At 28.7% G+C, this 72,089-nt stretch overlaps 3 protein-coding genes across 3 annotated transcripts; 1 reads left to right on the forward strand and 2 right to left on the reverse strand.

Moving 5' to 3' along the window:
- Positions 1 to 5,356: 5,356 nt before the first annotated feature.
- LOC113374610 (mitochondrial pyruvate carrier 2-like) lies at positions 5,357 to 6,054 on the forward strand. Its single transcript, XM_026614588.1, has 3 exons — positions 5,357 to 5,399; positions 5,720 to 5,760; positions 5,830 to 6,054. Exons 1-3 carry the CDS (start codon positions 5,357 to 5,359, stop codon positions 6,052 to 6,054), a joined length of 309 nt encoding a protein of 102 aa, XP_026470373.1.
- Positions 6,055 to 11,536: 5,482 nt separating this feature from the next.
- On the reverse strand, positions 11,537 to 46,609 carry LOC113374611 (protein gone early-like). Its single transcript, XM_026614589.1, has 11 exons — positions 46,537 to 46,609; positions 24,204 to 24,460; positions 22,221 to 22,375; positions 21,684 to 21,857; positions 20,727 to 21,147; positions 20,457 to 20,651; positions 20,250 to 20,377; positions 20,062 to 20,172; positions 15,709 to 15,970; positions 15,251 to 15,327; positions 11,537 to 11,645 (listed from the first exon to the last, which is right to left on the reverse strand). The coding sequence occupies exons 1-11, from the start codon at positions 46,607 to 46,609 to the stop codon at positions 11,537 to 11,539; spliced, it is 1,962 nt and encodes a 653-aa protein (XP_026470374.1).
- Positions 46,610 to 61,970: 15,361 nt separating this feature from the next.
- On the reverse strand, positions 61,971 to 63,860 carry LOC113377804 (pupal cuticle protein 36-like). Its single transcript, XM_026618230.1, has 2 exons — positions 63,849 to 63,860; positions 61,971 to 62,879 (listed from the first exon to the last, which is right to left on the reverse strand). The coding sequence occupies exons 1-2, from the start codon at positions 63,858 to 63,860 to the stop codon at positions 61,989 to 61,991; spliced, it is 903 nt and encodes a 300-aa protein (XP_026474015.1). The 3' UTR covers positions 61,971 to 61,988.
- Between the last annotated feature and the right edge of the window lie 8,229 nt (positions 63,861 to 72,089).

Raw genomic sequence — 72,089 nt, forward strand, 5'->3', positions numbered from 1 at the left:
CAATAATGTAGAACCATATCATCTTATACAAGCGGTATACGTTGAATTATTTATATTTAAAGGAAAAAGAACGACACAACGAGGAAAATTGTTAAAAATACATAAAAATTTAATGGATATTTATAAACAAATATATATGAACGCCAGAATCTATTTGCAAAAATTTGATCAGTAATTATTGATGGAAAAAAGACATCAGTTGAACAGTATATAAAAAAATCAAATATGAAAATTTATCAAAGTGAGTCTAAAATCAATTTTTGATTCAAAATTACAATCTGAATCAAAGTAAACCAAATCCACCATGTTTTCACACTATTTTCCCCAGTTGTGCACAGTTCTTTTTCCAAAACTAAAAATAACAATATCATTTAAAAATTTACTTGATCCTTTCGAACGATATCAAAAAAACGCAGTATTAGATATTATTTGTTATTAATTATTAAATGTTAATAATTATGTTTGTTAAAAGAAATAATTATGTTAAATGGATTTATTAATACATTATCGTTGACTGTTAAGTTTTGTGCAAAAAAATCGTATTAGTGTTCATGAGAAATGTTTTTATGTAGGAAATTGAGTAAAAATATTCTGAGAAGTGAAAAGGCGAATGTTTAATAGAAAAATGAATTACGTGAAATCCGAACAAAAAAATTATGTAATTGAATTTTTTAATGCCTGATTTAAAATCTAAACATTACTAATACATATAACAATAGTTATATTTAAATTAAATTATTTTTAATTAAGTCTATTTGATTTTTGGGGCTTTGTTTTCCTGAATTTGCCTTTTCCTTACCGAAGATTTAATCATTTATTTTCATGTATTCATATATAATAAAGATTTTAAATAAAAATCTATTACAACAATCGCCTTTTTACCAAATTTTTGCTTCATACAGCCCACGGATTATATAATGTGCTCATTGGCTAAAACAATTTAAAGCCATTTATTAACCCATATTAGCCCAAAACCAAAAAATATTTACCAAAAATATTGATAAACATCACAAATTACTTGAAGTACAGTTTGAAACAAATTATATAAATCTGGAAGATAAAATAAATCAAGTGCTAATTATTGGTAAAAGTGCAAGTCCCAATTATGTTTATTAAATCATGTATAACTAACTCTTAAGTAAATTTATTAAACATGAAGATTCACAATTCCAATTTAAACTTGGGTTAATTTGGGTTAATTCGCTCAACAATCATGCTTTGTGGGCAAATCAATAATTTTTAATATAAAAAGTCCAGCTCGAAATGTGAGCATCAAAAAGCTTGGTATTTTCTTAGAAATTTTTGAAAAAGTTTGAGTTTAATTTGAATTTTTATTGATTCATATGGAAATAATTAGAATGATTAAAAATGTCAATATTAACTTGAAAGATTTGTTCGAAAGATAAAATCATCTTCAAAAAGACTTTTAAGAGAAAAAATTAAATAGCGAATCCAGTTGTTAAAACGACAAGTTTAGTTGAAAATAATATTTTCCAACAATAATTTTTTACCTTAAGTTAATTTATTTAGAAAAAAATGTGTATCTCTTAATTTTTCACTTGGAGTCAATATATATTAGAAAATCCAACTTATTTTTCGAAAACTTCTAAGAAACATCGATTCAAAATTTGGACTATCATCTACTCTGTATATATTTGTAAATTGATTTGAAATTTTAATTACTTTAATTGTTGTAGATAAAAATTTCATATATTTCGCAAACATTCCAATAGGACGAAAATATGACCTAGGAATAAATAATAAATATATAGATATTTATCCAAAAAATATAATGATGCCCTATTTAACTTTTGTATAACATAGGGAAAGGAAATTGTACTAACAATTTAGCTAAAAGTGAGGTTACAAAATTTTGTGATATAGTTTTAGATGATAAATTATTTGCAATCAAAATGTTCTTGTATTAAAAAATACAAAATTTAAAAATAATCCTTCAAAATAAATTAAATTTTGGTGTTGATAGTTGATTTTGGAGTAAAATCAATAGATAGCTATTGAAACTAATTAATCACATTAATTGATTGGATTTAAATTTAAAATTAAACAAAAAAATTATATCAGATACTAATTTAATTTTAATTGATGTTGGAAGCAAAACACCTAAAACATCATATAAAAAATCGTTCATTTTGTGCAATAGATATTTCATAAAATTGCAACATTTTTTCGTTATTTATTGAAGGTTTGTAGAACATAATAAAATTAAACCCCAGCACTAATAAATCAGAAACAGATTTTTGATTTTTCAAGAAGAAAACGTCCTAAATTGGTCTGAATTTAGAACTTTGTTGCTTATAAAATTATTAGATTAAATTTTAGTAAACATATTCTGATCTATTCATTTTTTTTTAATTCTATTCCTGTTCACAAGTTGCCTAAATTCCGTTTAAAGCAGAACTAATACAATAATTTCAAGAAATCTAAACTTTTCACAGACAAAATCAGCTTTCGGACTTTTTTTATAATTTTTTAAATTATATAATTTAATAAATAACTAAATAATATCTATCACTTAACATTTGTGTATATTTCCTATTTCCTATGTTATACAAAAGTACATCTGCTGTAAATAACAAAACAAGAAATCGACCCAATCATTCGTAAAAATATTTGACGTCCAATTTTAACGTAATTAAAATTAAAACGAAAATAGCCGCGCTGCTGCTAAGATAGAATTTTTAATAAAAAAAATCGCTGTAATTTAAGTTGGCTAAAAATAAGTATATATATTTAAATAAGTAGCGCGCAAAACTTGGCCCCAAATTTACAAAAGTTTGAACGAGAACATTTTTGGGAATCGATCGAGGAAATGGGTAAAGAAATCTAGGTTTTGTCAATGAAAGAATATTCAAATTAATCATCAGAATTTTACAAAATCGAAGAATTGCATTGTCTTGAAATTTCTTAAATTTTATATATTATTCACAAAAAATAGGAATTTCAGAAGTTTTTAAAATTACAAGTTTCAAAGTATAAACTTTACTCAATACCAACTGCTTATGTCTGTCTCAGAAAATTGCAGTTTTTAATTTCATCATTGTAGAAATGTAAAATTGCATTAAGGTAATTTCTTTCACCTACATGATATGAAAAAAATAATTTCATTGTCTTATAAGTACTAATAAAATAAATTGTTGCAAGCTTTGTGCCATCTTTTTGCCTTATCTTGTTTTTGATATTTGTCGATTAGGTCAATTTTGTACAATATTGGTCAATATAGTACAATATTGGTCAATATTGATCAATATAGTACAATATTGGTCAATATGCTACAATATTGGCCCATTGTGACCAATATAGTACAATATTGGTCAATATTGACCAATATAGTACAATATAGAACAATATTGGTCAAAATGGTACAATATTGGTCAATATAGTACAATATAGAACAATATTGGTCTAAATGCTACAATATTGGTCAATATTGACCAATATATTACAATATTGGTCCATATTGGTCAATATGGTACAAAATTGGTCAATATGGTACAATATTGGTCAATATTGACCATTATAGTACAGTATTGGTCAATATGGTGCAATATTGACCAATATAGTATAATATTGATTCACATTGGTCAATAATGTACAGCATCGATTGAAGTTGTTCAATAATGTGCAATATTCAATAAAATTCGCTAACATTGGTCAACAATAATCAAACTGATCAATATACGCCATTACATCAAAATTGACTATTATCTTATATAATGTTTGTATTGGTTAATATTAGTCGAGGTATATTGGTTAATAATATTGATATTGCATACTGCTGATCAATGATATGTATTATTTTTGGTAAAAAGTAACAATGTCATTTATCTACAAAAAAATATGTTTATTGAAATAAGTCCAGAAGTCAAATCACAATATTTTGGTTACTGTAGATAAAAGAGCAAAATAATAAATCAATGTAACTTGTAAAAATAACCTTTCGAGCAAAAACCAATATGTTAACATATATAAATCAATGTGAGCTGAATCTACAAGCAATATGCAATCTACATTGGTCAAATTTGAAGCCAATATCGGCTGGGTATAAAAATTAAATATTTTTTACATAGAGCCTATATAGTTTTACCAACATTGTTCTATATGGCTCATCCCAAGTAAATAATTAATCCTGACCATAATTATTAGTATTATACATAGACAACAAAATAATCTAATGAAGAAATTAAATAAAACTTTGAAATATTGAGGAGAAAGTTGATTCTTAGAAATTCTGAGACAATGATCGTTGTAAATTAAAGTTAGGTCTTGAAGTGAGATACTCATCATCAAATATTATATTTCTCTTAGTAAATTGAATAAAGAATTGAATTCATTTCCTCGGCTGATTCAAAGAAATGTTCTCGATCAAATAATATATCGCTCTATATATAAATTAGTTAAACGCAAAAAATAACGCCGAAACAAATACTAAAATAACGAAAATATATAGTTTAAACAAAAAGTATACCACAGTGGTATTAGCTGAAGGTGATCTGGTAAAAAAAATTACTGCTGCCGCTAAAAAATATTAATCGTATATTGACATATGTTGAATGTTAAATTTATTTAACGTACTAAATGTTAATTGTGCGAGAATGGTGGATGAATTTATAAAGAAACATATGGGATTCATATTGAATTAATAAATGTAATGCAATGAAAACATTCGTATTAACAAATTCAATAAGAAACAACACGAACTTAATACTTGTAACATTTGTCAATGCGAATGGTTCTTGCAAAAAAGCCAATACAAAAAATGGCAAATATTATATATGTATCCTTGAATTATTTAATTTTTTTCAAACAATTTTCCAAAATTCCCAAAAGAGAGAATGTATAATTCAGGGCAGTAGCTTAATGATAAAACGATCGCCGGAAGCATTTTAGCTTACTATGACATGACTATTATGAAAATAAAATTGATATAAAATGTGAAACATTTGAACTATAAATATTATATTTAATAATAAATTTGTTATTGTTATATCGACAAAACAGTGTGTTTTTATTTTTGATAGCTGTCAAAGCTTTAATAGATACAGATTAAAATATTGAAATTTTTTCACCTGAAATGAATTTTGAAAATGCACAAGCCATCGAAATGCTTTGTATCAACATCCTCAAATATATTATGATCAATGACCTGATAGACTACTTCGAAACGCATTTGGATAACCTGTTCCAAGAAGCATTACTGGAAATTGATGAATTTTACATTTTCAAAAAACAGCTCCTGTCATTATTATTTCTAGTAGGCTTCAGTTTCTAGAGAAATACAGTTTGTTTTAATTTGAAATATTTTGTCAAAATAATGATCGCATAGAAATAATTCAAAATGCCGCTGGAAAAGCTTCAGGAATTTTTCAATCATCCGGCAGGTGAGGAATTAAAATACACATAAATATTCGGATAGATATAGTAAAAAAATTTCTGCGATGAATTCTCCTTAAGTTTGTAGTTTTTCAAAGAATATGAAGTTTAGTGATGTTTTCTCCTTATTGGTATACCAATTTCAAAAATTATATTATGTGTGCTATAAATCAAAGGACTTGCAGAACCTACCATGTTTTAGACTCAAAGTGACTGATTTTAGCACCTTTTCCATTAAAATTCCTGAATGGTTAGGCCAGCCAAAAATCAAAATACTAGAAGCATTGTCGATACCCATCAAATTTACTATTTATATTAATATTTCTAGGTCCTAGAACTATATTCTTCTGGGCTCCACTCTTCAAATGGGTAAGCAACATCATGCAATTTATTTTAACATAAGTATTTATTTCAACTGATTTGTATTGTTTCCTCCAGGGCCTGGTGATTGCCGGCTTGAGCGATATGTCTCGTCCAGCCCACCAGATATCGACATTTCAATCAGGATCATTGGCTCTGACTGGTTTTGTATGGGCACGATATTCTTTAGTGATCACTCCCAGGAATTATTCGTTGTTTGCCGTTAATATGCTGGTTGGGATTACACAAGGAATTCAATTCTCCAGAGCGATGTCTTACCATCCACCAACTAATAATATTTAGAAGGATCATTATAAAGAGTCCTTTCTGTGTAGATATTGATAATTTGTACTTATAAGTAATTGCATGTTTAAAATAGTACCAGTATGTTTTTTTATTATTATTATGATAAAAGGACACGACAATCTATCAACCAGGCGTGTCCATCTGCTGACTAATAATATTTAGATAATATTTATGAAGATTCTATACTGTGCAGGTTCTAGATGTTAATAATTTTTACTTGTTGCAAAATGTAATTGCATCTTGAAATGGTACTAGCATATTATTTTTAACTTTATTATAACAAGATTGAGATCGTGTGAAATTGAACTATGGGTTCAATTATTCGCACGTGTCCATCCATCAACTAACTAATAATATTTATGAATATTCAATTCTGTAGCTTCTAGGTACTGATAATTTTTACTTGTTGCAAAAAGTAATTGCATTTTAAAATGGTACTAGCATATTTTCTTTAATTTTATTTTAATAAGAGTAAGATTTACTCCTGATTATCATCATTTCCTGATATCAGATTTCTTAACTGAAGCACAATATTTACATTTACCTAATAATACTTAGACAGAAATTCAAAGTATTTTTTGTTTTATACATTTATTTTTTACACTAATCATACGTAGAAGCACAATTTAATAATTAGGCTGAAAACTGTAAATTTAATAATAATCCCACATTGAATGATTTACCAACACAGCTCTCTTTGTATTAATCATGGTCAACATATTTTCTTCATTTGCTATACAGTTTGTTCCTGTGATCCTGTCGTCTTTTTGATTTAATTTTCATTAACTGACATGTGTTGCTAATCTGTTAAGATAAATTTGTAGATAATTGTCTTTTTTATTATCTTTTAAGCCTCCTGGATTGTGGTCATTTAAGACATCACTGATGGTATATTTAAATCATTCTGAATAGTTTAGTTGACGTACCATGGAAATTTTGTGATCCACCTGATGATATAGTCTTTGCCTTAAATCAATTTATATGACTTACTTGAACATTCTCACAATTCGATGCCATAAGTCCATATTATTGTACTTAATAAGCAACCTATTTTCAAGGAATGACTTGGATTTGTTTCCTGCAAACTAGTACAGTACTTTGCTCTATCTTCAACTATAAGCATTTTTAAAATTAACTGTTGTCCCCAGGTTAGTTTACTGTATAAATTTATACCAAAGAAAGAAAGGTCAATTGAAATTGTATTATGAAAGTGAACTGATGGGCATGTGGAAATATAGAAAATAAAACTTCAATAGCCTTAGCAAATGTTGCTGTTATATTTTCAGTTATTAGAAGATTGTTAGTACAGTCTTGTCAGCTTGTAGACCTTCGAGCCCATTATTTATTAATGTATTCATTTACCAGTACATATTAAAACTATACACTCAATGAACTGACAAAGCACCATACAGTAAAATAATTTATATGTTTACAACAAGTATTTGAATTACTGCTTCTATAAAAATATTTAACATCATGATTTTCACCCAGAACTAATTAACCCATATCTGTTGATGCCAAAACCATGGATATTTAATACTTTATGATACATCTCCACATATACTTTCATACAGCATTATATAAAAAGACATTTATTAAACAAATCTTCAATCCGTACATTTAAATTTAGATATTTATAATCATTATTTGTTATTTCTCGCCTGTGCGTTGTATAGAAATCCAAAAATAATATGATATCAAAAGCATCAACATTGGAAATACAAAAAAAATGATTTTATAATCAATGCACACAATAATAATCTGAAATGTCCTCCAGCTGTGGCATAGAGCAAAGTTTGAATCTTCGGCAAAGTCTCCAATTGCAGACAAAAATAGGAGATTTTTGCTCCATGATACGAAAAAAGGATCTTGTTCTAAAAATCTGATAGAAGTTTGCACCAGTAATAAAATCACAACCAATCCGTTTTTGAAGTTTTTAATAATCTCTGGGCACAACACAAAAATATTTCGATGGTGAAGTGAACTATTCGTAGAATAGGCGACAAGATCAAGCATACTTTTCTATCTGAAAACTAAGTTATGATCTATTAATCAAAATCAGTCAGATTGTTTTTTGCTTTTAATCCAGAAAACTACGTTTATTCATTTTGCGGTAAAAAGAATTAATAATTAGAGAATAAATTATAATATTGGATTTCAACCTACTTTGCTCACGAGACATTTTTTATAATTTTTACTTAAAAAAAATTAATAACTTATAAAAGCCTACTACAACTAAATTCATTGATTTTATTGAAAATGAAACTTGCATTGGTATCTTGAAATTGCTAATCATATTTAGATAAAAGATGAATACAATTTATATTTAAGATTTACAGAATAAAATTCAATCGGCAGATTTTGCAAAAAACAAACATAATATTTTTAAATTAATAACGACAGCAAAAAAATTAAAACCAATACTTCCATATCTTTCAATATAATGTTGAAGGCAAAAATAAGAATTTGTAATTAAAAGATCTAAATGTGGTTAATATATAATATTAGCATATTATGAATAACATTGAAAACTTATAAATTGAAATACCACGTTTCAGATATATAGTTCGAAATAAATCTTCATTAAATTTAAATAGCTCCACATTATCACCTTTTGTCTCGATGCGTCCGGAAATTTGGATGTTCGAATTCAAAATATATGCAAAGAATTTAATTTTTATTTCAATGCGTCGATTCCATTTTAAATTTTGTTTTTAGATTAAATGCCAAAGCCCTCTAAGTTCATAAAAAACAGTTTGCATTCATTTTTTGCCGAAATCAGATTTTAAAATCTAGTAGTATATTTATGATATAAAAGACTATCGCAAACAATCGATAATGCATATTATTTAACCCAAAAAATTTTAATTTTCCAAATACAAAAATGTACTTTACTCACCAATAGTAATTAGACATTTTTTTTTTAATAATTGAAGCTGACTGAATGAACAACAAGGATTAAAGAAATTCAAGTTTCGAAAATACGGGTGGAGAATGAAAAACTGATTAATTCTGATGAGTCATTAGACCTAAAATTAAGTAAGTATGATACATTACGATATATAATTAGAAATTTGTGTTGGGTTTCATTAGCTAACATTATTTTTGTATGATAATTCAAATTTATAAAAGAGCATTTGCTATTTATTATAATTGCATTCGAGTATTATCTTTCATATACTTATTTTATGATTATTATTGTGATTAATTTAATTATATAATTTATAGCAATAATTTAAGGTGTTTAAGGCAAATTGCTGCAACTTTCTGTATCGTTATAAACATTTGAGGAATAAAAATAAACAATAATCAATAAAAGTTAATAAATAATTAAGAAAAATTGTTTTAGATATTGTCAAATATTATTATTAAAAATACTGCGAATTTACAAGAGCTTTTCAAATTTGTAGTCAAGCGTATTCTACAAACTACTTATGTGAATGTTTTCCAGAAATTGTCTCAATGGTTTCGATTTTTATTTTTGAAAATTTTGTAGTTTTCTAAGGTATGTTGAAATGTTCAAAAAACCCTAAAACGTTAAGATATGCAAAACAATTTCAGTTTTAATTTTTGTGATTATTATAACTTACCCTACGGAAAGATGAAAAAAGTTTATGATTATGATTATTTGTCGCTAAAATTCCAAATTACATTGCGATATCAAAAGCATCAACATTAGAAATGCTAAAAATTGAGTTTGTCAATATTATAATCCCAGAAACGTTCAAAAAACTATATTATTAATTTATTTCTTTTTTTAGAATCTAAGATGCCATTGTTGGCAAGTCGTGACCGAGAGCAAAGTTTCCCTCTTCGGTCGTATACAGAATTGCAGGAGACGCCGTCAAACATGCCTGAACAAAACTGAAAAAAAAATATTTTCTAGAAAACCGATAAAAGACTGCACCACGGATAAAATCAGAAGAAATCTTTTCTTTATATTCATACGAGTGTTTCGGAAACCACAAGGACAATTTCCTGCTAAAGTGCACTGTTCGTGGAGCACGAGTCTGATATGGAATGTCCCTGTGCGAACAAAAGTGGATCCTGTGCGAACAAAAGCCGCACGTGGATCAAGCAAGTTATTATCTATTCTGTTCATAAAATAATTTTGCTTCATAGTTATTTAAACTAGTGGTATATGGCATCGTGTCTTAAAACAAACTAATTGAATTTTCAAAGTTTTCAAATTGATTATTAAAAAAATACTGTAACTTTCATTATTCGAATTTTATAGATAAAATACAAGAGAGCTTACAAATTAAACGACGACGTTTATATATGTTTACATGAAAAGTAAATAAATAAATCTTAATCAAGCGTAGTTAGAATGAAGGACTTCATCTCATATTTCTAAGAATTATATGAACTGAATTGCAAAGTTAAAATTATTTATCTCAACTATATAAGTAAGCGAGCTTTAGAATTTTAGCTAGAATTATAATTAAAACCCGAATCAATTTCGACATTTAAAAAAAATGTTTCCCCCCAAAAGCTAATCCTTTCTTCAGACTTGCAACACAAGCAAAATGATTTGATCCGTGCGCCCGAAATCGTGGACGCATACATACATGCTAAGAAACCTTTAAAAAGTAAATATATGCAGGCCTTTTAATTTTCGATTTTATTACTATAACTAACCGAAAGGCAGTGACTGATGCCTAGATAAAAAATTAATACGATTTATATTCAAGATTTTCAAAATAAAATTCCATCGGCAGATTTTTTGAAGAACAGAACATTAGATTTGTCATTTAAATACGAAAATCTTCCAATATAACGTTAGAGGCAAAAATAGAAATATTTAATTAGAAGATGTAAATATTTTAATACAATATTAGGATAAAATATCATTCAAAACTTATAAATTGAAATACCACTTTTCAGATCAATTCTCCGAAGGCGCTTTCCAGGTTTATGCATAAGACACAATGAATAAAATGACGTAAGTATGATACTAGATACATAAGTAATTTTCTTTTTACATAAGTTTTTCTTGAAGCTGTTTTCTTCGATACAATATCCACAGATACCCACCATTTCTCAACTTCTACTGGTACGATTTACTTGAATTTTTTTTCAGAGTCTCCATAGACTTTTCCCTGACTCTTGTTTTTAATAATGACGTCATAAAATTTATTTGGCATTGGTATTTGTTGACATTTTAAACTTCATTACACAAATACTTACTATGATTCTGAATAACTACGAAGCAAAATTATTTAGAATAATAACTTGATTTTCAGATAGAAAGTGTCTGGGAGAATGGCTTTTAAGATTTCTGCTTCTAGCGCAGGGACGGACATTCTATTCCAGATTCGGGCTCCACGAACAGTGGCACTTCACCATGAAATGCCCTTATGGTACGCCCGAAACACTCGTGAGAATTGGTGGATATTATATTCTGTGTGCCAAATTTTGGAACAACCAGGCAGAAACTGTTTAAGTAACATTTAAACCACCAATTTAAAGAATTGCATTAACATGGCGATGCCTGAAGAGCACTAGGTCCACAACCGACGTCCACGATCCACGATGGATCAGAAGAAACCTGAAGAACAACCTGGATCTCAGGTTGTTCAATTAAACTAAACCATTGTTGACACAATGTCAACAAATTGGTGGCAGGAAATCACTGAGGATGCCAAGTCACAAAATGCAAAAAAAATTAAAATTTTAAATGAGAAATGATTTAGGATAAAAGAATTACAATAAAAAGAAGTAGATCATGAATATAAAACCCATTTTAAATTCAAAGATCACACCTTAAAACGAACTTACAATAAAATAATTTTTTAAAGAATATTGTTTTGTAACATAATATGTATAGAAAGTACTTTGTGTAAAATATTGTAAATGTAAATATAAAAAAAGTGATTTATTTTTCAACCTAATTCATTTCTATAATAAATTAAATTCGTTAATTATTCCGCTTCATCTGCAATTCAAGATCCTGTAATAATTCCAAACATGATTTTAGATCATATTTTCTTCCCCTGTTATAACAAAGTAATAAGATCTTATTTGCCATTTATCTTTAACCAAGTTTGTTATAGTTTTCAGAAGAAAAAAAAGTTTCTGTTCAATACACATTCAGTTTTCCCAGGAATTCAATTCAGTTTTGCTCACATCTATTCATCATACTTTTATTTTATTATCATACTAGTATAAATAAGAGTCAGCTAGACAAAAGTTAGAGATAGAATGTACTGAAGATATCCAAAGCCAATCCAATGAACGGAAGACCTAACAGGACTCATTCTCTTACTACCAGCATCAAAACAAGAACTATACATAAAATAGGGTATGGATAGAATAATATGCAACTAATTTTGTCTATGACATAAAGTAAGGACATTCTGAGATATTAATTTTAGGATGGCAGTTTACAAAAAAATCGTTTAGTTCTCTTTAGGACATCAGCACATGACCCATAAGCCTAAAAGAAATAAATCATACATCGTGACTATCTTAGCAGGGCTCAAAAGTAAGGTCTTTGTAATAAAATGCAATTCTCATCTTTTAACTGTTGGTCTTTTCACCTGTTTTTAGAAGTAGTTAGAGTTAAAATAAAAGCAGTTTTCAATTTTCTTTTCTTAACCTCATGAATGTTATGATACACATAAAAATACAATGTAAATCAGTTCAACTTATTAATCAAAATCCAAAGTCAAATTCCATCTTTCCTTTTACAAAAGTTCCTTTTAGATGAATTGCCATGATATATAAAGATACATTAGTTTCATAAACCTCGATGGTTATTGTCAGATATTAATCTTATAATAACAAGTTTAAGGTCATTACACAACTATGTCTAAGACGGCAGTACAAAAAAAATAAACAATTTATTTATTGTTAGTCTCACAATTAAGTTCTTTTCAGTATTATGCAATTACTTTATAATATCAGCAGACTATCTATAAGCTTAATTTAAGTTTAAAAATATATTTGTACGATTAACAATGTCAAAACATAATATTGCACTTATATACTAAACGATCTTATATAAAACTTAAATAATATAACATAATACTTTCTCATATTAATGAAATAAAAAACTTATTTAAACGTTTCATAAAAATTTATACTTATAACGAACTAGGACAAGAATCGTATTCTACAACTTACATCAACGGATTTTCGCAAATCTTTCACTCTCGTCCAGGACAGCAGAAATCTGAGATAATTTTAAAAATTAATATTTATATACATTTTCTAGAAAGGATGATGTATATAAAATGAAAATAAATGCAAAAGCAATCATAACTACCAAGCAACAAAATATATATCTATATAATAATAATGATTTACAAAATGAATGAAATGATAAATGAATCGAATTAAATAAAATGTACTTATGGAAATATAACTGAAAATAAACTATTGGTTTTCACATAAACAAGCATTTATGATGAGAACTGAGGAATATTTGTAACTGAATTCCTAAAGCCGTATGAGGAGCTTCAAAATGTGGTGTAAATAAATAAGATAATATGGGGCCAAACAAATCACAAATGATTAAGTACCATAAACAGTGGTGACAAATATAATTTTACTAGATACAATAATAAGAGACATGAGTGACTTCTACATGAAGCCATAGACTAGACATAGTAAAACAAGAAAAAAAAATTAGCTGATCTATGAATGAAATGACATCATGATACAGAACCTTGTGCATTGAAAACATGACATCTTTAATTCAAAAAGTTAAGATTAATAACTAAACTGCTAACAAAGAAGAAAAAAAAAGTACAACATTTATACTCCTGGCTAATCAGAATAATCTACACTTGATATGATCATGATGATTAGTGATTTTCTATATGTATGATTGAAAAATGTTTTGATTTATTCAACTAAATACCTACATTACTTTAGTAACAAGTCTGCCAAAAGTTTCTGTGATAGAAGCATCAAATTAAAAAAGCAATTTGGTGATACAAGTCCGCCAAGATCAACAGATTAGACATACAATTTGATGATACAGTGTGCCAAATCATATTAGACATAAAATTTGATTATAAAAGTCTGCCCAAAACAAAACAAGCATCAAATTGGACATACGATTTGATGATACAGTCTGCTGAATCAAACTAGACAATTTGGTGATACAAGTCTGCCAAAATCAACAAATCAGACATAAAATCTGGTGAAGCAGTCTGCCAAATCAAATTATACATAAAATTTTATGATACAAGCCTGCCAAAAACAGCAGAAGCATCAAATTGGGCATACAATATGATGACAGTCTGCCATATCAAATTAGACATCAAATTTGATGATACAAGCCTGCCAAAAGCAACATAAGCCTCAAATTGGACATACAAATTGATGATAGTCTTCCAAATCAAATTAGACATAAAATTTGATGAAGCAAGCATGCCAAAAGCAATAGAAGCATCAAATTGGACATACAATTTGTTAATAGTCTGCCAAAACAAATTAGGCATAAAATTTGATGATACAAGCCTGCCCAAAGCATAAGAAGCATCTAATTGGACACCCACTTTGATAATACAGTCTATCACATCAGATTAGACATAAAATTTGATGATGCAGTCTATCACACCAGATTAGACATGAAATTTGATGATACAAGCCTGCCAAAAGCAACACAAGCATCAAATCGAACACACAATTCGATAACACAGTCTACCACATCTAATTAGACATGATATTTGATGATACGGTGTGCCTAATCAAATTGGACAAACAATTCAATAATACAGGCCTGCCAAAAGCATGGTTAATAGAAATAGAATAAAATATTTTCTATGTAAATTCTCAACATCATTGGATAAATTTCTTATCAAATAACGTAATATTGGCATAAAAACCATATCAATGGCAAAAGTTAGCATAAAAATGTTAATTACCACACAATACTGAATGTAGCTACTCAACTTTACACAAAAATACAATTAACCTAATGTAACTGAATAAATATTGATGAAATACTTGATTGATAAAGTTATATGTATATATGATCAATTAAACCAGAACATTTTTTCTGTGCAAATAATTTCAATGAAAATTCTTATAATGCATCTAATAACAACTATTTAAATTAATACTTAGGAAATGATGTGATGTGTTAGTCGAGCAAAATATTGCATCTACACATGTATGAACATATATATGGCATAAAAGCAAATACACATGCATAAAATAAAAAGAAATGAAGACTTACAGATCGTGATCCGACAGCTTTCCTCTAATTAAAGGAGATAACTGTTCCATTTCTGGAGTTGACTTGGAACACATTGTCTGAAATAAAAAAAAGCATTAGCATAAAATTTAGACAAAAATTTTGCTTTGGTTTCATCATACATAATTCTATAATCAATAAAAAAGTATGGTATATAAAAAATCTGAGAAAAATTTGAAATAATTACTTTAATATCTGGTAAAGAACAACAACCATAATTTTTACAAGAAAGCTTTTGGTGTTTCCATTAACAAATAAGCCTTATCTTATTTTGCTTAACTAGGACATACTAAATTTTTTAATAATGTACTTAAAAAAAATGACCAAAACATCATTTGCCCAATAACCCATATTGTTTTATAAATACATTTTTATTATATTTTTATTTATGTGAAGCAATGTGTAACATAGTTTAATAAATTCTTTTCCTATTCTATTACCTGTGCATAAGCCAACGTAAACAGTTGCTTTGAATTCATATCACCCAGACCATGCTGAAACTCTTTCCTTTGTCTCTCACTATTTCTAGCACGATTATTGTTATTCAAATCATATACATTGTCATTTTCTACTGATTCTGAATCATATTCAGCTTGACTTTGTATTTTATGCAAAGCTGATGCAGCTGCTCTCACTGCTGATAAATGAATCGAAGCAGTTTTAAGAGCTATGCCTCTTCTACCAGTTTCAATAGGAACATGTCTGTAATAGAAAAAATAGCATGAAAAATATTGGTAAATTGAAGGTGTAATAAAAATATGTAGTGATTTAATGCATCATATAATAGAAATTAATACACTAGTAGCGGTCAAGATTTGATCAGGTCTTTTTACAATTAAACCCAAAACCCTTCGAGGTAGCAAGTATAAATGTATACATATAAATACCTTTAAATTATAATAACTGAGAGACTATTGAAAGTAACAAAGAAGAAGGTGGCAGATTAAACATCAATATATATCGCACAAAAAATACTTGTTTTATTCACTTTTGTTGTAGTGATAGAATATTTCTTATTTAAAGTCTGCTTAATATCTAATCAGAGTGATCACCACCAAGTAGTTTATTTAGCAAAGTGTGCAATGTTTGATTAAAAATTTAATATAATTTAAATTTTAGAAACTTTCCATATACAATTATCAATGTATGATTATAGATAAACTCAACAAATTATTATTGTCACAATTTGCAGTAAGAACATTGATTAATAAGATATTTCAAAAGCATGCAGAATTTTTTTTTTTTACTGTGATCATAGATGACATCAAAAATGATGGAACTGCATTAATGTACATACAGAGTCAAAATATCATTGATTGTATTTAATGTGTTATAACATTTAATATAATGTGTTAGTTTCATAAATAATTAATCCCTACAAAAGATGTGAATGAATTGAGATACATGCAATTTGAAGATGCTCAGATTATTTATATATTCAACTACTATTTGAAATAAATGATCCTGTAAAATTATTGAAAATTGGTTATATGAATACACAAACAAAATTAAACAAAAGGTGCAAATTGTATGCTCTTATGTTAAGCATAACAGGTCTATCGGAAAGTTCTATCTGTTTGTGGAATAAGAATACAATTTTTTTTTCTTTCGAAAATTAAGTTTATTGAATAATATAATAGCCATTATTATTATTGATTTCTCGGCAGGATGAGGGCAGTTTGTTCATCCAATTTTAAAAAAATTGTTTCAACTTTAAATGTAAAAAACTGAACAAATGCTCATTGGACATCTTCATTTTTTTTAACTTCCTGTAGGGTAAATTATAGTCAAGGACCAAAAATGAAAATTTTTGCATATCTTCACGTTTTAAAGGTTTCTGAACATTTTGGCATACCTCAAAGGGGAGATAGGGAGATATGCTGATTGGTTTTTGCCAAAGGCAGGTACAGCCACTATAGAAACACAAAGCAAAGAGTGCAGAAAATAGAAATCGAAATTTTCAGAGAAATGAGTATCCGATTTAAATGATCCAAAAAAACATTTAATTGGTAATGATCGGAAAAAGTAGTGATCAGCTTTTGGCAAAAGCAGGTTCAGCCATTTCAACGATACAAAGCTAAATGTGCAAAAAATGAAAATTTTTGAGTTAACTAAGTGTCCAATTTGAATGATTAAAAAAAAAACTTTCTGCTTGTTTTAACAAAATAATTGCTTTTAGAATAAAATATATCAAAATATAGTATATCAAAGATAAACAATAATATAGATGATACTGCGGCTGTACCTATGCCGATTGTCTTGTGGCAAGTTGTGAAGTCATTAAGTAAAACTTCTAAGCGCAGGTGTACATCTTCGAACAATTTATTTGAAAATACAATTAACGCGAGTCAAATAGATTTGACATATTAAGTTCAAAAACATTCAATTTGCAATACAGTTAAACTGATGAAAACATCACAACGACTATTACTGAAATACAAACAGCACCAATATTTGTGTACTGTATTACAGATTTCCCGGATATGGGGACACAACTTTTCAGTAGACCTAATAGTAGAAAGATGGTGGTAATTAGTGCTTTTATGAATGAATAATAAAGAAATGTATCCATTTATTCAATTAAATACCTATATGTTATTTAAGTTACTAACCAGTCAAAAGCATGTTTAAAAAGAAGCATCAAATTAATATGACACTTCGATACGGTAGATGCACTACTATGGATATTTTTAAACTAACATTTTTTTTTTAAATTCTTTAAATTTAAAGTTATATCAACACCTCTCAGTTTTTAGGTTATCGAAAACATTTCATTGTACAATTTAGTAATTTGGCAAAGCAGTTGGTAACATTTTGTAGTATTGCAAAATGAAATATTGGAACACATTATGTAAAGAATTTTTTCGCACATTATATTAAAAAAGGAACCACGCAGTTTAATTTTATTAAAACAACTATTTTTGTGAACACAAACTTCAATATTATGTCAGGTGTGAGTGGCTGTCAAATCTTTTTTCATGCGGACATGTTACCAACTTCATTCAGAATAATTCACATTTTTAGTCAGGATATATTAAATGGCATGGATGGGTTTTGGTTTTGTTGAATAATGTTTATTAAATTATAGAAATATTAATTGATCATATTGTCATAAGTTAGGAGAATGGCTCGTCAACGAAGAATTTGAAGACATTGGATATTTTTCGACCGGAGGAAGAAAAATCACCATAATAAAATACACTGCTGATCTTATGGTAATGAGCAGAATCGTCGAAGTGGGCAGAAGATACGATATGGAGATCAACATCGACATATCTAAAGCGATGAGAATCACGAAAGGAGATGATCCTTTGAAGATAACAGTAGGAAGAAAGACGTTGACCATTTAAATATGTAGGAAGCATTCTGACCAGAGAAGGATACTGCACGAGATAGATCCGGACAAGAATCGCAAGCTGCAAGGCGGCATTTACAAAGAAAAAAACGCTACTGACGTGCAAACTTAGCCTCGACTTGCGGAAGAGATTGATAAGGTGTTATGTCTGGATCAGAGACATGGACTCTAAGGAAGACCTACATGAACTACCTGGAGAGTTTTGAAATGTGGTGCAGGAGGCGAATGGAGAAAATAAAGTGGACTGACAAGATAACAAATGAAAAAGTTCTTAGAAGAGTGGGCAAAGAAAAAAATCTACTGAGCACGATCCTGAAAACAAAAAAAACTGGATAGGACCCGTTCTGCAAAAAAAGTGCTTTCTACACGACGTAGTCGAGGGTAAAATAGAAGAACTGAACGGAATGGAAAGAAAAACAATGCAGATGGTTGATGCGAGAAGTAAAAATGCAGGAAACTGAAAGTCGAAACGCAGGACCAGGAAGCATGAAAGCAGAAATTGGGAAAATAAAATGCATAAAGAAATGTCTGAAAAAATGATGGAGAATATAGTGGTAATGGGGTTGATAGATGAGGAAGGTTAGGTAAATAATTAATTTATGACTTTCCATGGTGGCTTTCACACCATGGAATTGCCTTCAGACACACTATACTACCATTTCTTATTATTATTATTCTCATGAGTGCAAACATTAAACTAAATATTAGCCTCAGTGTGGATGGACAATAAATTTACCCCATCAAGTATGTAAAACAATCTATTTCAATATCTAATTGTAAGCTAAATACGTTTAGACCGTTTTATAATATTGATATCTTTAATACTCTTGAAGCATAAACCTTATGATACAAATGGATTATAAGGTCTATGCCTAAAAATATATATATTTGGATTGCACTTTACACGACCAAATTTTTACATGTTATATTTAATAATTACATTTTTAGTCAGGATACATTAAATGACTTGGATGTGTTTTTGTTTTACTGATTAAAGTTTATTCAATTACAGAAATGTTAAACGGTCATAATTCCGTGAATGTAGTACAAATATTTTCTCAAAAAAAATGGCTGTATTGATTTAAAAAATTCAAAAAGCATAATGAAACTCGATAAAAACGCTTCTTTATGAATAAAAGATCGCTTCTAAAAATAAAAAACCCTAAATAAATTTTTGAAATTTTAATACCTGATGGAATGATATCAGTCCAATAAATACTAGATTGGAAAACTAATGCAACCCAAAAACAGTTGTACAATTATTCAGTAGAAGACAATACTTATCGTATCTTTTACAATAATTTAATGTAATTGTTGTTAAAATTGACATGTCAATTTATCTAGATCGAACATTCCTATGTGTCTGAGAAAATCTGTTTAAAGCAGAGGCTTTAAAGATATCAGATTTCTAATTACCCAATACAAATTATTATCTTACCTAGAAAAGCACTGCAAGAAAACGTCAGTATCATTATCAGCTATAATGTTGAAAACACTTGCAAACAATGCTTCGCCTATGGGAACTCCTAATCGGGCAACTTGCAATGATCTACAAAAGTTCCAATTAATATACTTCTCTACGACATGTTTATAATATTTTCAAGATTATGTATATTCAATGCTTACACAGGATGATCAATGTGGAAATGCGGTTGTTGCAATAATGCAAGAGGCAATGTGACGACACGCTGAGGTTCATAAAATCTCACACTCAGGGGCATCTTTACCATAAATTCCAACATTGATACAGCTGACTAGAAAAAATAATCATTGCAACGTTATTGCATAATGAAACAACAGAATAATATATTTTGGATGTGAATTCTTTCTTACATCATGAGCTCCTTGGGTTCCAGTTGAAGGAGGTATCAAAGAATTTTCCATAATAGCCCTTTTTTGTTCACTAGCTGCCAGAGCATTCTCAAAGAAAGCATTTCTCAAAACAGAGAAATCTCTGTAAAACCTTTCTCGATATGTATTGACATGAGTTTCTGCTGGAGCTCCTATCTGTAAAGTTGTCGTCTTCAACTGAAATAAAAAAGGGGCTATTAGATATCTTATGCAGTACATTCAATTCAATTTGATCCAATTTAATATATTCACTTTTCTGACAGCTTCTCGTTGTCTTTCCCCACTAATCTCCACACTTTTAAGCACAGCATCAATCACTGCATTCCTCATTTTAGCAAAAATCCATCTCGCCCTCTCTTTACCTATATTCGGCTCATTTTTATCCAAATCCACTCCTAGACCACTTTCAACAACCATTTCTTGGTTCTCCAAAATGGGTCCTGCCCAATCTCGCACCACTTTGGCGCACTCATACCATCTGGGAGGAGGTGGTTCGGTAGTAGTCGGGTAACTTCGACGCTGAGAGGAACTGCTTTTTGAATTAGGGTCCAGTTTGAAGGGCCCTGGTGTGATTAGGGATTGCTGGAAGTCGCGGTAGGCCAGGCGGTAAGCGGAATTTAGGTAAGGGAGGTAGGTTAGAGTCAAAGTCCACATCATGTAATTGTTGATTGGCCTAAAAATGTAACATAATAATTAAAGAAATTGATAATAATCAATCATAATAATGACTAACTAAATATTATATAGGTTACCAAAAATAATAATTGACACAATTAAGTATTCTTTAATGTGATTATTTGAACCTTTAGAGAATATCCAAACTAGAAGTATTGAGATGGTCTGGGACATAAAGAATAAAAACAAGAGCTAAAAATGGCGACTAGTGATATTATCGGAACACATGACATGAGAATTTCTAAAAACATTCACTTACAATATCTGACAATCTACGCCAGTTATTGTCAGATTGACCAGATTAAGAACCAGGAGCAGTAAAAAATAAAATCGTCAATAACAAGAATATCAGTAGTTTAAAAACTTTTAGCTAATAAAATAAACGTCGAGTCTAATCACTGTTATTTGCACTTATACTTATTGTTATATACTATAACAATAAAATTATTAATCAGTATCAGACCCCTCAGACATATATAGTAAATCATTGTTAATTTTGCTATACCTCAATTTATCTTAAAAATAATAACTTACGCTCTGTCTGACGTAGATATCAGTTCAGATAGTCTCCTGGTATATTTAAGAGAAGGCACCAAAATTTGGGTGTTCAGTTTGATTTTGGCTCGAGGAAACATTGATGTTATGACGTCGTACACAGGCAATTGTGGAGCAGCTGACTGTAACTGCTGCAGGGTTACTATTTCGTACCTAAATGGATAAATCATAAGAAATATATAATAACTATCATGTCCAAAAAATAGAAAATATGAATAAAGTAAATTACAGAGATAATAAATACGAGAATACTGTTCAATGATAAAATTAATTAATCTGTGCAATAAAACTAAAATTAATCATTACAAATTTTAATTATACACATTCTACTGAAATGGTTTAGAAAAACAACATAATAAAATTAATCTCATATAACAGATACACTTATTTGGAAGCTTTTTCAAATTTTCTATAAAATGAGTGATTTTGGAAATTTGCAATTTTGCAAACAAATTAATAAAAAGTTAGTTAAATTTTGCTTGAATTATATTTTAAATTAAACTTATAAAAACTGACTTGGTGTCAGCATCAATGTCTCCCAAACTTGCTGCAGTTTCTGCCAAACGTCTCTCGTAGTAATAAACGTCATCACTAAATTGTGATGCATCGGTTGAAGTCGCTCCCAACATGGTTGCAACGTCACGCATTAGCCGTTTGTAGGCCAGGGTTATCTGTTTAAGGTAAAATTATATAAATCAAAAATATTTTTTAAATTTTCTTATTAATAACAAATTGTCTCTTTGGCAGAAATATTTAGTAATTGTTAGTTTTTACAGATAACTATTAGAAATCAACCCCATAGTTGTCCTCTATTATAAAGTAACACCATAGTTGTCCTCTATTATAAAGTAACACCATAGTTGTCCTTTCTACTTGATATTGTATTTTGACATACATATCAAGATATTCGACTTTTTTGCAGCAATGCCTAAAAAAGCTTTTTTCACTCGTATTTTGATCATTATTTTCAGGTGAAAATTTATATATGTATGTTTGATATCTGATACTATTTTTTATCAGGTCGGGCATTTGAACTTGTGATGTGATCTGAAAATTTTGTGATTGCAAAGCCAAGACTCTTATTAAAGCGAACACATATGAACAAAATAGAGGTCGTCGTCTTAATACAAAAGTAGTTGTTTAACATTCTACCCGGCGCATTTTTACCATATTCATATGTTCGACTTGATATGCGCTATTTGATTTATTACTTTATAACAGTAGTCGGGGAACCGAAGTAAATAACCATAAATGGTAAAAAATGTCATTTTTAGGGGTCAAAAGTACGTATTGTTATTTACTATATAGAAGTATTTACTGTATTTCCTACCGTATGGGGGTAATATTTCTTTGCCATGGGGGTAATATCAACTTAGACAAAAAAATATTGGGGTAATGATTAATCAAGTTTCTTGACCGTTGGTTTATAGCAAAACATACGATGTTCTAACAAGTTAAATATTATTAAAAAAAGATTACATATCAATAATTGGGTAAATGGTTCAGGGTAATAATAATTGGCTTTAAAAAGAGAAATACAAAGCAATGTTCAAATGAAAATATTTTCTCAAAAAGAAATCACAGACATATTTTTAATAATAGTGTGTTCCTTTCGCACTGATCGACCCATAACTAATTATATTTTTTAGGAAACAATTACAACAAAAATATTTGTGTATGTAGGCATGCATTATCTTGTATTTTTTAAATAAAATTATAAAAGTATGTAGATGTAAAGTAATGTATTTAAGGCCATCGAATAATGAGCAATATCCGTTGAATTAGATGCCTTTGAAGTTAAGGGTGAAAGTACAAGATCGCTTCATCACTTAAAGGGTAGTTGGTAGAAACATCTTGGATCAAACATTAAAGTCTTAGTCCAAAAATTATTATTCTTAAATATTATAGTAGTATATAATCTTGTTTTATTAACAGGCAGATTTTTTTATAACGTTTCTTCTTGATCAAGTTGTATACAATGAAAATTGGTACCATTTTTAACATTCTTGTATACCCATGACTTTCAGATTTTTCTATGTAAATATATTATTTTTGTTGTTTTTCATATTGTTTGATACATTTGTTAATAAAAATTTAGAAAACAACTACAACAAAAATATTTGTATATGTATGCATATTATTTCGTACTTTTGAAATAAAATTATATACGATTAATTTGAAGTACAATTATTAATTAAGTAGAGGACGAGCAATGTCTTTTAAATTAGACCCCATCGAAGTTAAGGATAAAAGTACAAGATCGCTCCACCGCTTAAGGGTAGATAGTAGAAACATCTTAGATCAAACGCCAAAATCTTTGCCAGAAAGATAATATTATTAAGGACTTTCTGATTATTCTATGTAAATTTATTACTTTTTCATATAATATTTGTTAATAAAATAAATACAGCAACTCGATACAGCAAGACACATTATCATATATCAGTAATTTAATATTTATCATTAAACCTATTTTATCAAAACAAAATTCGAACTCACTGGATGATCCGAAGGCTTGTAGTACAAATCCCTATGAGGCAACCCCAATTTGGGCGGATTGAGTACAATACATCCAACCAGGAGATCTGCATCTGAACCAGTCTGGAAATTGGACAATCCTAGTCCGCCGTTGCAGGATCCTTGGCGGACGCTGATGTCAAAGTAGGGCCTGGCACCATATCGGGACTGAATCCTGGCCAGGGCCGATCGGAGCTCCCAACGCATCAGGGACCAATTTCGTAATACTTGCCAACCATCTGAAATAAAATGATAATAGTAATAATAACTAGTTGGTTTGGTATTTAGCCTTGAGGCAAGTTACATGAACTTCCCGAAATGTGTAAATAATCGACTTAATAAAAAAAGTGTGTAAATAATATACTTCATTAATCCTACTTTAAAAAAAAACGATAATAATTTTAGCAAACTTTGACGAATTTTTAAAATTAAACTACTTGTCGTTAGGCCGTAATATTACAGTAAGTTCTATAAGACCATGATTATTATCGCCAAAAAAATTTACATGAAAATCGGCTTAAATTTTTTTTTCAACAGTTAATTACAAGAAAACGGCTCGGTAGATTTTCACCTAAAATTAATCAGTACCATTCCCAACTAATATCTTTCAAACAGTTTTTGATATTTTAAAATCGGTTCGGTAGGATGAGCTTAAATGTCGACGAAAATTTAACACTTTTTTTCAACAGTTAATTACAAGAAAACGGCTCGGTAGATTTTCACCTAAAATTAATCAGTACCATTCCCAACTAATATCTTTCGAACAGTTTTTGATATTTTAAAATCGGTTCGGTAGGATGAGCTTAAATGTCGACGAAAATTTAACACTTTTTTTCAACAGTTAATTACAAGAAAACGGCTCGGTAGATTTTCACTTAAAATTAATCAGTATCATTCCCAACTAATATCTTTCGAACAGTTTTTGATATTTTAAAATCGGTTCGGTAGGATGAGCTTAAATGTCGACGAAAATTTAACACTTTTTTTCAACAGTTAATTACAAGAAAACGGCTCGGTAGATTTTCACCTAAAATTAATCAGTATCATTCCCAACTAATATCTTTCGAACAGTTTTTGATTTTTTAAAATCGTTCGGTAGGATGAGCTTAAATGTGGACGAAAAGTTTTTTTCAAATTACAAAGAAACGGCTTGGCAGATCGTTGCACAAAACTGACAAACGATAGTCCTCCACGAAATACATCAAATGGCTTTTAAATTTCTAAAATCGGTTCAGGCGTTTTTGAGAAAACGTCGATCAAAAGTCTAATTTTGACAAATGCCAAAAAGACCATACTGATTTTTGCAAACTTTGACGAATTTTTAAAGCTGAACCAGTTGTCGCAGGGCCGTAATATTTTAGTATGATCTAGAAGACTATGGTATCTATCGTCAAAAAAATAATCATAAAAATCGTCGAAATTTTTTTTTAAAAACTTTATTACAAGAAAACGGCTCGGCCGATCTCTACCAAAAACTAATCAGCACGATTCCCAACCAATATCTTTCGAACGGTTTTTGAATTTTCAAAATCGATTCAGAATTGCGGGCTAAAACGTAGACGAAAAATTTTTCACTTTTCTGCCATTTATGAAGAAACGGCTTGGCCGATCGTCGCACAAAACAGACAAACAATAGTTCTCGTCGAGATACATCGAATGGCTTTTAAATTTTTGAAATCGACCCAGCCGTTTTCGAGAAAACGTCGATTTACGGCAAGAAATCTGTTCACATACACACACACACACACACACACACACACACACACACACACACACATACTTTTTCCAAATTTGGTCTCATTCGATTCAGAATGGCTTGAAACGTCGAGAAAACATAAAATTAGCGAATCGGGTTTTTTGATGAAAACATAAACTTCTCCTTCGGGAAGTTAATATAAATACTAGTTGGTTTGGTATTTAGCCTTGAGGCAAGTTACATGAACTTCCCGAAATGTGTAAATAATCGACTTAATCAAAAAAAAAGTGTAATTAATATACTTCATTAATCCTACTTTAAAAAAAACGATAATAATTTTAGCAAACTTTGACTTTTTTTGGAATTTTTAAAATTAAACTACTTGTCGTTAGGCCGTAATATTACAGTAAGTTCTATAAGACCATGATGTATATCGCCAAAAAAATTTCCATGAAAATCGGCTTAAATTTTTTTTTCAACAGTTAATTACAAGAAAACGGCTCGGTAGATTTTCACCTAAAATTAATCAGTATCATTCCCAAGTAATATCTTTCTAACAGTTTTTGATTTTTTAAAATCGGTTCGGTAGGATGAGCTTAAATGTCGACGAAAATTTAACACTTTTTTCAACAGTTAATTACGAGAAAACGGCTCGGTAGATTTTCACCTAAAATTAATCAGTATCATTCCCAACTAATATCTTTCGAACAGTTTTTGATTTTTCAAAATCGGTTCGGTAGGATGAGCTTAAATGTCGACGAAAATTTAACACTTTTTTTCAACAGTTAATTACAAGAAAACGGCTCGGTAGATTTTCACCTAAAATTAATCAGTATCATTCCCAACTAATATCTTTCGAACAGTTTTTGATTTTTCAAAATCGGTTCGGTAGGATGAGCTTAATAGTCGACGAAAATTTAACACTTTTTTTCAACAGTTAATTACAAGAAAACGGCTCGGTAGATTTTCACCTAAAATTAATCAGTATCATTCCCAACTAATATCTTTCGAACAGTTTTTGATTTTTCAAAATCGGTTCGGTAGGATGAGCTTAATTGTCGACGAAAATTTAACACTTTTTTTCAAAAGTTAATTACAAGAAAACGGCTCGGTAGATTTTCACCTAAAATTAATCAGTATCATTCCCAACTAATATCTTTCGAACAGTTTTTGATTTTTTAAAATCGGTTCGGTAGGATGAGCTTAATTGTCGACGAAAATTTAACACTTTTTTCAACAGTCAATTACAAGAAACGGCTCGGTAGATTTTCACCTAAAATTAATCAGTATCATTCCCAACTAATATCTTTCGAACAGTTTTTGATTTTTTAAAATCGTTCGGTAGGATGAGCTTAAATGTGGACGAAAAGTTTTTTTCAAATTACAAAGAAACGGCTTGGCAGATCGTTGCACAAAACTGACAAACGATAGTCCTCACCGAAATACATCAAATGGCTTTTAAATTTCTAAAATCGGTTCAGGCGTTTTTGAGAAAACGTCGATCAAAAGTCTAATTTTGACAAATGCCAAAAAGACCATACTGATTTTTGCAAACTTTGACGAATTTTTAAAGCTGAACCAGTTGTCGTAGGGCCGTAATATTTTAGTATGATCTAGAAGACTATGGTATCTATCGTCAAAAAAATAATCATAAAAATCGTCGAAATTTTTTTTTTAAAAACTTTATTACAAGAAAACGGCCCGGCCGATCTCTACCAAAAACTAATCAGCACGATTCCCAACCAATATCTTTCGAACGGTTTTTGAATTTTCAAAATCGATTCAGAATTGCGGGCTAAAACGTAGACGAAAAATTTTTCACTTTTCTGCCATTTATAAAGAAACGGCTTGGCCGATCGTCGCACAAAACTGACAAACAATAGTTCTCGTCGAGATACATCGAATGGCTTTTAAATTTTTGAAATCGGTCCAGCCGTTTTCGAGAAAACGTCGATTTACGGCAAAAAATCTGTTCACATACACACACACACACACACACACACACACACACACACACACACACACACACACACACATACTTTTTCCAAATTTGGTCTCATTCGATTCAGAATGGCTTGAAACGTCGAGAAAACATAAAATTAGCGAATCGGGTTTTTTGATGAAAACATAAACTTCTCCTTCGGGAAGTTAATAATAAATGGTGATCTATTTCAAATACTAACAATGTTGAAAAATTGATATTGCCCAATTTTGATTTGGATAAAGTAAACAAAATCCAAAAAGACAGGTAAATAGCTAACTGTCTTGTTCAATTGTATTATTAATATTGTATATTTATATTCACAAATTAATTTACTTTGTTTAATTTATTTTGATTATATACAATTTTGTGTCAGTACCTACCATAACTTGCAAATTTCAATTTATTCTAAATTTATTTTCCTAATGTTTGAATTGTTTGGGGTTTAAAATCTCTGTACTAAAAATATATAATAATTATAAATATTAAATATTATATTTATGGAGTTTTGAGATTTATATTATAATTAAGACAAAAATTCATTAATTTTATTTTGATATTTTTAGTTTATATTACAAATAAATTTTGAAAGGGTTTCTTTATATCAATATGCATTCTCAATTAGGTGAAAAAAATTGGTTGAATCTACTTTGAGTTTGTTATGAAGCCCCAGTTGATTTACGTAATAAATAAGTTGCTATTGATACATATTGTACAAAAGTTCAAAATATATTTAACATATTATAAATGATATATGATATACTTCATATTACATATAGAACTCAATACACTTTCGGCACAGTTAACAAAACTTTCGCCAAATTGAAGAAATTGACACATATTCGATATTAAATAAACAAATCGAATCGTTCACGTTTTTTTTATTTATCGAAAACGTATTAACTTAATTTTATAATGTGACAGCTGGTGAAAAAAATTATTTTATACTTCAGATTTACACTTGAAAGTTAAGTTAAAGTTAAAAGGTTGGTTAAAGGTTAAGTTACTTAACTAAATATTAAAAAAAACGACGAAAATAATCTGTATTTTTTAGGAATATATTTATTAAAAGTAAGCAATATGTAATAAACAAAAGTTACAAAAAATGCAACTTGTTAATAGAAAAATAGTCGACACCATCTACTTTACTGCTCTTGGAGCCAATGATTGCGATTTTTTCAAATATACCATCAGTTGTATTATTAAAAAAAATTGACCGATTCTGCCGCATAACAGACCAATGTTATGGCAAGGCTGTGTTATGAAGAACTTTCCATACGAATTCTTTCTAAATATTGACGAAAGCCATGTGGTTGCTGTGCAGTCTGGTTGTCAGATAGAAAACCCAACCTAGAATCCGCACAAATGTCAAAAAAACGATGTTAGAAAACAGGGTCTTTCTGACGCAGTTTCATAACATACGAGTGACGTTGCAGTTTGTGTGTAAAACGTCTGAATGCACAGCAAATACATGACATTTCGACAGAATTCAGTTTGATTCAGTAGCATAATGTATGGAACTTGGAACGCAACATGGCCTTGCCATAACATTGGTCTGTTATGAAGCAGAATCGAGCTATATATTACATTTTTAAATAAAGACATTAATTATAAGTTAATAATGTATTAATACTAATTTATTACTATTATTAATGTAATTTGCTCAGGTTGTACAGGCAACCTTGTTTATTTAATATTATATTTACGATCAAATGAAAAACATGTCGAGTAATTAGCCTACCAAACCTTGGTCTATTTTTAAAAACATTTGTTTGGATTTATTTATTTTTTATGTGTCGTTTTATTTTAATTCTGTCCGTTCGTTATCACGGTCATGATAATTGCCAATGAATCCAATTAGATAATTAACGAGTATATGTAATGAACGAAAATCGAACAAGTGATTTTATTTGATCTGGTTTATATAGACTGATTGGTCGATCATTGAAGAACAAGGAATTGGTAAAATACATAAATTTGCATTATTTTTTAAACATTTAGTTTTAAGAAATATTTTGAAAGTTTCTATATGAATTTGGCCAATATTGAGGCTAAGGTCAATAAAAAGTTAGCCAAAATTTAGATTTATATGTTATACCTAAATGAAAATAGTTAAAAACAATTCTTGTTAACTTACAAAACAAAAAGTTTAGGTTCTTTCCAGAAAATTCGATTTGTAATTTTATGATTTGATTGATTATGATAGATTCAAGTGAATCTATCTGATCTGGTTTATATAGACTAATTGGTCGATAATTGAAGAACAAGGAATTGGTGAATTCGTAAATTGGTAAATTGGTAAATTGGTAAATTCTGAACTGCATGGCAACAAAATGGAAAAAATATGTGCTTGTGTAATATATTTAAAAGAATTTAAATATTTAAAAGAATTGGGTGAGGAATCTCCTACTTAGGGCTATACGATCTTGAATCGTCGAAATAAAATGTCACAAAATAAGAGATTTCTCATTGAAGATAAACTCATTAAATGCATAAGGACCAGCATATTGTCACAAAACATAATATTATTTTGATCAGGGATAAATATATGCAAAAAAGTTGTGAATTTGTCTGAATTTTCTCAAAACGCCTGGACCAATTTCCAAAATGTAAAGCCATTCGATGTAACTCGATAAGACTGGATTTGATTGGTTTTGCGAGAGGACGGTCTGCAGCAGTTTCTTTGTAATTAGCGAATAAGTGCAAAATTTGTCAACAGTCCTAAACCTATTTTGAAAATTTAAGAACCGACCGAAAAATATCAGTTGAGATTCGTACTTATCAGTTTTTAGTAAATATTGCCAGTTCATTTTATCACAATTAATTGTTATTTTTTAAGGATTTTAGTGTAACTTTGCTCGGTAATACCCTTTACAGTCAAAACCAGTGATTTCCAAAGTAGTCCATATGCACCCCCAGGGGTCAATTACAACAAAGAATATTTTTGCGCAGGCAACCCAAAGATTAAGTTATTAATCTTATTGATCATATACTATTTAATTTTATGCAAAAATACCTGGGAGGAGAATGTTTGTTATTTTTACTTGAGCACATATTTTTTATCTAAATTATTTGTAAGAAATGATATCACTGATGCTGATACCAGGTTGTCCGTAATAGCTTTTAAAATTATAGCAATTTTTAGTAAGTTTTGTACTGGTTGCAAATTCATGATAAAACTTGCTCTTGATACACCATGCTAATAATTTTGGTCCATATAATTATCCTAAAAAGTTATTTTTCTTGGTACGGAACCCTTAAATTGTACACCAATGTTTTCTGTCAATACAAATCTGCATTGGACATGAATTCGAATAAAGATGTAGAACATAGAAAGAACTGTGAACAACTTTTGATTCAATCCGACTGGTCGTCTCGTGTCTAACCCAAATTAAATACAGAAACAAGAATAAAAAACTCAATTCGGATATTTTGAAATGACATCATGCAGAAATTTAAACTGCAACATATTTGCAGACAAGTTGATATTCATGTTTTTGGCACAAAAATAGAGAAATGTTGAAATATCGAGGTGGGTAAAAAATATGATGTTATTGTACCGGGACATGGTTGGAAAATTTATTCTATTCTATGAGCATTATTCATATGACATATAATAATATATTATAAAGTTTTGATACATATTCCAACCATCAACCAAAAATGTGACATTAGGGAGATTATTGTTTTGATTTTGATTATCATTGATTTTTATTGATTAATATTAATTATCAATTTAATTAAATTCAATTATTAAGTTAGTGACAATGGTTTTGTTGACATTGATGCAGAATTTTAAATAAGCAACATAAAAGAAAATTTGTATAATTTTCTAAACAATTTCTCAAGGTTTCATATTTTATTTCCTAAAAATCTCTTCTTTGGAACTAAACTTGTACGTAAATTACTAAAATATTCATATTTTGCGACAAAAGCCTAAATTAAACTAGTGGTGTAAGGCATCGTGCCTTGAGGCAAATTGCTGAAACTTTTCGTATCGAATTAGAATTTTGAAAATCCGAATTATTTTCAATATTCATGAAATTTTTTTTGCAAAATAAAAAAAACAATGTTTTAAAAACAGATGATCATTTCTCTCAAAAACTGCAATATTTTGCACATTTAGCTCTGTATCTCCAAAACGACTGCACCTGTCTTTGCCAAAAACTAATCACCACTTCTCCTCATCATTACAAATAGAATGTTTTCTGGATCATTCAAATCGGATGTTCCGTTCTCTAAAAAACTCGATTTTGATTTTCAGCACTCTTTGCTCCGTATCTCGTGAACGACAGGACCTGCCTCTGACAAAAACTGATCAGTACATTTCCTTATCAATAGAAATCGAATGTTTTTTTAACCATTCAAGTCGGTTGATCCGTGCGCCCGAAAACGTGGACGAAAAATTGCGGACACACACATCCATTTTTACTGGGATATGCAAAAATGTTCAGAAACCTTTAAAACGTGAAGATATGCAAAAATTTTCAATTTCGATTTTTGAACGATTACAATAACTCATCCTATGGGAAGTTAATAATTTTCTCTATGAGACAACCACTAAATGCAATATAATATTGATAATATTACGAGAGTGTTATGAGAGCTTATCCCAGAATTAAGCAATAAAGTATCAGGCAGATTTTTGTTACATTTTTTTCAGTCTTGATCTATATTTCCAAGTAAATATTGATATCAATACTGCATGGTATCAAGTTAACTAGAGCGGAGGTTCAAATTCACGACCTTGTTCACACGAAGCAGTGCGCTTAACTGTTACGCCATGGAACACCAAACTTCGAATTATTAGATTATAATAACCAAAATTAAAATTAATATTATGGCAAGAACATTTGTAAACTGTTACTGGCTTTGTTTAAAAATGGTTGATATCTGTTTGGTAAAATTGAATTATGTTACATTTGCATTAGTTGATCTAATCTTGGGAGGCGTCCATTAATCACGTGACCTATTTTTTTAATAAACATTGGACCCCCCTCCCCATTGGGAATTCGGGGTGATGTTCAAAATTATCTTCCTTCCCTACTAAATATCACGTGTATTTTTAGTTACGTGAAAAAATTGTATTTTCTTTTGAAAACGTTTGGATTTGTTTAAAAAAAATCAGGTAAAAAATAAATACACGTGATATCTTACTATACCCCTCCCTCCCTCAAGAGATTTTTTGTAAAACTGCTCCTCTCCCTTGGTTAAAAATTCCAAATATTCTAGACCTTCTGACCGTTGTAATTTATTTGGTGTTTGTGTGTACTATGTAATTGTCCAAATAGTGTTAATGCGAAATAAAACGAATTTATCCTAAAAATTAACGATAAGAATCGTTTCTACAAATGCAATTATGTTAATTCTCATTATATCACGTCGGAAAAAATGGAACGGAATGTGAATCCGCGGCGATTCTTATCCGATTCGCGTTTACATAATCACGACGTTCAACAATACAAAACAAAAGACAAAAGAAATTAAATAAATAACAAACACTTTTTATTTTGACGGTGAGAAATTTTCAGGTGACTGCGCAATCGGATTTATTATATTTTAATCTGGACCAGATCTTGGATCAGCTGGCTGGGACAAAGTGGTCTCTCCTTGGATCGAATTGGAGCGCCAAAATTATACAAAAAATTTTTGATCTAGAAAAAAACAGCAACTTTGCATACAGCAAGATAAAGATTAATATTTTCACTGTTTTCAGTCATAAAACATTTATTTATTTATTCAGACTATTAGGTGACTGTTTAATCGGATTTATTGAGCGTGGTTTCTCCTTGGACCAGATTGGAGCGCTAAAATTTGTCCAAAAAAATTGATCAAGAAAAAAAAAACAACAAATTGAAGATGAAGATTTTTATAGTTTTCAGACGTAAGACATAAATTTATTTATTTTGACTATGAGATGACTGTTTAATCAGATTTATTGAACGTTGTCTTTTCTTGGACCAAATGGATGACATTTTAGGCTGCAAAAATATGATTAAACCTAACTTGAATTATGAATAAAAATGTCAGGAGAGGCCATAAGGATGTACCACCAGATTCTAAAATTGTATTTGATAATATTCTAGATTATTTAATATTACTGACTAGTTGTGCATGGCATCGTGCCTTAAGGCAAATTGCAGGAACTTACCGTACCAAAAATTATTTTTTTTTTAAAAAGCTTCAAAATATTTTGAATACTTTGAAAAAATATTTTTAAATTTTTTTAAAAAATAGGTAGAAAATTTTGCAACTATGAGATTTTTGAAAATTTTGAAAAAAATAGATTTTTGAAAATTTCGCAAAAATAAGATTTTTGAAAATGTTGAGAAATGAGTTTTTTGAAAATGAGATCTTTGTAAATTTTTAAAAAATGAGTTTTTTTTATATTTCGAATTTTTTTGGAAATTTTGAACTTTTCCAAAGCAAATCGTGCTGCGTAGCTGTTTTAAAGACGAAATATCAAAGCGCGTAAGCGCCGCGTCGCAGACTTACAAATACACATTTATACGAAACCTATACAAATATAAACAAAATTTATATATTATCATTACAATCTCTGTAAAATATTTAATAATTTGTGTGCATATGTCTGATGATCATTTTTGATCGCCAAATGGCATTTCCTTTTACTTTTTAAATGGAACTCCGAAACCGTTAGACCTGCTTTTCCTAAAAATTAGTCATTTCTTCAATTTGTCAATCAAAATAAAATGCTTTTTGAATTATTGAAATCGGACGCTCCTTTCTCTCAAAAATTGAATTACCATTTTTGGCACCTTTTGCCCCCTATCTTCGAAACGGCTGGACCTGCCTTTTACAAAAACTATTCAGCACGTCTCCTTATCAATACGAATCGAATGTTATTTGAATCATTCAAATCTGTTGATCTGTGCCCGCAAACGCGGACAAAAATTTGTCCGCACACACACATACACACACATATCCATTTTTTTCTAAGGTATGCCAAAATGTTCAGAAACCTTTAAAACGTAAAAATATACAAAAATTTTCACTTTTGATTATTTTGTGATTACTATAACTTACTCTACGAGAAGTTAATAAAATATATTGCATTTTTCATTTAAAATAATTATTTAGAACACATTTCAAGTGCAATATGAAAAAATCCATTTAATATTTTCTATCTAAATTATCGTGAGAAATTGGTCATTGTCGAATATCAACACTCAAAAAAATTAGCTGTATGTCAAAATCAATTTTTGCGTAATATAATATATCGATAATCAATAATCAATCTATAATGAATCTTATCGATGAGCACATACAATATCGATAATGAAAAAAAAGTGATGGGTTTTTTTATAATTTGAATGTAATAATTTCATTAATGATTTTTTTGTTAATTTGATGCTTTGGATATTGCTCAAGAAACTATATTTCAAATATTATGCAACAATGGTAATATGAAATATGTATATGAGTTTGTTTTGTTCAAAAGTGCATATAATTGCTGGTATGGAATATTTATAACTATGATGAAACTAAATTATAATCATACATATATATATATATATATATATATATATATATATATTTAATTTGAGTTGAAAAGTCGGGCGTTACGTCAATAAAAAAATCCATAATTTAAAATCCATACGTTTCGGCTAACATCTTAGTCTTCATTCAGTGGCAATCAATTTAACTATAAAAATTAAAACTATATAAATAATATGTAAGAAATTTCATAGAAAACAACAACAACAATAATAATAATAATAATAAAACACTTACAATTTTGTAATGTATTCATGCAAAATTGAATTGAAATATAAATTGAATCCAAAAATAACATGAATCAGTTTTGATAACAAATAACAATTTAAATTTAAATAAATATTTTTAATTATTTTTTCTCTATTGCACAAATGAATTATTTTTGGTAACTTATCTTGCAGGAGTACAATATATGGTTAAAGTAGAGCGGGGCTTGAAGGTCCGCGGGTAAAAAGTCCACCACCAATATCTCAAAAAAACTTATGTTAAGAATTTTTCAACTACAATATTTGAAAGTAGAGGAGAAAAGATGAAAAACCAGACACCACTTTGATTCTTACAACGTGGCTATCAGGAGATAAATGAACATGTTTGAAAGTCCATAACAAAAAGTATTTTCTTTCGTTGTTTGTTTCTTTGGTTGTGAGCACTGTTGTTTAGTTTACGAAACCCTAATAAAGATTTTTGTAGAAAAATGGAGATGTTCGAATAAAGATTAAAAAAAAATTTAAACAACGATTAATACCTTCAAAAAATGAAGATTTCCTAACACAAATGATGCTATTTAAATAATTTTTTTTTAATGGCATTTTTTTATGAAAACTAGTGGAGTGGGTGGCATCGTGCCTTAAGGCAAATTGTTGGAACTTCCCGAACTGAGTATTTTCAAATAGATTATTATTAATGTTGTAACATTGTCTAATATTTATAAGAATTATATAAACTGAATTGCAAAGTTGAAATTATTTGTTTAAAGTATATGAGAACTACAATCAGAATTAAAAATAAAATCTGAACTATTCTCAATATACAAAAAATTAAAAAAATAAAAATAAAAAAAAAGTTGAAACAAAAATTTTTTTTTTCAAAATCAATTATTTTGTTAAGACAAGCAGAAAGTTCTTTGAATCAATTAAATCGGACGCTTAGTTCTCTCAAAAACTGCCATTTTTTGTACATTTAGCTCCGTATCTTAGAACGGCTGGGCCTGCCTTTGCAAAAAACTAATAACCACTTCTCCCAATCATTACTAATTGAATGTTTTTTAGATCATTCAAATCCGATACTCCGTTCTCTCAAAAACTCGATTTGTATTTTCTGCACTCTTTGCTTTTTATCTCCGTAACTGCTAGACCCGCCTTTGCCAAAAACTAATCAGCACATCTCCTTGTCAACAGGAATCGAATGTTTTTTGAACCATTCAAATCGGTTGATCCGCACGCCCGAAAACGTGGACGAAATATTGTATCCATACATAAATACACACACACACACACATACACACACACATCCATTTTTTCTGAAGTATACCAAAATGTTCAGAAACCTTCAAAACGTCGAGAAATGTAAAAATTTTCAATTCCGATTTTCGGCCCATTACAATAACTTACCCTAAAGGAAGTTAAAAAAGCTTTTTTGATAAAAATCAATATCTTTGCAGTTAATGAATATCATTTCCGAAGCAACTTGAAGATTCATAAAAATCTATTAATATCTAAAAAATAAAGATCTAAAAGAAAATAGTGATCTTTGAATAAAAAGAAAGTTTTTGAGGACACAAAAAATAAAACTTTTAAAAATATTGATTCCAGAAACTTGTTTTTGTCATCAACTACTTACAGTTTTGAATAGAATTAAATGTTTAGAATTTACTTTAGAAGCATCTAATTATCGTCTTTACTATCACTCCCAAGCCCAGCTCAGCCTCCCGCTACATTTTTAATCAATAAATAAATCAATTAATAAATCATTTATATCACCTTGTAAATACCAAGTTATAGGAATCTTACTCGGCGGCCATAAAAGTGTTTTCAAAAGCAAAAGGTTCACTTTTATTCGATTCGGCTCCAAGAGTTGGTCGTCTTCTTTCTGACTGGAAGGCGCATACATTAAAAATTGTTCTTTTTTTCATTTCTTTGTTACTTCACATCATTGAAGATGAGTCTTCCATCTTCCGGTATTTATATTTCTTATTTATTTATTTTCTTTATTATTTCGTTTTTTAATTCTTTCTTCGAAGAATACAAAATATACGGGCAATGTAATTACGAAAAAATGCACTCTCACTTTATGAAAGATGCTACTCATAAAATTTATTGGGATGAAAAAAAAAACACTCTGATTCGATTATATAGATTTGTACAATATTTTTTTTGGAAAGGTGAGATTTAGACTTCTCAACACGTGGATTCTTGTATTGTGAAAAATTGCTATTTGCGTATATAAACAAACACATGGGGCGGGGCACAAAGGTCTAATTTGACTTTGAGCAGTTAATTTGCGAAAACCAAGCCAATTATGTCACAACAAATAACACATATCAAGCAAACAACTATCTTACGATGTTCAGTAAAACTTTCGTCATTGTAAAAACGTATTATTAGCTGTTTTAAAAAAAATGTCACTTGGTTCTTTTTACCCCCCAGGCGGGGTAAAATGAGACGGCCAAACAGGTCCATTGTTTTATTTTTAATTTTGAAAGGATTTCACAAAATACGCATACAAACATTATTCACCAATACAAAATATAAATTTCATGAGTACATTTTTACGTATATAACCTTGATCTTGTATTACGTCAGGAATATTCCTCACCAGAGTTGGAATAGCTATTTATTTAATTTATCACTTGTAATAACTTTTTTATTTACTATTTTTTATTGTTAACACATTTGAATTTGAATAATTAGAAAAACATTCGATTCCTATTAATAGGGAGACGTGCTGATTAGTTTTTGGCAAATGCAGGTCCAGTCGTTACGGAGATACAGAGCAACGAGTGCAGAAAATAGATATCGAGTTTTTGACAGAACGGTGTATTCGATTTGAATGATCCAAAAAACATTCAATTTGTAATGATTAGGAGAAGAGGTGATTAGTTTTTGGCAAAGGCAGGTCCAGCCATTTTGAAGATACAGAGCTAAATGTACCAAAAATGGCAGTTTTTGAGAGAACTAAGCATCCAATTTGAATGATTCAATAAACTTTCTGCTTGTGTTGACGAAACAATTGCTTTTGGAAAAAAAATATTCTTTTTTTTTTTCTAAAAAAAATTTTTTTTTGTGTATCAAAAATAATGCAGATTTTAATTTTAATTCTTGCTAAAGTTCTAAAGCTCACTTATATACTTTAAATAAATAAATTTAACTTTGCAATACAGTTTATATAATTCTTATAAATAATAGACAATGTTAGAGTATTTATAATAATCTATTTGAAAACATTTAATATTCCTCGAACATTTCGTTACGGTACGGGAAGTTCCAGCAATTTGCCTTAAGGCACGATGCCATACACCACTAGTTTCACCTCAAATTTGAAAAAGTAACCCTAAAAATGCTAAATAATCAATTAGTGACTCATTTGTTGTAATGTATGGGTTATTTGCAAGTGTGTTTCTTTGAATCTACGTTCACCTGCGTATTCGAATTAAAATTCGGACGTTGTCCTCTTGATAGAAATAAAGAAAGTTTATATGTAAACGAATACACAAATAAATAAATAAATATTGTATATATATATATATATATATATATATTTCTGTATCAATGTGTTTTTATTCTCATAAGAAGATCTCGTAAGAATCAAAACTAATCGCGTGGGAAAAGACATTAACAAATGCGGTAAAAACGATTTCTTAAAAATATTTACAATGTTATGCGATCAAACTCATTAAATTTTTTGTCCAAAACGTGATTTTAAGAGAAATACTATTATATCATATGTTACATGATGGACAGATGATCGGAGTTGGAGTAGAAATGGTTTTCCAATGGATACCTAACAAATTGTAATATTTGTCGATAAATTATTTGAAACACTTTTTAGGAGTTTTATTTATTAAATTTCCGAAGGAGAAATTTGTTTTCGAAAAAAAATCCGATTTGCTAATTTTATGTTTGCTCGACGTTTTAAGTCATTCTGAATCGAATGTGTATGTGAATAGATTTTTTACCTTAAATCAACGTTTTCTCAAAAACGGCTGGACCGATTTCAGAAATTTATTAACCGTTTATCAGTTTCGCACGACGATCAGCCGAGACGTTTCTTAGTAATTAAGAGAAAAGTGAAAAACTTTCGTCTACGTTTTAACTAGAAATTCTGACCCGATTTTAAAAATTCAAAAACTATTCGAAAAATATTTTTTTGGGAATCGTGCTGATTGGTTTTGGACCAAGATCGACCGAGCCCTTTCTTTGTAAATAGGTGTGAAAAAAAAATTATGCATTTTTTATGTTGATAGACATCATGGTTTGAAGAACATACTAAAATATTACAACGGTACGGCAAATAGTTTATTTTTAAAAATTCATCAAAGTTTTCTTTAAAAAAAAGGTTTCAAGTCAAAATTTGTGTCAAAAGTCGCCGTAGGGCAAGTTATAGTAATCGCAAGAAAATCGAAAATGAAAATTTTTATATATCTTTGCATTCCAAAACCTTCTGAACATTTTGGCATACCTCAGAAAAAATGAAAGTATGTGTGTCTTCGATATTTCGTTTCATCGCGACCGCTTTGAAAAAAAGTTCAAAATTTCCAAAATATTTTAAAGTATAAAAATAATCTTATTTCTCAAATAGGTCATTTTTTTCAAAAAATTTAAAAACCTCAATGATCGATTTTTTTCGAGTTCTAAAAGAAAATTTAATCTTTTTTCAAAATTTTAATTGTTGGTACAAGAAGTGCCAGCAATTTGCTTTAATGCACGATGCCATGCATCACTAGTTTATATCATGAAATAATATCAAAGCTACGTACATGATATAATACGTAATTGTGCAGTTGAAAATTTTGTCTAAATATCTAAATTTCAATTTTGGTTGATCAAGTCAATTATTACACATTTCGTGAAGTTTGTGCAACTTGCCTTAAGGCTAAATGCCACTTTCGACTAGCTTTTAGTAGTTATTTATATATTATATTAGGTTGTCAAATATCTCCCTTCCGCTTTTTTGCTCTTGGTTTATAATACAAAAAGGCGGAAGGTAGATATTTGACAACCTAATATATCAATTTATTTATAGACATTATAATTTTATATTATCTACACATATAAAATTCTTGTGTCATGATAATTGCAATAACCTACGAAACGGCTTGACCGATCTTAAAAAAAATTTGTAATAACGTTCATATGACTGAGAATCGGCCAGAACCTATTTTTGATACCCCTAGTAACAAGATTTGATCACCCTTGCAAATTTTTGGCTTTTGTACCAGTGTTTTTTCATTTTTTTATAGTTTGTAATTAGAAAACACACACAGCCCTAAATTTTCACCGTCCTACCATAAATCTTTTTCCTAAGTCATTAGTTTAATCAATTTTTATGTAGTTCGGCAACTAATGAATCATCGTCTTTTCTGTTATCGTTCATATATATTATATATTATATATAGATTTTATAAAATAGTTTTTGATTTTTTTTAAATTAGTACAACCGTTTTTAAAAAAAAAGTCAGCGAAAAGTCAAATTTTGGCTCCCAAATCAAGAAGGCTATATAATAAAACAAATATTCATATTAATATCTAGCTACCTAAAAACAAATACGTATCTCGACTAAAATTTCCGTAATCATCAAAATTTTTCAGAGAAAAAATAAATCTTTAAAGTTTTATATTTCGCATGTTTTATTAAATATTTTACATTTAATTTTCAAACAAACAGCTTTATCTTATTGCGAGATAATAATTTAGAAAAAATTATAATAATTAAACGAAATAAAAATTATAATGCTACAAATGTCAATCAATTGGAATCGTTCGAGCAAATTGGGAGAAATGGAAATTAATTACAAACCTGTCTAGTAAAAATGTAAGTATGAATTTTTATTATGTAATAACGTATGTTGTAATTTTTTGGAAAATTTGAAATTTTTAGAAAATTTATGTATATTTACAAAATTTTTTTTAAATTTTGAGTTATTTTTAAAATTCTGAAAAGTTTTGAAAATTTTGAAAATTTTCAAATGTTTATTCACAACAAATTATCTCTATATTTTAATAAATTTTGAGTTGTTTTTAAAATTCTGGAATTTTTAAATTTTTAGAAAACTTATGTATATTCACAAAATTTTGAAGTATTGAAAGTTTGAATTTTATGGAAATTTTGAAAATTTTTGAAAATCTTTGTATCTTCCCAAAAAAATGACTATATTTTTTTAACTTTTGCGATATTTTTAGAATTCTGAAAAGTATTTAAAACTTGTTTTGGAAATTTTAAAAATTTCGAAACATTCAGAAATGTTTGAAAAAAAAAATTTAAAAAAGGTTTGCCATTGTTTAAGTGTTTCAAATAATAAAAAATTAATAAAACAGGAAATTAATAAAAAGAAATAATAACATTTTTGAATTTTTATAAAAATTCTGAAAAATTTTGAAAATTGGATTTTTTTTTAAAAATTTTGAAAATTTCGATTTTTTTTATAAAAACATTTTTCAACACCATCGACACAAGCAAAATGTTTTTTTTTGAATCATTATAATAAGATAGTCCGTACTTTCAAAAACTGAATTTGATTTTTCTATTATTTGAAATTTTTGCCCCATATCTTGGAAACGCTGTCAAAAACTAAATATATATATATATATATATATATATATATATATATATTAGGGTGATGTTATGGACATTTTTGAATTTCCTTGCTTCCAAGGGCTCAAATGGTTCCAAATTAATAAAAAACAATTCTAGTTTTAGCTCTTAATATTGCCTTTTAGATAGAGCGCAATTCAATCAAAGTTTTTTCAACAAAAAATGACACGAATTTTCACTTTTAATTCATTTTTTTTTTTTTAATTTTCAAAATTTTTTCCATGCTATTTCCATACGAAGTTTATTTGAATTGCGCTCTATCTGAACGTTAATATTAAGAGCTAAAACTTTTAGAGAATTGTTTTTTATCAATTTGGAACCATTTGAGCCCTTGGGAGTAAGAAAATGTCTATATTAAGAACCACTCTAATATTAGGTTGTCAAATATCTCCTTTCCGCTTTTTCCTCTTGGTTTATAATACAAAAAGGCGGAAGGGAGATATTTAAATAAATACATAAGCAAATTTTCTCAATTGAAACAAATATTTTATATTTTTTATATTTTATATTTTTTATACAAAAAATATATATATAAGTAAATATATAGATCAAACTGAAATTAAACTAAAATGATATTTGCATAATTAGTGTTATTATTAATATTTTCAGGGAAAAAATGATTATGTCAGCAGCAACTAGAGAGCCCAATAATATATAGGGAATATAGAGATTGCAATACCCGATATTTGCGAAATGAACGATGCAACAGCCCTCAGTGCCTTACTCCGGCACTGACAAAAGAAGTGCAACTCCGACGACGGTTATTACAAAGGGGCCCTTTCAACAATTGAAACTTTTTAGTATGAAGAGGTCGTGTTTGGCACTTCTGGTCGCTTTTTGGCAGCGGTTTGGCACGAATTGGAAGAAATCTGTGATTGTAAGAAAATCCAACAATTTAGCATGTAGTTAAATTAATATCCTGCATGTAAAAAACTTTGAAAACCATACAATTTTTTTCAAAATTTTCATAATTCTTTTCTTGGTACGATATTTTGTTAATCAAATTGTATTATTTCAATTTTGTTTACTTCTCTACATAATAAATGCGACCACACCTGGTAAGTAATTAATTGAGTAAATATATATTCATATAATGTCGCTGCATCACATTCATATCAATTAAGGGCAAAAAAAACTATGAAGGGTTTTATTGATTGATTATATATATTAGGGTGGTCCTCAACAAGGACATTTTCGAATTTCTTTGCTCCCAAAAGCGCAACTGCTTCCAAATCAATAAAAAATAATTCTCTAATAGTGTTAGCTCTTTATATAAACATTTAGATAAAGCACACAATAATTAAAAGTTTCATATATTTGTTACTAACAGGTGTCATTAAGTAAATTCGTGCGCCATCTGTGCGCCACTCAAATAATGATACACAAGAATATTTATAAACCACTTAACCTCTAATTAAATCCATTTGGGCTGTTTTATAATATCTATTCACCACGGAATCAGGATAATAATTTGAGTCTCAACATCACCAATTAAATAAATATTTTGCTGCAAAATTATTCTTGATGCCATTCATTATAACAACATTATATATATGTTATGTCGTTGGCAAATACAAAGCAAATCGTTTCATAATTCTTTGTCCATGCCCAAATAGTTCACTGTCTTTGGGTGCAAATTTTAATTCATTCATTAATTTTATGTCCGATTACTGCTCCCTTTTTAATATAATCAATCTTTAATCAAACAAATTCTAAATTCAATTTTTTTTTATTAAATTTCAGCCCTACTATGAGAACTATAACTCGATGCAGGATGGAACTGGGATACTGTGGATCTGTACTGATGTATTTATAAATGAATATACAAACAATTTAAATAATAAAAGTGTATACGTAAAAATTTATTTCTAGCTTTGACTTATGAGAATTGTACTACAACTCCTACAGCTGGTGTAGGAGTGAGTTTGTCATAGAGAAATGAATGTTGAAACTAAGATTGGAAACACCCAATACGTATGGACTGATTGTGGAAATAGTGGAAGGGAAGTCGAACCGGCTAAAATTTAAAGTGAGGTTAGTAAATTAGTCAATTAATTAGTATAAAAATGATTTCTAATGCGATACAAAATGACTAATGTCTACACTGACTGATGTGTTGACAAGCGACTCTTGTTGGATTGCAATCAAATGCAGGAATGATGACAAATACTTTTTAGAACAAAAACATAGCTATAAGCAGAACCAACACTCCTTATTAGAGTCATGTTTCGTATTTATTTGATATTCCAGTAAAATCTACGTTAAGTCAAATGTCAAGCTTTATATTATTACTAGCTGCCCCAGTAGATTTCTAGTATATCTATCCATATGACCACTTGTCAACCTCTCCACCTGTCTACCAGTTTACCCGTCAATTTGTTTGCCATTCAACCAATTCACCAGTCCAGCAATTTACCAGTCCACCAAATTACCTGTCCATCAATATACTTGTAAACCTGTTTTAGTCTACCAATTTAGCTGTCTTACAACTTACCTATCTACCAATTCACCTATCAATCAGCATTTTACCTGTCAACCAATTTAGCTGTAATACCGTTCTACATGCCTACAAATTAATATGTCAATCTGTATATGTATCTACATATTCGTCTATCCACTAGTTGTCCTCTCAACCACTTTACCTGTCCACCAATTTACCTGTCTACCTGTTCACCTGTCTACAAATGTATCTATCTGCATATTTAATTTATCTTTTTACATGTTTACATTTCTACTAGATTACCTGTCTACCGGTCTGCTAGTCTACCAATTATTTAACTAGTGGGTTGCATGGCATCATGCCTTAAGGAAAGTGATCAATAACTCTTTTGAATATTTTCAAATAGATTATTATAGGTACATACTGTAAATTTATAAGTGCTTATTAAATTGGGCGACGAGCGTATTCTGTTAACCAAAATTTTCCAGATATTAATTGATATTAACAACAATTGATATTATTACAGTGGCAGTGGCAGTGGCCCCCGTTGCAGTTTCCTCCTTCGGAGTTGCACTTTTTTTGACGGTTACAGAGAAGGGTGCTTTGAGCTGGGGCAACGTTCATTTCGCAAATATCGGGTATTGCAATCTCTGTATTCTTTATATATTACTGGGCTGTGTTTACACAAACGATAATGATAATAAAATTTGAATTTTAGTTGATTTATATATTTATTTATTTATATATATACCCGTAGGTTATAGTAATCGCAAAAAAATCGAAAATGAAAATTTTCATATATCATTACGTTTCAGAGGTTTCTGAACATTTTGGCATACCTTAGAAAAAATGGATGTATGTGTGTGTGTGCGGATGCAAATTTTCGTCTACAATTTCGGGAACACGTTTCAATCAATTTCAATTGCTTAAAAAACATTCGATTGCTGTTGGAGGAGACGTACTGATTAGTTTTTGGCAAAAGCAGGTCTAGCCGTTTCGAAGATACGGTGCAAAAAGTGCCACAAACGGTAGCTCAGTTTTTGAGAGAACAGAGTGACCGATTTACATAATTCAAACAACATTTTACTTGTATTGACAAGATGAAGAATTGATCAAATTTTCATGAAGGCAGGTCTGGTGGTTTCGGAGATCTGGTGAAAAAAGTAAAAAAATGCCATTTGGCGGTCAAAAATGATCGTTAGACATATGGACATCAAATTGTCAGATATTTCATAGAGATTTTAAAAATTTTGTTTACATTCCTTTGGGTTCCGTACCAATGTTTATCCCATAGACGGCTACGCAGCGCTTACGCGCTTTGTCTATATGCAGTTAAAGCAGTACGATTGCTTTGAAAAAAGTTCAAAATTTCCAAAATATGTCAAAATTAAGAAAACTTTTTTTTTCAAAAAAAAATTTTTTTTTACAAAAAAAAGTTAATTTTTGTCAAATTTATAGTTCTCTTGAAAATCTAAATTTTTCTAAGTATTTTTTTTTTAATTAATAACATTTTAAAAAAAAATTTACTTCAAAAAAATTAAATTTTTGAGAAACAATAAATTTGACAAAAATTTACTTTTTTAAATAAATAATAATATTTGGTACGGAAAGTTCCAGCAATTTGCCTTAAGGCACGATGCCATGCGCCTCACTAGTTACGATTACTATAACTTGTGGTGCGTGGCATCGTCTTAAGGCAAAGTAAAGGAGCTTTAAAATGTTGTGATAAGTTTGAAATAATTAGATTTTTGGGAATCTTATAACTTTTAAAAACAATGTTTTTTTTACTATTTTGAATTTAAAAATAAAATTGAATTTTTTCCGAGACTCGATGCCATGCACTACTAGTTGGATAAGTATTTATTCTTACCTCTCATAGCAAGATTTTGTAATTTGACCATAGACTTCGTACTACTTATATTTGTTTTTGTAAATTTGGCCATAGATTTTATACTGTGAATTGGGTTCGTCTTCAGTACTAAACTAAACTAAAGTGGAATTTAGCCTTCAACCTTTGCCTCGATAAGAACTCGAGATGATTAGTTTTACGAGATGACCATCCAAACCATTTCTTCCTAACTACGTAATAAATGCATATCCCAGTCCGTCCCTGTATTTTAATACCAAATAATACAATTTCTATATCTCATATGTCAAATGATGATAGCATCAATTTTTTCCCGGTGTCTTCAAATTGCATAATGAATCTTCTGAAAAATCGGTAAATACAAATAATAGACGTCGGCATGGTGTACCGTGTCATTATAAAAGTCATAACACGCACTCGAGTTATTAAAGACAATAACTGTAAATGGCAATTTTGAAATTTTGAAATGACACGACTTTGGCTTTACTGCAATAATAATAATACAAGTAATAATAGCTACACGGCTGTAATTAAATGTAATTGTTAGAAGAAATATCGTATCGTATTAGGACTGCATTACGAAAAAACGGTATTTGTTTTCAGAAATAAACGTAAGGGTATTACCAAAGGACGAGACAATTTGCCATGGCGAATTATATTTCCAAATTTGACAAATTCCACCTTGCGTAACCTGATATCAATAAGTAGTGATATAAATTTTTAGCTTCACCTAGGGTAAGTTATAGAAATCGCAAATAATTTTTGAAGTAAAAATTCTTTAGGCGCGACTAGGGTGTGAATCCCTTCAATGCAACGGAAGTGAGTTACGGCAGATAAGACAAGATAAGAGTCGAGTGCCAGAGATTTGTTATTTCTATACATCATTGAAGTTATTGAATTAGAAATTATATTATTTTTATATATAATTATAATTATATATCTTTACGTTTCAAAGATTTATGAACATTTTGGCATACCTCAGAAAAAATTGATGTATATATACAAAATTCGTTGGAAGATTTCGAGAACACGAATCAACCGATTTGAATGATTTAAACAACATACGATTCGCATTGATAAGAAGACATGCCGATTAATTTTTGGCAAAGCAGGTCTAGCCGTTTTGAAGAGGGCAAAAAAACCAAAAATGGTAATTAAGTTTTTAAGATAACAAAACGTTCGATTCGAATAATTCAAAAAACATTTTATTTGTATTGACTAAACAAAGAACTGTTTACATTTTTGGAAAGGGAGGCCAAGCGGTTATAAACTCTCATTAAAAAATGTTAAAAAAATGTCATTTGGCGATAAAAATGTTAAAAAAATGTCATTTGGCGATCAAAAATGTTCATTAGAATATGCACATCAAATTATCAGATATTAGAGATTTTAATAATAAGAACAAATTTTGTTTGCATTTCTATGCAATCCGTACCAATGTTTATGTTATTCTGCGACGCGGCGCCCACGCGCTTCGATATTTCGTTTCTACGCCAAAGTATAAAGAAAAATATTTTTTTTAAAAAGGTCAATATTTTTCAAAAAAATTTAAAATCTCGAAAATAATTTTTTTTCAAAGTTCTAAAAAAAATCTAGAAAGTTAAAAAAGTAAAAAAAAAATCTGTACGGAAAGTTCCAGCAATTTGCCTTAAGGCACGATGCCATGCACCACTAGTTATTACACATTATTGAAACACAAACACACACCTAATACATACCCCATCAGGTTTATTTTGTAAAAGCCAAATTTTAGTATGTTTATTACAACCAATAAACACAATGAAAAAAATTACGAAGGACTTGGCCGATCTTTCTCAAAAAAAAAAACTGGCCAGCACGATTCCTAAACAATATCTGTCAGTTTTAAAATTTTTAAAATCAATTCAGAATTTTGAACAAAATAAAATTAATTCAATTGTTTGCAAACGGTTTTAGAAAAAACGCCAACGAAACGTCAAGTTTTGGCTCATATTTTTAAAATCAAGAAGGCGATTTATTAAAACAATTTTCCATATTCATATCAAGCAACCGGAAAACAAAAACGTATCTTGACTAAAACATTTTATATTAATCAAAATTTTTCTCGACATATATTTTTAAAGTTTTCTATTCTACGCGTATTTAATTAAATATTTTACATTACAATTTTTAAAAAAGCACTTTAACCGTTTTATATAACCTTCTAAATTTTTATAATAAAAAAATAAAAATTATCCAACCAAACATATGACAATTGGAAATTCGGAGATATGGAAAGGAATTCAAGACATATCAAATGGAATTCTTGTAAGTAGGAAATTTTACTACATAAAACCAACCACATGTTACATTATGTATGAAAATTCTAGAAATTAAATCCTCTTGATTAGCAGAATATTTTTTGAATATGTTCATTTTTCTTTAAAGCTGATTTTTCACGGGTAATCATTTTTCTACTGTGATATTCATTTAACTTTGGAAATATTTATTTGGAGATATTTAATTTCTTTCCAAATTTTTGTTCTTTCTCCAACTTCTTCATTTCTCCCTCAAGATATTTTCTCTTCAAAACCTTCATTCTTCATCCAATCCATCCTTCAATATCCTAAAAATATCTTCAATTTTCTTCTTCTTTATGAATCTTGAACGTTTTCTTAGAAAATCGTGTTTTCTATAAAATTTACTCAAGAATTTTTTCGAAATCAAAAATTTGCACCTTTGAAAATAAAAATCTTCAAATTTTTATGAAAGTCTGCATATTTTTTTTTTTTTGAAATTTTGTCAACATTTGAGAATTTTTCTATTATCAAATGATTTATAGGGTAGGTGCGGGACAGAAAGATCCCATTTGTCTTTGAGAAATTATATTAAGAGAACACAATAAATATATTATTATATTATATACAATTTATTACAAAATCCATGTGGTCAACAGAGCAACCTTGTTCATACACTATAAAATATAGATCAACCTGGGGGTTATTGGCAAACTTTTCCACAAATCAACAAAACACAATAATTATGGTATTACTGTCAGCACATAGCTACATTATCCTGATCACATGTGCCTGAATAAAATAACCTCTGATGGCAAAATTCTGAAGATTCGGGATATCAATTTAACTGCAATCAATGCTACATTGTTAGATTTTCTTACAATCACACATTTTATTACAGATTTATGAGCTGGACGCAAGTTTTTCCAATTTGAGCCAAATTGGAACCAAAAAAAACTCCTCACAATAAGTGATACTGGACTTGGACAATGATGTGATTATTTCCTAATCGGAAATGGAAAGATGTGATTATTTCCTAATCGGAAATGGAAAGATGTGATTATTTCCTTATTGGTGCTGGAGAAGAAAGGGCAGACATCCTGGTTTCGGGATAGAAGATACCAATTTGGTTACCTGTCCCTATAACAAATTACATGTTTTCAAACACCATTTTGCAAAGCATTCGAAGAAATGGGCCCGATGTTCCTTTACATCTTTCCAATCAACATGACTGCAATTTCTCAATGCACCGCAAAGCTGTGTTTCAGGACAATATGCGATTTGTCATAGGGACAGGTAACCAAAATGGTGAAACTAAGACGGAAACCTGGTTTTCTTGTTCTCTTCCAGCTGATGCCAACTCCCGATATATTTGGAAATAAAATGAAGGTAAGTGGATATAATTTTTTGACAAAGTAAGCATCTATTTTAATTAGATGTGTTGGCCAGCAACAATTGACCAAAAATTCAACCTGGCAATATCAAAGTAGTACTGAGTTTTAAAAGACCAACTGCCTCAATGTAGCAAATTTCAACTCGTAAAATGAGTTAAATTTATAAAAATAATTGAATGCTACTTCTAACATCCACTTTGAATGGTAATGAATCTCTTATAGAATAAGAATGAAGTTACAAGCAGAACAGTCCTTATGCCATTATTAGAGTTTTTTTTTAATTTTGTTTGGCAATTGATTGCTTTTTCAGCAATATCTAGGTTAAGTCAAAATAAATATCAATTCTTGTATCTAAAAAAAAAAAACAAGACACCAGCCTAAACCCACCAGACGACAAAACCTAAAATAATCTGATCAACTGTTTTTTTTTACCTTTGGTCCCCTGTATTTCATGAGAAAGGTTATAAAATAGTAGAGAAAACTTATTTGAGAACAGGCTTATAAGTTTTATCTAAAAAATCCTTCAGAACTAAAATTGTTTTCCTTTATTCGATTTTACAGTAAAGTAGAAATCTATCATATGTAAATACAACCTGACGTACAGATCAGGCCTAAAAATATTGCTTTCTTATAATAAATTTTTGAATTAATTTGTTTGCTCAGTGATAATTTTTTAAAATATTATAGGTTCACAAAAAATGCAAAAGGAGAAATGCCAAAATCAACATGGTATAATTTTAATGCAGTACATTGGACGAAATAGAATTCCAACTCATAGAACTGCATTGAAAAATGTTCATTCAAGATATTTAAAATATAATATTGTTATTATAAAGAAAGTCACTATTTAATGTGTAAGAAGACCCAGAAATATTCAATTCACCAGAAAAAAATTGATTTAAAATGTAAATAACTTTTATAAGTCAACAAAGACCATTTTGGCGTAGCAAACAAAGAATGGATTTATGAGTTAAAAATGGATGCATGGATTGAATTGAAGATGATTCTTCAAATATTTATAATATTTGGATACATTTGTGGCTATTGGAAAGATCAGCCAAATGGATGGATAAAATTAATATATCTATTTCTATTGGTGCTTGACGAGCTTTCAAGTTTTCATCAAAAGCAGGCCGCATTCGAAAGCTCCAAATAAAATATAACAGCGACTTCTCATTTTTTAAAAGAATTGACATTACAACTTATGAAGATGTACTTGTATATAGAAATATATTTATTTATTTTTGAAATTTATTTAAATTGATTATTTGTGATGATTCCTTGCTTGAAATTATATAATAATTTAAAAAAATGGTTTAAATTATTATTTTAATTTAATTGGATTTTTATAAAAATCATCTTTTATTTTAACAAAATTTTTATAAAGTATCAATAGCTAATTTCTAGTTGGTTCAATTGATAGTATTATTGCAGTATCTACTAATTTTGTCTTTAAGCTATTAATAGGGTTAATAAAATAATATGTTAAAGATGACATATTATATAACTATCTTTATCTGCAATACAACCTTTTTAAATTTTAAATAAATTACAAAAGCAATATTCAATTAAAAATATAATAATTTAACAAAATAAATAAATAAATGAATCATATAATTGGATTTTATATTCATACAAAATTTTTCAAAGACTGGCAGTAAGTGGAATTCTGTCTTAAGGCAATTAAGGCATCGTGCCTTAAGGCAAATTGCTGGAACTTCCCGTAACGATTAACATTTTTGAAAAAAATTCACTTCGAAAAAATTAGATTTTTAAGAAACTATAAATTTGACAAAAAAAAAATTTTTTTGAAAAAAAAAATAAAGTAAATTTTATTAAATAAGAGCCTCACAAAATCAACCGATTTCAGAAATTTTACATTTCTAGTTAATTTAAACACAATAAAGAACACTGGTTGCAATTAATAAAAGTATTTATTCACATAAATAACAGATACCACTCGAAAAACACATTAAACTAACACGGAAATTAACCATAATCCCATAAACGCAAATTTTATGCGCTTATATACAAGTTCAGAATTTTCTCCTTTCGGAGTTGCCAGAGATTTAGTATTGCCTGATTCTGACAAATGTAGTTTGTATCATAGATAAAAGAAGAGTGTATTTATTGTATTTTAATAATTTAATAATTGCGATAACAGCGCCGTTATTTTTCTCTGAACTTCAAAATCCAAAAAGTGACATATTCATATTGTGTATTGCCTACGGATAAATACGAAATGCACGTACGCCAAGAAAACAAAACAAGTGACTCCAATTTGTGAACGATAAAAAAGTTGAAAGTGCACGACTTTTGTAAATAAAGCATCTTTTTACGATTCTTTTACTAAAAAGAAGCGATGGATTCCAACGCAATTCCTGCACTATCGCCATACCAATGGCGGCAAAGTAGAGAAAAAGTATATCTGGAGTTGATGCTGTCGGACGATTTGCCAAGTAATCTCCTAATTGACGGGTACTTGGCAAAAAACAAGGTGACAATAAGGATCGTGGACAAGAGAGATGATAATGAGTCGATCAAGTATAAGGTCGACTATGAGCTCTGGAGGGAGCTTAAGTCATCTTTTATATATTTTGAGACCGAAGGAAAGCTACTGAGAGTTCATATGTTGAAAGCAAAACCAGAATGGTGGCCACAGCTTGACACTGACAAGATGGAGGCTTTCAAGTACTTCTAATTATTTTCTAACTATGCGATTTTCCTTAATAAAATTTGTAGTCACAAATACATTTTTCTCCTTATTATTATTATTTTATCATTTTTATATGTTTAAATTTCAGTGAAGGTATATAAGGAACCAGTAGTGATATGCATTTTTCTGAATAGCATTAATGGGTACAGTGTTCACACTATTTGAAATAGCAATTAGATAATTTGTCAAACTTATATTATAGGATTGCAAATAAAAAAATCATATATCTAGACATATTTACATATAAATAAATTTGGTGCGAGTGTTATAATATTGAAGTAGCCATATCTTATTAACAGGTTGTTGATGTAATTGGGCCTAAATTAGGGGCCAAAATTCTTGGATAAAATAGAAATGTTATGTTACTTACATTTTAGAAAAAACTAGTTGAAAGTGCATTTAGCCTTAAGATAAGTTGCATGAACTTCCCATGTAAATAATATACTTAATCAATCCGACTTTAGAATAATCAATTTGATCTGTCTTTCACAATAAATTTTTATTCTATAAATATATCACTATCATTGATTGTAAATAAAAAAAAATATTTTATAATTTTTTTTAACTTCTCTTATTGTAATCGTCTAAAAATCGAAATTGAAAATTTTTACATTTCTCGACGTTTTGAAGGTTTCTGAACATTTTGGCATACCTCAGAAAAAATTGATGTGTGTGTATGTGTGTGTGTTGTGTATGTATGTATGTATGGATAAAATTTTTCGTTTACGTTTTCGGGCGCACGGATCAACCGATTTGAAAGGTTCAAAAAGCATTTGATTCCTATTGATAGGAAGATGTGCTGATTAGTTTTGGGCAGAGGCATGTCCAGCTGTTTTGGAGATACGTAGCAAAGAGTGCAGGAAATAAAAATCGACTTTGTGAGAGAACGGAGCATCCGATTTGAATGATCTAAAAACATTCAATTCGTAATGACGGGGAGAAGTGGTGAATAGATTTTGGCAAAGGCAGGTCCAGCCGTTTTAGAGATAACGAGTTAAATGTGCAAAAAAATGACAGTTTTTGAGAAAACAAAGCATCCGATTTGAATGATCCAAAAAACATTTAATTAGTAATGATGGGGAGAATTAATAATTAGTTTTTGACAAAAGCAGGTCCAATCATTTCGGAGATACGGAGCTAAAAATAGAAAAAATGGCAGTTTTTGAGAGAACTAAGCGACCGATTTGAATTATTTAAAGAACTGTTTGCTTGTTTCAACAAAATAATTGCTTTTGGGAAAAAAAATTTTTGTTTTAATTTTTTTTTCTAAAAATTCTTTTTGTATGTCGAAAGTAATTCAGATTCTAATTATAATTCTGACCAAAGTTCTAATATACTTTAAACAAATAATTACAACTTTGCAATTCAGTTTATATAATTCTTATAAATATTATAAAATGTCCTTCATTTTAAATGCGATTGATTTATTTATTTACTTTTCTGCAAACATATATAAACGTTGTAGTATAATTCATAAGCTTTTATATTTTGTATAAGGAAAGTTACAGTATTTATATTTATCTATTTGAAAACATTTAATATTCCTCGAACATTTCGTTACGGTACGGAAAGTTCCAGCAATTTGCCTTAAGGCACGATGCACGATAACCACTAGTTAGAAATTTGTTCATGTTTTTTATATTCTTTTAGCAAGTTAGCATAAGCAATACAACTAGCTTCAAACATAGAGTAAGTTATAACACCGCGCATTTTTAGAAAATAATTAATTGAGAAATAAGGAACAATAATTTTGGGATTATTTTTAATTGATTCGGTGAAGTAATAGTTACAACATCTATCCATTTGTAGAAATTTACCTCAAAATATATTAATTTAAAAAAACATGACAACACAAAAATAAGCTGCAAACTTCCTTATATCAATTTATTTATTAATTACAATTTTGGTTTTTGAGAAGTAAAAATCCGTTCAACTTTATAAAGTTCTACAGACTAACATTTTATTTCTAGAAGACCACTTTTTGAAAAAAGCACAAAATAATTTTCAAAAACAGATCAAATAAATCAATTAGGTTCTGATGAGGTCAAAGCTGACGGATCATATTGTTTCATCAAAGTCTCCAAAATAAAGTAACTATTTGTTATTTTCTCTCCTCGCCGAACATAGTTCGTGTCCACAGAATATATCAGAGTGTTTTTTTTTCCTTCTCAATTTCGTATTTAAAACCAGTCTTGAAAAGAAAGTCAAATCTTAATTGAACGGACGACGATGGCCCGAGGCCTCGGAAGCCTCTTCTTTTATTATACGAGAAGATGAACTTATAAAAATATATTCACGGCTATCGACGACAAATACGGTTATTGAAAATATAGATATTACCAAAATTGAAATATCGAAAATGGAAAAAAAACTGGGTAAAAAAAATTGATTTTGTGCTCATATAGAGTCCACAAAAAATAGGTTGTTAACAAATTTACAAAAGGATTTAATGCATGGATAGGTGATCGATTTAATTTCTGTTGGCATTTTTCGAAAATTTTTTTTAGAGAAGGGCTTTTCAAAGTTAACAAATTACACCTTTGGCAGGTGTAACTTGGTCCTTTTTACCCCACCCAGAAGTAAGCTTTTATAGAAGTTAATAAAAAAAACTGTTGAATCCAAATTAAAATTAACAATACATCTTGTTGAATTATGTTGAAGTCTCGTAAACTAAACAACAGTGCTCACAGCCAAAAAAAAAACTAACAACAAAAGAAAATACTTTTGTTTTGGATTTTCAGACATTTTCATTTATCTCCCGATAGCAACGTCGTAAGAATCAAGGTGATGGCTGGTTATACATCTTTGCCCTCTACTTTCAAATATTTTTGTTAGAAAATTCTTAACTTTACTGGTTTTTGAGATATCGGTGGTGGACATTTTTACCCGCGGAACTTTCTTTATATGATTCGTAACAAAATTCGTTACTTACCAAATCAAGAAACATTCTATTCCTATATAGATAGGGAGATGTGCTGATTAGTTTTTGGGAAAAGCAGGTCCAGCCGGTTTGGGGGTACGGAGCAAAGAGTGCAGGAAATGAAAATTGAGTTTTTGAGAGAACGGAGCATCCGATTTGAATGATTCAAAAAAATATTTAATTCATAATGATGGGGAGAATTGGTGATAAGTTTTTGGCAAAGGCAGGTCCAGCCATATACTAGGAAATACGAAACTAAATACGAAATACGAAAAAAAACAGAAATGGCGGTTTTTGAGAGCACTAAGCACCAGATTTGAATGATTTAAAAAACTTTCTGCTTGTGTTCACAAAACAATTGCTTTTGGAAAAAAAATTTTACAAAACATTTTTTTTGTATATCGAAAATAATTCAGATTTTAATTCTAATTCTGGCTAAAGTTCTAAACCTCACTTATATACTATAAATAGATAATTTCAACTTTGCAATTCAGTTTATATAATTCTTAGTAATATTATACCATGTTACCGTATTTATAATAATCTATTAGAAAACATTTAATATTTCTCGAATATTTCGTTACGGTATAGGCAGTTCCAGTAATTTGTCTCAAGACACGATGCCATACACCACTAGTTTAATTTTATAATCAGTTACAATTAATTTAAATAGTTTCATTATAATAAATTTTGAATGAGCTTTGAGTGTTTTTATTATTTTATTAATCAGGAAATCGTTAGTTACCGGTGATAAAATATACTAAGATAAATTACAAAAGATAAACCGGTATATATATATATATATATATATACATATTTGTATATCTATGTATATGTATGTTTGGGTATATCTATGTATGAGAGTTTGTGACTATGCATTAGTGTCGAACGTTGGAAAGAAAGGTCTTAATGACCCATGAATTTGACAGCAATTTAATTATAATTAACCCATTTTGACATTTCTATTAATAAAAGAACATTTGCAAAATTAATTTGAACTTTCACTGCGATAATATCGAAAGCAAAGCGCCCGTGATTAAATTTTATTACTGGAACAGAATAGAACGAAACAGAACACTTACTTAATAAGATTTGAATTGATTTGTAGAAATAGAAGATATTTTAAATATCACGGATCTTTATATATATATATATATATATATATATATAGTGTAGGGCAGGGCATAAAAGTCCGCGAGTAATAAGATCCAGCACCGATATGACAAAAACCAGTAAAGTTAATATTTTCTAACAAAAATATTTGCATATAGAGAGAATAATTTATAACCAACCATCACCTTAATTATTACGACGTAGCTAGCATGACATAAACGGCAATATCTGAAAATCCATAGCAAAAGTATTTTCTTTCATTGTTAGTTCTTTCAGTTGCGAGCACTGTTGTTTAGTTTACAAAACCATAATAACTATACGTTATTTAATTGTTTTATAAGATGTATTGTTGATTTTAAGTTACATTCAACTGTGTTTTTATATAACCTCTATTAACGCTTACACCAGAGTGGGGTAAAAGGGATCAACTGAACATTTACCCTGGCAAAGGTGTAAAAAATAAAATATATCAAATAAAATAGTAAATTAAGCTAAAAAAGCAAATTTACAATAAATAAATTAATTAGTTATGCTGCTGAAGATATTTTTGACAAAATATCAGATCAATATTATTTACAGTGTTATCTCTGTAAAAAATGTACACATAAAGTTTATATTTTGCATTGGTTGGATAATATAGCTATTATTTTTAAAATCCGGAAAGTGGTTATAATTTTACTAAAGCTCTAGGTAGAACTTAAAAGCTCATAATTTCCAAAGTATGTGAAATATTTCATATATAAAGATTTTTAGGACATTTAAGGTCAATACTATCACCCCTTTTCGGGTAACGTTAAGGTCTGGGGCACCCTGTATATTAGGGTAATCCTAAATATTGATATTTTTGAATTTTTTTGTCCCAAGGGCTCAAATGCATCCAAATTGATTAAAAAGAAATTTCTGAAAGCTTTAGATCTTAACATTAACTTTAAGACAGTCCACATTCCAACAAAAGTTTCTTATGGAAATGACATGGATAAAATTCCATCTGTTTTTTTTCAAATTTTATAACTTAGCAACAAGTGAATCAAAATTTTGAGAATAAAATTGTATTTGCTTATTTTGATCATAAATAAAAAAATAACAACAAAAATTTAATATAGTTTTTAAAATAAGTATTTACTAAGAAAAAAGAACCAAGAAACTTTGGTTGGAGTGCGGACTATCTTAAAGTTAATATAAAGTTAATATTAAGAGCTACGATTTTCAGAGAATTTTTTTTATCAATTTGGAAGCATTTGAGCCCTTGGGAGCAAGGAAATTTGGAAACATCCATATTAAGGACCGCCCTAAAAATGTGATACAGAAAAGTGATTACCAAAAAACGTGAAAACAATAATAGCATTCCTGAATCGTACGAATAAATATATAAGAAAATATATATTAAGTTTTTCACCAAAAATAATAATGAACTAGTGGTGTATGGCATCGTGCCTCAAGGCAAATTGCTGGAACTTCCCGTACTCTAATACAATATTCGAAGAATATTAAATGTTTTCAAATAGATTATTATGAAGACTGTAACATTGTCTGATATTTATAAGATTTATAAAAACTGAATTACAAAGTTAAAACCATATATTTAAAGTATATAAGTGAGCTTCAGAACTTTAGCCAGAATTAAAATTAAAATCTGAATTATTTTCGATATACAAACAAAAATTAATTTTTTTTTTTCAGAAGCAATTGTTATTCCAACACAAACGAAAAGTTTTTTGAATCATTCAAATCGGCTAAACCGTGGACGAAAATACATACATACACACATACACATACACACACATCATTTTTTCTAAGGTATGCCAAAATGTTCAGAAACCTTCAAAACGTCGAGAAATGTAAATATTTTCAATTTCGATTTTTCGACGATTAAATATCTTTCTTATTAAACATGAAGACATGATACACCGAACACCGATATCCAGCGTCTTATTGGAAATCGTGTTCGCAATTTGATCTTATAATAAAATCTTATTGTTAACCTAAAACCTAACAATACAGTATAGATCTACTAGTTAATCAAATCATAATAATTCCATGAAGAAGTCCCGCAGTGATCGATCTGAAATCTACATGAATTCTTCATTCTTCATAATAATATCATCGAAACGGAGATTTTACTTTCACTACTAATAATAATCCTACAAGTTGTTCATCTTTTGTTAACTTGGACGTGTGTGGGTTTTATATGTGTTAGAAAAACGTTTTGAATACAAAAATTGAAAGTTTTAATTTATTGCGATGCTCAATATCGATTCGGAAGATTCGATTTTATCACGTAGCAGATGACGAGAAACGAGGAGATGAATTTGTTTTTAGTACATATTAATTTTTTTGCAGAGTGAGATATTGAATCTGCTAAAATAATTGAAAACTAGTGGTGCATGGCATTGTGCTTTGAGGCAAATTGCTGTAACTTCCCGTACCAAAAATTAAGATTTTTTAAGAAAACCCTTAAAGATTTTTGAAAACTTTCAAAAAGTAACATTTTTGAGAATTTTAAAATTTTTGAACAAATTTGACTTTTTTGTAAAATTAGATTTGTTTTTTATATTCAGAGTTTTTTTATACTTTGAATTTTTCTGGAAATTTTGAAGTTTTTTCAAAGCAACCGTGCAGCGTGACTGTTTTAGAGAAAAAAAATCGAAGCGCGTAGGCGCCGCATCGCAGTTTTACGGATAAACATTGGTACAGAACCAATAGAACTGTAAACAAAATTTATACTTATTATTAAAATCTCTATAAAATATCTGATGATTTGATGTGCATATGTCTAATGACAGAAATTGTCACGGATCTTCAAAACGGCTAGACCTGCCTTTGCCAAAAACTAATTAGCACGTCTCCTTATCAATACAAAACGAACGTTTTTTGAATTATTCAAATCGGTTGATTCGTGTTCCCGAAATCGTCGACGAAAATTTGTATACGCACACACACACAACATCAATTGTTTCTAAAGTATGCCAAAATGTTCAGAAATCTGCAAGGATATATAAAAATTTTTATTTTCGATTTTTTTCGCAATTACTATAACTTACCCTACAGGAAGTTAACTAGGTGTAAGTGGCATTTTGACTTAAATCAAGGTAAATGAACTTCTTAAAATGTGTAAATAATAATGTGTAAATAATTGAGAAAATATAAAATTTCGGCTCATATCCTGCACACGCCCATACGTTTTTGAATTTCATTGTTAAAAAAATCAGAAATATTTAAAACACAATTAGCAAATCGGATATTCTGGCGAAAATATAAACTTCTTCGTTGGAAAGTTAAAAAATGTATTGAAATTTTTCCTATAGGACAGACATATTGTTTTGGCACGAATCTAATGTTTAATTGATATAATGTGATTATACAATGTGTGTTTCTTAGGAATCCTATGAAATAATTACGTAGTTTTCTTAGAAGACAACCCAAAAGTTATCCTATATATACAATATATTTTTATTGCAATTTATCTAATACTATCACTCGTATAAAGCAAGTAAAATATGAATCAAAAATGATTGAACATGTATTTTCAGATAAAAACTGATATCACTACTGCTTGATATCTGGATGTCTGAAATGGGTATTAACCCTGAAAAGGTCCAGTAAATGTGAAAAACTTAAATCGTAAATATGATTAGATAGATAGATATGATAAATCTGAAAAATATATGATTAATACTTACCAAAAATAAATCAGCAAAATAATATTTAAATAAGAAATATAATATAATTTATATGTTATCGTTTAAGTGTTAGTATTTATATGAATTATTTTGTGCTAATATCATAGATGGTGCCAGCAATTGAATTTTCATACCAAATGCCTTGATAGCAAAAAAATCCTGATTGGCAAAATATTGTATCAATGCAGGATTATATGAATTATTCTATTTGGATTTGATAATATTATGCATTATATATATATATATATATATATATATATATATATATGTGTGTGTGTGTGTGTGTATCAGATTGATTAAAATAAGCATCTTATTCATCAGACAAAAATGTCATAGTAATTTTGAATATGAATTTGATATTATTATGAAAACATTAGCAGTTTTTATACTGTCTTTCAGATAAATATATTTTAATTATAAATTGCAGAAATTCTTTTTAGAAAAGTTCAAACACCTGCTCTACATATAAAATATGTTCAAATATATATTAGGTGTAGAACTTTGCTTCCGCCGTTTTTTCCCGAAATTTGTATTGTAAAAACGGCGGAAGCAAAGTTGTACCCCTAATAATTTGAAATTTGAAGTCTAGACATTTAATACGAATTATTTTATATGTTAATACTTTTAAATATATTGTGTTGTATTATTCAAACAAAGTAGAAAAGTGATGTGCTAAATGATTATTATAAAATAATATCAAAAATGCTTTAGTGTATAGGTATCAGAGTAGTATCAAGTATACAATGTTTTAATGTTTCTCATTATTGAATATTATAATAATTGATCGCCAAAATACGATTTAATAATTAATATACTTCATTCGTGTGGATTAGTAAAAATGCCAGAGATTTTTTTTAAATACATTTTATTGTCACCGTTTTTTTTGCAAAATGTATAAAAAATATATAATTTTATTACAATATATTAAAATTATCCTAAGATGGGTTTTTGAAGTTCGCGCCTAGCCGAAATTCTCAACGTACCATTTGCAATTACAAAAAAAATTGATCGAATTCGAAAATAATTTTTGTTGGTTTTTACTGAAATGGCGGTGAGAACAAACCGCCGCATCGGCGCGACACATTGGCGGTTTTAAAGAGAGCAAAATTGTTAAAAACGAAATGTTTTCAGCAATTTAGAGATAGAAGAAGAAAGAAAGAAATATTTACAAGTGGAAAATTGTGAAAAGAACATTCGGAGATGTTTTTGGTTACGATTTTCCAGAAATCGTATTTGGAATCTTTTCTTCGAGGATTTGATGAGATGTTCTTGTGTGATTTACCAGCAATCACTGCCATGATGGTAAGTGTTAGCAAAATCCACAAGATTCCTGCGAAATGTTCTCTTCCACATGTGCTAATGTAAGGCATTCGTGATTTAGTATGGTCCACCGCTGGTGTGTCCAGGTGGTCCGTAGGCTGAAGATACTCCAGCGCCTCCAGAGCTTGAGTGGTCACCTCCGCTGAGGGATCCTCCTGAGAGGGAACCTCCGCTGATGGCACCTCCGCTAATTCCAGCTCCGGTGGAACCGAAAGAGCCACCGCTGGCGGTACCTCCGAAAGATGCTCCTGCTCCAGATGCTCCGAAACTGCCACCTTCCTTTTGGGTCTTGTATTTGATGAAGTATACTTCTGGTTTGGAGGGTTGAGTTGGTGCTTGGGTTGGTACAACGATTTCTGGGGCTTCTTCTGGTTTCTTGACCAAAACGTAGACCAAAGTCTTCTCTTCGTTTTGTGGTTGCAGAGGGATGACTGGGGCAGTTGGGGTTGGTGGAGTTGGGGCCTTGATGAAGATGATCTTGTAGTGTTTCTGGGCTGGTGGTGGTGGGGCAATTGGGCGGCTGAAGTGTTGCTCAGGCTCTGGTGGTGGGACATGGACGTAGATGTGTTTCTGTACTACAGATTGTCCAGAAAATCCAGCTGATCCTCCAAATGAGGAACCGCCGAAAGATGCACCGCTACCAGATGCTCCGAAAGAGGAAGCTCCACCGAAAGATTGTCCGCCGAAAGATGATCCGCTTGAACCTCCGAAAGAGGCACCGTGTCCGCTAGCTCCGAAAGATGATCCACCGAAGGATGATCCACCGTGGGATCCTCCGAAAGAGGAAGAAGCGCCTCCGAAGGATGAACCTCCGTGGGATCCTCCGAAGGAAGAACCACCGTGGGAGCCTCCGAAGGATGAACCGCCATGGGAACCTCCACTAGGGCGGTTGTATGCGTATCCGGCCTCGGGTCTGGCGGACGCCATCACCACCAAAGCTGACATAATCTGGAGGAAAATTTCATAGTCGTCTCATGTAAGGGTCTCAATGATAAGTGATGGATTGATGAATGATATAGTGATATTGACCGGATTATTGACGGATAAAATTTGAAATAATTTATAAAAACATATATCACAATAGCATATAGAATTGTAAATTGTCCTGATTGATAAGTTGGAAGTTAATAAAAAAAGAAGAAAAATTAAAAATTTATATGCGTTGTATAATTATTAATTTGATACAAAAATGTTATAATTAGAGAATAAAAGGTGTTGACGAGTGATATTGTTGACGATGATTTTACATAATATAAGTTTACTTTTTACTTGTAAAATCAGGTTCGGAAACGTTTTATATATAGCAAAATTCATATGATTTTGTTATTGTGTTTAAATATTTTTGTATTCGTTTTAAAAAGGTTATGGTAACAACTTTTGAAATTTATTTGATTATATGAAAAAAGTGATCACATGTGTTGTTATTTATTTGTAGTATTAGTTTTTTAGATATAAAACGTATTATTTTTTAAATATTTAAGATATCAATTAATATTTAGATTGGAACAATAAAGTCATCAAAAATCTAGGCAGTTGTTAAATATTTGCAATGTCAAAGATAAAGAGTTGACTCGTATAGTGCAATAAACGTTTTTAAGAAGAAATTATAAAAACCATAGTAGAGAATAAAATATAAAAATAAAAAATGTTAAGAATTCAAATTTTGAAATTTTGAAAATGTGAAAAATCTGAAGTCTTTCACAAACTGAAGCACTATAAAAGTAATATTTTCTTAAGCGATAAAAAAATAATTTCACACAAAATTTCACAAAATATTCCACGATTGTGATCATCAATCAATAAAGCTCGCCATATCCTCGTAAGCACTTGTAAAAATTATCACTTTTTTCCCGTTTTTTTCTGGTATTAGTACGAATCAAATGATGAATCGAATGAATCTTTCTTTCTACTCACCACGAAAGCCTTCATTATCGTATCTCTTGATTAGCACTGTAACTTAAAGTAAAAACCCCAAGTACGCGATTTGATTCACGTACTGTTTGAAGAACAGTGGACAACTGATGCTCTTCCATCGGCGAGATGCTCGTTTTATACTAAATTCGAAAGTATCGCCGTCGCCTTCGCTCCGACGGCGACAGACGGGGAGAGAAAGAGAGAAAGAGGGCCGGAGATGATGCAGGAAAGGAGTGAAAGAAGATGCGATGGTGATGATGGTGAATGAAGAAGACGCGTGCCGTAGACGCAGCTCTCTACGGACGGTAGGACGACCTCGAGGAAACTCGATGGTAATTGTTTACCAATTCGAATTATTTGATATCGTTATTATTTTTAGGACAGTCTATTAGACAAAGACTATCTAACGATATTAATAATTCTTTAATATAGAGTATAGCAAAGCTCAAAGGTCCATGGGTAAAAGAGATCACCACTGTTATTACTAATGCATAGCTTTTTTTAACAACATTATTTTAAAGTATAAGGCAAAAGCTATGTAGCCAGCTATCATCCTAATTCCTACAAAGTCGTTATCAGGAGATAAACAGCCATGTATCAAAAATCATACTAAAAGTATTTTGTTTCTTTGATAGTTTTTTTAGGTTTTGATAACTGGATATATTTTTTAAGTATACGTTAACCGATTGTTTTATAACGTTCATTATTATTTCAAGTTTGATTTAAAAGCTTTCATATATCCTCTACCCTCAAAGTTTATTTGGGGTAAAAAGAACCAACTGAACCTTTACACTAGCATGGGTGTAAACAATAAAAAAATATTAAATATTAAATAAAGCTCTTAAATTTAGTTTTTGATAACTGAATATATTTTTTAAGTATACGTTAATTGATTGTTTAATAACGTTCATTATTATTTCAAGTTTGATTCAAAAGCTTTCATATATCCTCTACCCTCAAAGCTTATTTGGGGTAATAAGAACCAACTAAACCTTTACGCTAGCAAGGGTGTAAACAATAAAAAAATATTAAATAAAAAAGTAAATTTAGTTAAATAAAGCAATTTTATTATGCTGATGAATAGTTCTGTTGTAATTCCAGATCAAAATCATAAACAATGTGATCTTTGTAAAAAAAGTCCCCATTTTACTGAACATAGTTGATAGTTGTTAGTTAGATACATGTTATTTGTTGTGATGTAGTTCATTTGCTTTAGACAGTATAATAAATGAAAGTCAAATTGGATCTTTGTTCCCCGACCTACCCTCATACATAACAATATAAAAATAATAATTTTTAAAGTGACAGAAACTTATACTACTATTATTATTGTCTATTGTATTAAAGCATCACGTTTAATTATCACTCTTGAAGCCATTTCAATTCAATAATAATCAAGATTTTATTGGCACTAAAAATTCATAATGACGGTAATTATTTTTAATAATCATGGTGTTTATCCAGAATCCCGGTCCATATAATTTACATCTCTAATTAGTTCACTTTGTATTTCTTATAGTAATAATTTTTAAAAAAGTTATATTTTTGTAGTAGTACAAAAGTACGACTGATGTAGTAATGAAAACAACAATTAAAAATATTCGTTAATTATTAGATTAATAATTTATTAATAATATAAAGAACTTGATATCATTCGATTCAGAATGCCTGGAAACGTCGAGAAAACATAAAATTAGCAATTATGAAAACAATTAAAAATATTCGTTAATTATTAGATTAATAATTAATAATATAAAAAACTTGATCTCATTCGATTCAGAATGGCTTGAAACGTCGAGAAAACATTAAATTAGCGAGTTGGATTTTTCTATGGAAACATGAATTTCTCCTTTAGTAAGTTAATAATAATATTAATAATATTGATAATATCAAAAATATTAACTAATAATAAGAGTAGTTTAAATAACTGTTTACAGGAATTTACAAAAAAAAAATAATATCAGCAATAATAGTAATAATAATTGATAATAAAAACAACGACAATAATAATAATAATAATCATAATTAAAATAAAATTATAAACACAAAAAGTAATAAGAATAATTAGTAATAATTATAATAATACTAATTGATTTAATAATATTCCAAAACAAACTTTTTGTTAATTGTAGTATTGTAGTATTTTTATTAAATAAATTTAATAACTTAATTACTTGATTCTCAAATAATAAAATCTACTTAAATTTTGAAGTAATTAAAAAATAATAAATAAGAATCTTTCAAAGATTGCAAATTTTGAAGGTTGTTCAGAAATTATGTATTTTTTAAATTATGATTTGATTATTTTAAAAAAAATTGAAATATAAACTCATTCAAAAATTTAGAATTAAAACATTGAAAATGAATTAAAAAGGCAAACTTTGAAAATTCAAACAAGAATAATTTGAAACTTCAAATTTGAAAATGTATGGATTTTCAAATTCATTTTGGAGATCAGATATTTCTTGCAGTTCTAGAAATAATTTTAAAGAATTTCAAATAAGTAATTAAGTGAATAAATTACGCTGAAAATTTATGAAGTATCAATTTAAATATGCAATTATAAAAATTGCATATATACGTTATAACATATTTCTGCATATTATAAAATAAAAAAACTATATAAACAGATCAAATTAATTTTTTCAATAAAATTTCAATCCACGCCTTTTGAAATTATTATAATAGTTATTATAGTAATTAATTTTGATTGGTTAATACATAGATTTTTTTTGATAATATAGTAACCCTCTGAAAAAGGATCGATTTGATGTTGATTATAAAATAACTATTTAGGGATTTTTTCCTTTGCATCAGCAATCAGTTTGACCTTTTCTAAAGTTAAAAAATACAAAATTTTCATCTGATAATACCTGAAGCAATGTTTAATGAAAAATGTAACAGAACACAACCGAAAAAATATGGTACTTGCAACCAATGTTTAAGAATTTAAGTTTATATCATGTATCTAGAAGTATCTGGGACATCAGGGCAAAAATGTTTTATTAATCAATCATAATTATTGAATTATACATAAAAATTGAAACAAAAATAAATCAAAACTGCCTATGTTTTGACAATCTTCTTTAGATTCAAACAGAAACCATAAGATTTTTTCACTTGTGCCTCATTAATATCCTAATTTTCGTTTATCATGCCAACTATCAAAATTTTATTCCAAAATCATTTATTATAGAACCTTTTATGTAGTTAATAAATCATACCGTATATTTTTATGTAAATGGAATCGCTTTCGTATTGGCGACGAATGCCACAAAGTATTCTTTTACATTTTAACTGCTTTCGCCAATAATGACTAAAATGAAGACACGCGCGCAAATTCAAACTTATAATATAATACACGGAAAATAAATGATGAAATTATGTCATACAATAGTTTTACATGATTATTGATAAGTTTATTATGAAATTTTTAATGGAAAATTAAATATCGAGTAAGCCTAGTGGTAATAGAGACAAGAGAAGGAAATAAAAAGGAGTATGACAAGGATGCTGCCTAAATAATTTTTTTAAGGACAATAAGGGGCATCGAAGCATTATTTTTAAGGAAATCGAATGAAACTTGGTAAAAGTCCTATACTAGTTTTCTTATTTTTTGAGTTTTGTAGTTGCCTCAATACTTTACATAGATAAAACAATTATTTGTTTTCAACGTAATTAATTTTTTAAATTATTATTTATTAATTATTTTCCTTTCAAATTTATATCTAGTAATTAATGTTTTATTTTCCTAATTATGTGCAGCTAAGTTTTGTTATATTTAATCGAGCTTTTTAATTAAGATGTCGATTTTATGATACTTTTTCTCGAATTCTCCATAAGTATTAGTAAAAAGTATATTTAAAGTTATTAAAAATTAGTTTTATTTGTCAAACATATTAATAAATTACTAATACTTTTGAGTATTAGCTATTTTTCGATCATTTTATATTCTATACTATTTTTTTATATATTCTATACTATCTCAATATATATTCATTCTATACTATCCTATATATATTCTATTCTTTTTATATATTCTATTATCTCCAACTTGTCTCTTTTTGCTATTCTTTTTCTTCTTTTTCGTTTTTTATAATTTTTTCATTCTCCTTTTTTTCTAAATCTGATCTTCAATTTTGATCTAGATTTTCTTCTTCCTTCTAATTTGATTCGAATTCATCTCAACAATTCATAATTCTACTTAATTTCAAAATAACTATTTTTAATTCTTACTTTTTAGTTATATATCTTTGCAATTCCAATTCAACAATGCAAACTCTATTTAATTTCAATTCAATATTTCAAATTATATGTCATGGACATCTATACTTGTTTTTCTATGGTAATTGCCAAAAATCGATCTGTGGATCGATTGCGTGTGAGTCGGGTACGCTACTGACTGAGCTACTGTTCGAAAATTAAAAAGCAAGTTATTCTATGAATTACTTCATAATATTTGATAGAAACTTGCTTCTTACATTAACGATGAATACATAAGTTATAATTTCTCCGGACTAAATTCAGTTTTCAAATAACTTGATCTGTTATATAAATAGATGTATGTTTTCATTATTTTTATCTATTATTATATTAATATTATTTTTATAAGTACATACTTAAATTCTATTTATTATCATTAATAATTCTAGTGGCAAGAATAGCTCAGTCAGTAGCATGCCTGATTGCGAGTCACAAGCCAGCGATCCTCAGATCTATATTTGGCAATGACAAAGAATTTAAAATGTTGAGTTAAAATTAAATAGAATTTGAATTATTGGATTGAAATTGCTTAAATAGAATTAGAATTGTTGAGTTGAATTTGAGTAAAATGAGAAGCAAGAAGAAAAGCAAGATTAGAATTAGAGAAGAAAAACAAGAAGAAAAGCAAGATTAGGACTAGAAAACAATAGCAAAATTAGAATTGAAGAAAAGAGCAATATTAAAATTGGAGAAAAAAAAACAAGATTAAAAGCAAGATTAAAATTGGAGAAGAAAAACGATATTAGAAGCAAGAAGAATAGCAAGACTAGAATTGGATAAGAAAAACGAGATTAGAAGCGAAAAGAAAAACAAGTTTAAAATTGAAAAAGAAAAACAAGATTAGAAGCAAGAACAAGAGCAAGATCAGAATTGAAAAAGAAAAACAAGACTATAAGCAAGAAAAAAGCAAGATTGGAATTGGAAAAGAAAAACAAGATTAGACGCAAGAAGAAGAGCAAGACTAAAATTGGAAAAGAAAAACAAGATTAGAAGCAAAAAGAAAAAGCAAAATTAGAATTGGAGAAAAAAATCAAGATAAGAATTGGAAAGAGTAGCAAAAGTAAAAGCAAGAAGAAAAGCGAGATTAAAATTGGAGATAATCAGATTTAGAAGAAAAGAAGAATGAGAAAATTAGTTGTAAAAAGCAAAAAAGATGATTATATACGATCTTATATCATAGATAAAATAAGATATATATGAAAAGGAGATAGTATAGAATATATATCGAAGGTATAAAATAAATTTAAAGATAGTATAGAATGTAATAATGAAATCTTGTAGGTGGCTAAATGTTCTAAGTAAGCGAGGGCAATAATAATAATAATAATAATAATAACAATAATTAATCATTCTAAAATTAACAGTCTTATGAAGGATTTTATTATATCTACTGTGGGCCCACAATTGGATTACAATATGCTAATACTAAATATACTAGTGGCCAAATTTTAACTTAAGCGAATGTAGCAATATTTAAATAAATGATAAATTAATAAATACGATTTGAGAAGTGAATATAAGCAAGAACAAATTTGCAAAATTTTGTGATTTTTCATAAAGAAAATTGCAAAAACAATCTAAGCGCAGAATTTAGCTAAAAATATGCATGAACATTAATATTATCAAATTTAAAACAAAGGAAAAAAAACCTATTCTAATAATTAAAATTTTGAAATAAAAAATTACTCATAAAGCAATCCTGTATGTAAAATAATGTGCAAGAAATGTAGTGTCAGGACATGTAGTAAAAAAATTCAATTTGCAAAATTCAATTTTTTTTCGATAGAGCAAAAAAAATTAATAGACATCGCAAAAATGATAAACTATTGAGAATTAAAAAAATTACTAGCCATGCCTGACATGGGCAATGTAGAACTTTTTAGCGTCAGACACATATGACTGACATAGCAATTAACGTGTGAAGAATGTTAGAATAGATATTTATTCCATTATTATTTATATTTCATTACTATAAATAAGTTCGAAGCCCTAATTCAATATATAACTTATTATTTTTTACATTAAAACATTGCATAATATTCATCAATTCTAAATCATTCAACGAAAGTAAATTGAAAAATAATAATACCATAAATGATTAACAATTACTCTGCAAAATGTAAATATAATTGCACGTTTCATTTCCATCTGAAATTATTTCTTTTCGATAAACTCCATTACTAAATTCATATATTAACATTTCATTTCATTAATTTCATTAACTCAGGTCGAGTTATTAAGAACTGCGGAAAAATACAGATTTCTGTTCCGGTTGCAAAATTTCTATAAAAGTTCAACGCATTGGGTAATAATAATATGAATTATGGATTTTGGAACCAGTGGTGTATGGTAATTGTCCCATTGGAAATTGGAAAAAAAATTGCTAGGACTCTGGCTAAGATAATGGTAGAAAAATTAATTAAAAATAATGGAGATTTGAAATAATTACAAAGATTTTTTTATTTGGAAAAGGTTCAGATCTTTCAGTTTAGTCAAATATCAAATTTTTCTTTTAAAAATCTCACATTGTTATTAATACTATGATGAGCCTGAGATTTTTTATTACTTTGATAAATCTGATATTTTATTCTTTATTCTGTTGTAAGTCTATAATTTTTTCAAATACTTTGATAAGTCTGATTGATTTTTTAAAATATTAATGAGTCTGATTTTTTTTTTATTACTTTGATAAGTCTGAGATTTTGTTTTAATACTTAGATAAGTCTGAGATTTTGTTTTAATACTGTGATAAGTCTGAGATTTTATTTTAATACTGTGATAAGTCTGTGATCTTATTTTAACATATTGATAAGTCTGATATTTTGATTTAATAGTCTGATAAGTCTGAGATTTGTTATTTTCTGATAATTTTGAGATGTTTTTAATACGGATCTGCTCTAGGGCAGTACTACCCATTACTATTAAAAAAAATAGTTAAAAAAATTTAATATATTAAAAATATTTCTAATAGTCTCATCTTTTTTTGAAATCAGGTTTTTTAATACTTTGAAAAATATTAGATTCATTTAAATATTTTGAAAAGAGATTGAGAGAGATTATTTGGATACTTTTATAAGCTTGAGATTTTATTTTATTAATTTGATAAGTCTGAGATTTGTATCAATATTTGAAAAAGTTTGAGATTTTAATTAATATTTTTAATTAATTAAAAACATTAAAAAATAATTAAAAAGTTTTAACTTATTAAAAATAATTCTAAGGCTGATCTTTTTTAAATACTTTGAAGTCAGGATTATTTTAATTTTAATACTTTGAAAAACCTTAGAGAATATATTTTGAAAACAGGAAGAGTTTTTTTATACTTGCATAAGACTGAGAATTTCATTAATGTTCTGATATTTCAAAAAATTTGAAATTTTTATCAACTTTAAAAAAAATTATTAGGTAAAAAGTTTTAATCCATTAAAAATACTTCTAAAAGTCTGATCTTGTTTGAATGGAGTTAGTTTTTTTTTAATATTTTGAGAAATCCCAGACTTTTTAAAAAAAATTTAGAACTAAGAAAATCTTTCAATACTTTGAAAAGCCTGGATTTTTTTAGTAATTTGAAATGAATTAAATTTCACTCAAAATTTTGAAAACAAATTTATTACACCCAAATGTCTGATTTTTTTTCAATTCTTTTAAAAATTAGATTTATCAAATAATTTGAAAATGAGATTTTGAAAAGTTTAAAACTTTTTTAGTACAATAAATTTTTTTATTAATATTTTGACTTTTTTTTATCAATTCTAGATATCTTGTTCAATTCTTTGAAAAATCGGCTTTCTTAAATACTTTGCAAAAACATGTTTTAACATTTTAATATAAAATTTGTCACAATAACAAGAAATAAGAAATTGAAGTCTAAAACTTATTAAGTACTTCGAAAACTATTTTGGAAAAAAAAACTTCTACATGCATGAATTCTTTTTCAATTCTAAGGAAAAACAGATTTATTGAATAACTCGAAAATAAAAT

The sequence above is a fragment of the Ctenocephalides felis genome, unplaced genomic scaffold, assembly GCF_003426905.1.
Source record: "Ctenocephalides felis isolate EL2017-DRISC unplaced genomic scaffold, ASM342690v1 CF-g0.4_SCAFFOLD_01886, whole genome shotgun sequence".
In the NCBI taxonomy this organism is placed as follows: Eukaryota; Metazoa; Arthropoda; class Insecta; order Siphonaptera; family Pulicidae; genus Ctenocephalides; species Ctenocephalides felis.

Coding starts and splice junctions, on each gene's coding strand:
- LOC113374610 (XM_026614588.1), top strand. CDS start 5,357: ATGCCGCTGGAAAAGCTTCAGGAATTTTTCAATCATCCGGCAG. Junction 5,400..5,719: donor ATTTTTCAATCATCCGGCAG/GTGAGGAATTAA, acceptor TAATATTTCTAG/GTCCTAGAACTATATTCTTC. Junction 5,761..5,829: donor GGGCTCCACTCTTCAAATGG/GTAAGCAACATC, acceptor TGTTTCCTCCAG/GGCCTGGTGATTGCCGGCTT.
- LOC113374611 (XM_026614589.1), bottom strand. CDS start 46,609: ATGGCCAAATTTACAAAAACAAATATAAGTAGTACGAAGTCTATGGTC. Junction 24,461..46,536: donor ACAAAATCTTGCTATGAGAG/GTAAGAATAAAT, acceptor ATTTTATTTCAG/ATGGTTGGCAAGTATTACGA. Junction 20,173..20,249: donor TTCCACATTGATCATCCTGT/GTAAGCATTGAA, acceptor GAACTTTTGTAG/ATCATTGCAAGTTGCCCGAT.